The 55,346-nt window shown below is 47.0% G+C and overlaps 2 protein-coding genes across 2 annotated transcripts; both read right to left on the reverse strand.

Moving 5' to 3' along the window:
• Window positions 1-613: 613 nt before the first annotated feature.
• On the reverse strand, window positions 614-28,034 carry LOC119376757 (rho guanine nucleotide exchange factor 7; the record flags this gene model as incomplete). The annotated part of the gene is made up of 14 exons (XM_037646490.1): window positions 27,846-28,034; window positions 27,156-27,287; window positions 25,881-26,007; window positions 25,161-25,237; window positions 23,027-23,121; window positions 21,697-21,792; window positions 18,376-18,498; window positions 15,176-15,314; window positions 14,408-14,467; window positions 14,255-14,335; window positions 11,218-11,358; window positions 2,441-2,516; window positions 1,935-2,137; window positions 614-773 (listed from the first exon to the last, which is right to left on the reverse strand). Coding segments are annotated over exons 2-14 (1,447 nt in total), but the record flags the coding sequence as incomplete, so codon positions are not given.
• Window positions 28,035-41,598: 13,564 nt separating this feature from the next.
• Window positions 41,599-44,061, reverse strand: LOC125756589 (uncharacterized). Its single transcript, XM_049411480.1, has 2 exons — window positions 42,866-44,061; window positions 41,599-41,696 (listed from the first exon to the last, which is right to left on the reverse strand). Exons 1-2 carry the CDS (start codon window positions 44,059-44,061, stop codon window positions 41,609-41,611), a joined length of 1,284 nt encoding a protein of 427 aa, XP_049267437.1. The 3' UTR covers window positions 41,599-41,608.
• Window positions 44,062-55,346: the final 11,285 nt, after the last annotated feature.

Raw genomic sequence — 55,346 nt, forward strand, 5'->3', positions numbered from 1 at the left:
GGTGAGTAGCCCAATGGCCAAAGTCACTTGCCTTTCGAGCATGGGGCCGGGTTGAACCCAGCCCCACCAAGAAAGTTATTTTGTTTTATTCATTTTCGTCTTACGTGGAAGAGGGGCAGACGGATGGATGGGCAGTTCTTGTTGAGTCAGCATAGTAACGCTTACACGTTTAAAAGTTTACTGAACAAGCACTAAATGAAAAAAACTCACAGGATCCCTTGTGCATTTGCCTAAGATGACTCTAAGGCGGAAGCCATCTTATTTTTTCTTCTCGATCTATTGTATTGATTCCCCCGCCCCAAAGGCTTTCTGCACTTAGCGTGGTTTTGCATTGCCTCCGAGACTGGAAGCAGAAATTCTGCACGTCACGTACCTCTGAGACCAGCCCACCTGTGACCAAGCATCGATGTCATGCGATGACATCATCAGGTGACGTCACATTATGTGGCGCACAGTGACGTCGCTACGACTTCATGATGATGTGTCACAAATTCTGGTGATCAGTGACGTCATGACGACATCACGTGATGACTTTTTGCATCGCTCACGTTGACGTTGACGGTCACTTTTCGTGTTTGATGAGGCATCTAAGGCTTTCGCCTCAAAATCTCACCAGGTTTCCGTTTGTTGCTGTGATGCCGGTTTTGGGCACGGCCAACCGTCGGTCGGGGACGCAGTGGTGGATGTGGTCGAAGGCACCAGCCACCGCTCTGCGTTGTTGATGAGCTCTCTCGTAAGGGTGTCCTCTCGGTGGATGGCCCGATCATAACAGGCTGCAACATTGCAACAACAATTTCTGCAACAGTGGCACAACTGAGAAAAGCAAGTGCAGAGAACACTTCTGGGACAGCACAAGGTGCACACACGTTTTCGTCTCTCCACTGGTCTTTTGGTATTGCTTGAGCTTCAGCTCGTCTATAATGCCTTCTACCTATCCAAAGCTCATACCTGTGCTACTCCTTCCATATGCTAAGTTTAAAATCAGCCCCTAGTGCTCGCGTACAGTCATGCTATACCAGGCCTCACTCATTGGAGACTCAAGCAGATGGAGATTTCTCTACGCTTCCACGACCACGCCTGTGTTACCTGCAAGGGCATGTAGCATGGCCAATGTTTTGTTAGGGCCGTGTCTTGGAAAGCCATACTCCCGCAGAGACGCACTAGTGGTGCTGGTGTGCTTTCGTCCTTGCACGGGAGCCTTTGTGTACTGTGCCACCAGGGACCAGGCATTAGTAGCGTTGGGCAATGCCAGAGGAAACTACTTCTGTCCTTTGTTAATGTTAACTTTGGCAAAACTGCTTCTTGTGGCACAATGCTTGGTGCCCCTTGGTGAAGGAGTGCGCATGCTCTAGATTAGTAGAGGCCATGTATGATGCAGCCGTACGGCTCGCATATGCCCAGGTGTACTGGCCTCTGCAAGCACAGCTAAAGCTGAGCTCGCAGAGGCCAGTACCACTACATTCACTCCTGAATGTTATTCTGAGAAATTTTTCCAGAGTTGTGCATTGCAGGCAACTCTGGAAAGCATTGAGGTGATCAATAAAAACCAACTGATGTTAACGCTTTGTCCTGTCCGTTTCTTCTTGACTTGTGTACCCGTGCAGTGATCTCCCAGCTTTAACTGGAAGATGCACCAACTACTTATACCAATTGTCTTCATCGCTTAAACAAGGTCTCGTGTTGCTGTACGTCAGCACTCTTTTCACATTACAAAGAATTGTGCGAACTTGGTTTTTGGAGCATCATGGAGCAGCAAGAAAGGGTATGTGCTAGTGCTTTACAGTGAGTGTGACCCTGTAGTTACAAAAGCACACTGCAGGCATTAAAGTTGTGTTAACTGGGTCCCGTAGGTCAAGCTGGATTAAATATACCTAGTGCCACCAGCTTTCATATTTTGGGCATTCCTTTAAGCACTGCACCACTGACAAACTCACCAAGGGTCGCTGTGGAACAGGAGTTTCCATTGGCCGAACCACTGTGACAGTGGGTGCTGGTGTAGGGGCACTAATTTGTGCCACCACTCGTCGAAGAGGGCTGGGTGCGGGTGGCGGAGGGGGTGAGAAGCTCAGTTTGGCCTTCCACTGGGACGCCTCCTCAGCACTCCGGCAGAGAACTGTCATACGGGGCACTGAAGGGCCTGCAAGCAGCAGTTGCCGAAGTAAAAACAGCAATAATGGCACCTGCCATGGTCTCTACACTGGAAGCAATCGAGGCAACCTAAGCATGCACAGTTGTTTCAGCTTTCTTAAAGTTTCAATATTGAGGGTCACACCCTGCTGAATACCAGTCATCAGGATTAAGAAGGAAACAAAAAAAGATAAACGGTATGTTGGAACAAGTGCAGTGCCATTTCGTGTTTGCACCAAATTTACAATCACACATAAATGGTTAGTTTTTCATTTGCTAACAAAAGAAAAGAAAATGTAAAAGCCGACATTACCTTGAATGTCGAAGGCACAGCCGTCAGCTGGATCCTGGGAGCTCAGAACTGTTAAACCCGGTACAGGGAGGCGGCCCTGCAATGGACACAAGTCGGGAGCTGTTTACAAAGTTACACATACAGATACCTGGCTCAGGAACAATGTGCTAGTTTGTATATAAGCTCCAAAGGTGCCTCACTAAAAGCCATACTTTAACAAAAATAAAACAGAAGCAAAATATGTCTGCCATAAAGCAAAGAATTGTGCCAGTTCACAGCAATTCAATGCAATTTCTCTAACCTAAGAAATTGAAGCTACGTGCAATGAAAATCCTCGAAGCTCCTTGATGCTTAAGTCCCACAAGGCATAGGAATTTGCTGCCTGAGTTATGATCACCCAGAGGCACACACACGAGCCCACTTAAGAATATAAACTATACTCACTAAAATTAGACAATGCATGTAACATTATGTGACATCATAATTCATGTGTGGCACGTAGGCGTGCAACACCCATTTTACAATGGGTTGTACAGTAGAACCTGCATAATTTGAAATCTCTTAAATAAAAGTGATGAATAACTCAAGCTGCAAAGCTGGGGCTCAGCCAAGCTTTGTGCAACTGAATAGGAAAAAAACAATTTTGAAATCTTAACCCCTTCAGGGTTTTCGCCGTACATGTACGGCAGAAGCTTCCTGGTACCAAAGGGTTTTCGTCGTACATGTACGGCATAGCGCTTATTTTTAAAACGCGCGCCTTTTTCGATCATTTCTCTTGTTTGGCCTGTGCTTCAACACTTCGGGAATATGTGGAATTTTTTTCATGCGCCGATGTCTCTCCGTTGTATTTTTTTTTTCGCTTCCCAGAACGGCGCGCCGCCTATCGCTTGCCCATCCGAGCGCGTTCGCGGTGCAGCTGGTTTAAAGTGCGCGCCTTTTTCGATGATTTCTCTTGCTTGGCATGTGCTGCCACGCTTCGGGAATACGTGGAATTTTTTTCATGCGCCGATGTCTCTCCGTTGTTGCTTTTTTTATGCTTCGCAAAATGGCGCGCCGCGTGCCGGCTATCGCTTGCGCAACCGAGAGCGCCCGCGGCGCGGTTTGGTTTCAAACGCGCGCCTTCTCCCTTTTCTCTTGCTTGGAATGTGCTGCCACGCTTTGGGAATTCGTGTAATTTTTTTAATGCGCCAATGTCTCTCCGTCTTTTTTTGTTTTCTTTCCAAAGAGGCGCGGCGGCTTGTAGTCTCGCATCAGAACGCGCGCACGCGGTCCGGCTCGTTTCGGTTTCGTTCTTCGGGTGGTTTTCGCTTCTTGCGCCCGCAGAGCGGATGGCTGTTTGGTTTCTAATCTCTCAAAGGGTGACCGCTTGTTACCCTCTCATTTATTGCACCCCGGCGCGCGATTACATCTGTTTCCCGCGCGGCGCTAAATTACACAAACGACGCCGCCGTGATTGCGTTTCCTGTTTTGGGTTCTCGGAAAAACTAACTACGTCTTGTTGGCGATAAGACGAAGTATTACTGTAGCTTTTTCACTCGTTTTGCTTTCCGGACGGGCGCAGAACCATAGAGTTTTCTTCCGTGCGCTCACTAACGCAGTTCGCTCACGCTATGGAAGCGCGCGTCGGTTGCGCTGCTGCCGGAGAGTCGAGCAGCAATTCTTCCGATGCGGACTATTCCCCAATTGCCGATCACAATCTGATCATTGGATTTCAGTTCGTCAGACGAGGAGTTTTGACGAGTTCAGACTCCGATGACGATCAAGGAGCGACATCTGAACGCGTGCGCGGGGAGCCATGCTTCAAAGACTATCACACGCTGAAAAGTTTTTAGTGTTTGAGCACGAGCGTTTTTAACCGGAAACGTAGTCTGGTACGCTTATTTTTGTATGTTTGTGAGCTATGTTTAATACAATGCATAATTTTTATCATAAAAAACTGTGAAGCTTCTTTTTTTTAGGATTCTGCTTGATTTTACTACGAATAACCCATATGTATGTAGCAACAAAACTGATTTTTTTGTCACTTTACGGTCACGAAAAAAAAATTTAGACAATTTTTTTCTTAAATAGAATCGTCTGAAGAATTTATTTCAGCAATAAAAAAAATTACACATTTTTGGACTGGATTTCGCGAAAAAATTCGACCCTCAAAGGGTTAAGAATTGTCTAACAATTATTTCGGACAAAATTTCTCGTGCCTGCAAACGGCCTTATGGAAAAGTTGTGTTGCATTGCTTCTCGGTCCAGCAAGACTTCAAAACTTTAAGATAGTAATGTGACCACTTACACAAGGCACGTGGAAGGACAGCACATGAGAGGAGCTAGCAGCTATCTTAACTCAAGCAATCTCTATGCCCACCAAAAGATTACCCGCAAGAAAAGGAGTGCCAGCCACTTATGTGCTCAGCTGCTACGACCATTGCCACACAAAGCTAACAAGGCTGGCCTGACTCATGCTGTCCTGCAACTGCCCCTTACCGCCCAACTGCTCCACTGAACAAGTACGTGCCTTCCCCTACCTCTTTGTACCCTATGCAACTATGCACTAATGCATAGCCAGGTACTGTCTAGAGTAGATGATCAGGTGTTGAGCCATAAAATTTTTTTATGGTGGGCGATGGAAAGGTTGAACCCCTCGCCCTCACCCTCACACCCCCCGTCCCCTGGCTATGCCAATGAAGAAAATACAACACCTCCTCCACCTTCTCTCCCCTCCACCTTTGCCATTCCTTAATTAGCCCTCCAACCTGCTCGTAAGCGCAAAGATGGTGCAGACAATGCCTGCCCAGGAATGTATGCGTGACATACTGCTCAAGTCATCATCATCATCATCATCATCAACCTGTCTACGCCCACTGCAGGGCAAAGGCCTCTCCCATGTTCCGCCAATCAACCCGGTCCTGTGCTTTCTGCTGCCACGTTATACCTACAAACTTCTTAATCTCATCTACCCACCTAATTTTCTGTCTCCCCCTCACGCGTTTGCCATCTCTTGGAATCCAGTCAGTTACCCTTAATGACCACCGGTTATCCTGCCGACGTGCTACGTGCCCGGCCCATATCCATTTCTTCTTCTTGATTTCAACTATGATGTCCTTAACCCCCGTTTGTTCTCTGACCCACTCTGCTCTCTTCCTGTCTCTTAAGGTTACACCTATCATTTTCCTTTCCATCGCTCGCTGCGTCGTCCTCAATTTAAGTTGAACCCTCTTTGTAAGTCTCCAGGTTTCTGCTCCGTAGGTAAGTACCGGTAAGATGCAGCTGTTATATACCTTCCTCTTGAGGGATAGTGGTAAATTACCATTCATGATTTGATAATGCTTGCCGAATGAGCCCCATCCCATCCTTATTCTTCTAGTTATTTCACTTTCATGGTTTGGCTCCGCGGTTACCACCTGTCCTAACTAGACGTACTCCTTTACAACTTCCAGTGTCTCGCCACCTATCGCAAAGCGCTGTTCTCTGCCAAGATTGTTCCACATTACTTTAGTTTTATGCATATTAATTTTCAGGCCTACTCTTCTACTTTCCGTATCCAGTTCAGTAATCATGAGCTGTAATTCGTCTCCCGCGTTACTCATCAATGCAATGTCATCAGCGAACCGCAGGTTACTGAGATACTCTCCATTAACTCTTATCCCTAATTCTTCCCAATCTAGGGCCCTGAAAACCTTCTGTAAACACGCGGTGAATAACATTGGAGAGATCGTGTCTCCCTGCCGTAGGCCCTTCTTTATTGGGATTCTCTCGCTTTTTTTATGGAGGACTATAGTGGCTGTGGATCCGCTGTAGATTTCTTCCATTATGTTTATATAGGCTTCGTCGATGCCCTTGTGGCATACTTTTCTTCTTCTTCTGGCACGACGCACTTGGGACATAAACTAGTAGTGGGTAGTCGGCTGAGGAAAAAGAAGAGGTAGTTGGAACAATGGCGGAGATACATTAATAAACCGCGCTGTGTTTTCGGAACCGCGTTTCAGAGTGCTATATTTATTGGTGACCCAGACTATGAACGCGACCTTCCATGGAGCAGCGTGAGCATCTAGACGGCCTCAGCCCTGGTACCGCTGCCACTGCACCTGGCCATGTACCCTCTTCCGGTGTTGTTGGAGGTACTACTACTATAACGCTACCACAGCTGTGGCTTGCCGATCCCTCCTTATGGTTCATTCAAGTCGAGAACAAGTTCCGCATTCATCGCATCACGTCAGAAGTTCGCAAGCATGAGATGCTCGTTGAAGCGTTGCCGCCACAGGCAATGGCCGAAATACGCGACATCCTCGTGGGCCCGCCTGGTGACACTCCATATACGACAGTCAAACAGGCTCTTCTTCACCGACTCGTTCCGCCTAAGCATCGGCGCATTCAGCAACTTCTGTGCAACGAAGAGCTCGGGGACCGCCGTCCTACACAGTTTCTACGTCACCTGCAGCATCTACTTGGGGACCAGCCGGACGGCTTGGAAACATCCATACTACGTGAGTTGTTTCTACAGCGTCTTCCACCTACCGTGCGAATGGCTCTTGTCCCAGCTCAGGATAAGACGCTGTCGGAGCTGGCAGAAATGGCCGATGACATGATGGACGTGGCTCCGGCAGTCATAAACGCTGCCCACACCTCTCCGATTTCCGAAGCAGATTCCCTTCGAGAAACGGTAAAAGATCTCGTTGCTGAAGTCGCCAACTTGCGTCTGCAATTGCTGAGCATTCGCAACTTAAATGACCAGCCTCGTCCACACCGACCATCTCTCACGTCGCCTGCTCCGCAACGGCCCCACCACCAGCCCGAGCACCGCTTTTCACCGCGGAACACATGCTACTATCACCGGCGTTTTCGTGCCGCGGCTCGCAGATGTGTGCCACCCTGCTCATGGCGCATGGGAAACGCTCCGGCCGATCGTCAATAACAGCGGCGGGCGATCAAGGCCAAGCATCAAGCCGCCTCTTCCACATCACCGACAGAACCACAGGTCTTCGCTTGCTGGTGGACACTGGAGCAGAAGTCAGCATAATTCCAGCGTCCAAAACTGACCGGCGTCTCCGCGAGAAGTCAACTCCTTTACAAGCGATCAATTCTTCGGTCATCGCAACTTACGGACAGAAGTCTCTGACCCTTGATCTCGGTCTCAAGAGGAAACTGCAGTGGTTATTTTGGATAGCAGACGTACGCTACGCAATCTTAGGCGCCGATTTCTTAAGGCATTTTCATCTGCTCGTGGATATGAACCGCTGTCGCCTGGTGGATAGCTATACCGGCTTATCGGTCAATGGTTTTCTGTCACGCGCTACGGCCCTAAACCCCACTTTCGTGAAACCGCCTACGTCACCATATACAGCTCTGCTCAACGAGTTTCCGGAGATTACAACGCAGTCTCCAATGGATAAGACCCCCAAGCACACTGTGACCCACTGCATCGTAACCACAGGCCCACCGGTTCACTGCCGCCCTCGCCGACTTGGCCCTGATAAACTTCGCATTGCTCGCAACGAGTTTGAGCATATGTTACAGCTGCAGATCATTCGTCCGTCATCAAGCTCGTGGTCGTCGGCGCTACACATGGTTCCCAAGAAGAACAATGACTGGCGGCCCTGTGGTGATTATCGGGCTCTCAATGCAGTCACCGTTCCAGATCGATACCCGTTACCCAATATTCAGGACTGTACTGCCTTTTTAACCGGCACAACAGTATACTCGAAGATTGATCTCGTGAAAGCTTATCACCAGATCCCCGTTGAGCCTTCTGACATTCCCAAAACTGCAATAATTACCCCATTTGGACTCTATGAGTATTTACGAATGCCCTTCGGTTTGAGAAACGCAGCTCAGACATTTCAGCGTTTTATAGACGAAGTCACAAGAGGCTTGCCGTTTTGTTTCGCCTATATCGACGATCTTCTCGTTGCCAGCAAGGACGCTGAAACGCACAAGGCACATCTACGTGAGCTTTTCACTCGACTGCGTGATTACGACCTTGTCATCAATGTAGAAAAGTGTCAGTTTGGAGTCTCGGAGATAGCATTCCTCGGACATCAGATCACTAAAGATGGCATCACTCCTCTACCTGACAAGGTTCAAGCTATCCTCGAGTACCCGCCTCCCACGTCCATACGTAGTCTGCGACGTTTTCTCGGACTCGTCAATTTTTATCGCCGCTTCATCCCTACATGCTCTACACTGCTGCAGCCTCTGGAAGCACTACTCTCGACTTCGCAAGCCGAGTCAGCCGCACTTCCCTGGGACACGGTCGCGGATCAAGCTTTTTCCGCCGTTAAGACCAAACTCGCCCAGGCCACCCTCCTGCATCACCCTTCACCAACTGCTCCCACTAGCCTCATGGTGGACGCTTCTTCAGAAGCAGTTGGAGCCGCTCTTCATCAATGGATCAATGGTGCATGGGCTCCAATTTCCTTCTTCTCCCGCAAGTTACGCGACACTGAGCGCCGATACAGTACTTTCGGACGGGAGCTCCTCGCGGCCTACCTTGCGGTGAAGCATTTCAGGTACTTCCTTGAAGGGCGACAATTTGCCATTCTCACCGACCACAAGCCACTTGTTTCGGCTTTACGTTCCTGCAGTGCCACGCACACTCCTAGAGAACTTCGGCACCTTGCTTTCATTGCCGAATTCACCACAGACATACGTTATGTAAAAGGCAGCTTTAACAGTGCAGCGGACGCTCTCAGTCGTATTACCATCAATGCCACGACAGGCACCACCGACCTTTCATTGTCTTCGCTCGCGGAGGCACAGGCATTAGACGATGAGCTTCCACGACTCCGATACTCTACTTCCCTCCGACTGGAACAAGTCAACTTTCCCGACGACGACGTTACGCTCTGGTGCGATGTTTCACACAACTGCACTCGTATCTATGTTCCTTCACAGCTGCGTCGTGCTGTTTTTGACACCCTCCACTCCATCTGCCATCCAGGCGTAAGAGCTACGCAACACCTGGTCACTGAACGCTATGTCTGGCCGCGCATACGCGCTAACATTCGTGACTGGGTTCGCACTTGCACAGCGTGTCAGCGTATCAAGGTACAACGGCACACCAAGCCTCCATGGGGAAAATTCCCTCTCCCTGATGCACGTTTCGACACCATTCATTTGGACATTGTCGGGCCTTTACCTCCATGTCGGGGAAATACGTATTTGCTTACGTGTATTGACAGGTACACTAGGTGGCCTGAAGCAGCTCCAATGACTGACATCACGGCAGAAACAGTTGCTCGTACCTTTCTTGCTACCTGGATTAGCCGTTTCGGTGTACCATCAACGGTGACTACCGATCGAGGCAGACAGTTTGAGTCAGCGCTTTTCACCTCTGTCACATCTCTACTGGGTTGTGCGCTTATTCGCACAACTGCGTATCATCCAGCATCAAATGGCTTAGTGGAGAGACTCCACCGTCATCTAAAAGCAGCACTCGCCTCGCAGCCTCACGCCGAAGATTGGGTATCACACCTCCCCATCGTGCTTCTCGGCCTGCGTTCAACACTTCGGCCAGAGCTTGCCTGCTCTGTAGCCGAGATGGTTTATGGCTGCACACTCCGTTTGCCTGGTGACCTCGTCAGCCCCGTTACTACGCAGAGTGTTTCGGATCCATCTTCTTTCGTCCAGCGTCTGCGGGTCTTCATGCAAAACTTGCGCCCATCACCAACTTCAGCTCACACTAAGAACGACGTTTTTCTGCCGGCAAACCTACAGACATCTTCACACGTTTTTGTTCGTGTCGATGCGTCTCGCCGTGCTCTTCAGCCTCGCTATGACGGTCCTTTCCCAGTCATCAAGCGTTCTGAACATCATTTTACAATCCTGCGTAATGGGCATGAAGACACAGTCAGCATTGAAAGGATCAAGCCGGCACCCATTCTGACAAGTTCCGTCTGATCATTTTTTTTCTTCAAGTGCCCACGGCCACTTGTCTGCAGGGGGGGCCTATCTGTGGCATACTTTTCTTCTTCTTCTGGCACGACGCACTTGGGACATAAACTAGTAGTGGGTAGTCGGCTGAGGAAAAAGAAGAGGTAGTTGGAACAATGGCGGAGATACATTAATAAACCGCGCTGTGTTTTCGGAACCGCGTTTCAGAGTGCTATACCCTGATTCCGCAGTGCCTGCATGACTGCTGATGTCTCCACCGAATCAAATGCCTTCTCGTAATCTATGAACACTATGTATAGGGGTTGGTTGTATTCCGCGCATTTCTCTATCACCTGATTGATAGTATGAATATGGTCTATTGTTGAGAAGCCTGTACAAAATCCTGCCTGGTCCCTTGGATGATTGAACTCTAATGTCGTATTAATTCTGTTAGCAATTACTTTTGTAAATAGCTTGTAGACAACGGACAGTAAGCTTATGGGCCTGTAATTTTTCAGGTCCTTGACGTCCCCTTTCTTATGGATCAAGATGATGTTGGCATTCTTCCAAGATTGTTGGCATTCTTCCAAAAAAAAATAAAAAAATCCGCGTGATGATGGAATTGTAAAAAAAGGCCTGGGGTGCAGCCTCACTGGCGACCACATCCAGCAATGCACTCCCTCACCAGAGCAGGATTGGCCACCCTGGTGTAGTACTTGGCCACTACCTCCCACATGAATACACCAATTAACTGCTCAAGTGATAGGGCACTATATTCAAAGGGGCTCTCTTTAGTTCAAACTCTGTTTTATTCTAAGTTTCTGACTCTGAATTTGAGTCAACGAGGCCCCACTGTACAAGGCTTATTTAAGCAAATGGTGCAGTAAATAGCTAGCACACATCTGAAAGATAATAGTGCTGTTGGACAGGCTCACCTGGTAAGAGAAGCGCCCGTTGGAGAGGGAAAGCTGCACGAGGCAGCTGGAGAACAGCGCCAGGTAAAGGTCCCGCCGCTCCTCTCCTGTCAACAGCACTACAGGCCCCACGTGCAGTAGCTCACCTAAGCACTGCAGCTCCTGTGGCATCAGGGTTTTGGGAAAGGTGCTAAATTAGATCACTTACAAGTTAGGCTATTCTGTTTTGTATTGTATATGTTGTCGTCAGTACACTTGAACTTCAATTTAACGAAGTCAATGTAGTCCCAGAAATATTCCATCAGGTGAAAAATTTCGCTAAATAAAAAGCACTTAGAAGACCTCTCACCAGTCCCCAGTCCAATTCTTTGTTACACACTAAAGGATGTAAGACACCTTTGCTTCAGCTCGGCGCTCCAAGCGGCATAGCTGCCTTGCATTCTTTCAAGTGCTGGAGGTGGAGAAGCACATCATGTTGATGTGACAAGCCCCACCTCCTTTTTTTTTTTCTTTTATTTCTATTTTGCTTCTCCTTGCACTTGCAGCATTGAGACCGCATGCTTTGCATACATGCTACAGTGACGTTCCATGGCTGCTCCGGACACACGTGCACACATGCAACTCCAAGCCGGCTGTAGAAGTTTCAAGGAGTACTAGTGGAATAGGCGTGCGGGTGCTTGACCTTTCACTCTCTGTTGAAGTGCAGATCCCTCAAAATAAAGGGTATGTAGCCTTCTGTTTCAAATTTCTAACATTTTTGCTTTATACATATGATCGTCACCAAGCAATCTACATGCTGAGCTTGTTCATTTGTGACTCCCCAATCTCGTGACTCATGTAAATAATTTAATTTATTCGAGAGTGAAAACCAATGTCTGCGTGGGCTCAGTAAGAAGTAGGAAAATAACTCTTTTATAAACAGATTGTCATGCTCATTACGTACATAACAACTTTTCATAAAAAGAAATGCTTGCCACAGAAAGGCATGGTAATTAGGCTTGTGCGAGTAGCATACCTGCCAACCTCACAGCATGAAAATTCGGGAGACCGCAGCGAAGGGGGGGGGGGAGATGCTTTTTTTTTTGCATAGCGGAAATTACTGAGACTGGAGATTGACATCAGAAAAGGGTAAGGATGTTTGTTTTGAGCTGCTTGAATCAAACTTCTTTACTTGTGAAGACATCTGGCAGTTCACAGGCGCACGTGGTACAGAATCCGTACTTGTCACGTCACCTTTCCGCGAAGTCACAAAGCACGAAAACTCAGCTGTGTATGAGTCTAGAAACACTTGCAAGCACTTCTTTGATTTTGACGCCGTCATCGACCTTCTAACTTAACTCTGGAAACACGCAACCCCCACGGCAGACGGCGTAGCGTACAAAATGCAGGGGCCAAGATGGAGACACAAAAGTTCTGGCTAGGCTCAACGGAAATGATTGCCGCAAGTGAACTGAACGATGGCCAGAGCGGCAAGATTGCGACACGCGGCGCTGTTTCTCCCAAGCACGCCGATATCGAAAGTGCAAAGCACAATGGGGGTCGCTTACTTACGGCCGGTCTGCCCTCCTTTGGAAAATGGAATGTGCTCGACAGTCTCGCCGCCTCGTTATCCGAGCGCTCGTGCAGCGCTGCGGCTCCGGCCGCCATTCACATTTGGCAATCTTTTTCTGTTGAGACTGTACATTTTCCCTAGCCTTCTTTCGGTACGGTGGCGAGCGCTTCTCGTGGCCAGCCTTCGCCCAGATGCGTAGTGCCTAGAATGTACTCAGCGGTACTCTACGATATGATTACAATGAAATAGAAGTGTGGTGGCGAGTGCCCTTCCGCAGCACTGCCATAGCAGGAAAGGCTGATGTACGTGCATGATTTTAAAAAAAGAGAGAAAAAAAAAAACCCGCCTCTGCTGTGTGGCCACTTTTCGGGAGATTCGAGATGACATTCGTACAATCGGGAGATTAGGTCCAAATTCGGGAGTCTCCCGGACAATTCGGGAGAGTTGGCAGGTATAGAATAGTAAATTTTAGGTTTGAAACGAATTCGAAGAGAATAGTGATTTTGGTCGAATAATTTTGAATTGAATTTGAATAGTATATATCACATATTATAAAGAAAAATGAGCATATTTGTCATGACCCAACTAACCTGCACGTTTTTTTTAAATTATAACAAGGCATGTGCAAATGTCATTCTTTTTGGTTCAAAGGAAGTAAAAGCAACTTTCAATAGAAGCAGGATATGGCTTTCGGTAGAATGCAAATAATAACCTATAAAATATGTTACATTTTAAAATTTACTATACTTGGAGCATATAAGCCGGTATAACAAGTTTTTAAACTTAAAAAATGATGAATCCATGTGAGGGTAATATGTATGTTCATTTAACCTTGAAGTGGGGCTTCGCGGCAGTACGGACTTTTCCTGAAAAGATGTATTCACGGTACAGCACGCTTCTACTGCAGTGAAACCACCTTTACAGAAAGCTACAAACGGACAATGCGAATTTTTCCTGGAAAGGTGTATTCACGGTATAGCACCCCTCCACCGCAGTCAAACCACCTTTGAAGGGGGGTTAAAGCGGACTAATATACACTATTCGTTCATTTCGAATACTTCGAAATTTTCAATAATTTAAATTCGAATTGAAGCGAATTCGAATACTGTATTGTTCGTTCGAATATTCGAAGTGCTCGAATATTCGCACAAGCCTAATGGTAATGCATCTACTGTAGCAAAACGTGAAGAAATTTTGTGACACTTTGAATGCAAGAGGTTCGCACGACTTACCTGTTTCTCATTTTTCCATAAAACTTTGCTAAGCAAAACGTCCGCTAGTTTATTGCTCCAAGGTTCTCAACACATTAGGTAGGTTCGATGAATAGATGTCAGGGAACCGAAAGTACATCATTAAATCAATGTTTGACTGTAGTAACCCGCTAAAACACCTCTTCCAATGTCCAATGTTTTGTAGAATGATGGCTGTTACAGGACACTCTGTGGTCACACAACAGTGCTTGCAAAGAACATCTCGAGAGAAGTGTGAGAGAGAGAGAGAGCTCACCTCTCCTTCACAACCATCCACAGTGCCTGCGAGTACCTCCAGCTCGAGCTCCTTCTGTCGCCGCATGGCGGAACAGCTGGCCTGCACAGACAGGCATTCAGATCTCGGCACAGAGAACAGTTGCGTCGTGCAAACAGGAAGCTGCATACGTACCGCCATCTCCTTGTAGACGAAGACACTTCTTTGAGTGTCCCCACGGTCTATGTGGCTCTCCTAACGAAGTAATAAGAAAACAAAGGCGGAAAAGATGACAGGTCAACAGTGTTTTCAAGAGCAGTATTTAAACTGACAAAGGATGTGCTCGGACATCTTTGACTCGGTACTTACACCGCTGAGTGTTCAGAGCTGTGCCCAAAACACCAGTACACATTTATTAGTAAACTCTCACTATAGAAAGTTCAAGCAATTAACAACGGTATATCACAGTGAGGCTCACAAGTTTCGGATAAATTACAGAAGAAGATACATACATTATTCCACTTATAACACAACCTGACACAGCATGTAGCAAGCACAGCCAAGTGACCAGAAAAGAATATTTTAACTCTGGCAAAAAGACTTGAGACAGGCAGGTGTACGTGTGTGTGTGAATCTTCTTTTTAGTTTCTCACATTACACCGTAAGCAGAGTCTCTTTTATGCACCCACTACAGCATGTCATGCTGTTTTGCAATGCAGTGTGTTGCAGGAAGTTAAAAATTTAAGAGAAGGCCCAGCTCCTCTTGCTTGATAATCAGCAATACATGAATCCCCATAAAGGAACAGCTCCCCCCCTCCCCTTTCACAGTTGCACACACATAAAAACAGCTCATCTGGGCTTTGGGGCCCACTCTTGAGTGAAGAAAAAGGTGAAGCACTGCCAGGAACAGCGAAGAAATGCCATCCGGCTTGTTAATGTCACTCTTTGGCATGTGGCGTCTACCTCGGTATGCCGCTGGAGCTCAGTGAGCAACGCTGGGTACTTGTCAAGGCGGCGAAATGGCCGGCTCAGCCCCGTTGTCAGGGTCAGAAGGGTCGCACCAGGCGGTGAAAGCTGCTCCAGCCACGGTCCCAAAGTATCTCTGTATGGGTAGTATCAGAAAGATGCCCTCCGTAAGGTTGCTGGACACTGTAGACAGCTGGCATGGATATATAATTGCATGAGCAAAGGACTTTACCAGCGTGTCAAATCACCTGCTGTGATAGTTTAGCAGCTATGGCATTGCACTGACAAACATCAGGGCACGGGTTCGATTCGTGGACATGGTGGCCAAATTTTATTGGGGAAAATTGCAAAAGTGGCCGTGTACTTAGACCTTGGAGCACGTTAAGCAACCCTAAGTGGTTAAAATCAATCTGCAGTACCCCACCATGGTGTACCTCATAATCATGCTGTAGTATCAGCTAATGAAACCTCAGAATTTACTTAGTTCCTTTTTAAGTTTGTCTAATCCCACACTAACTGGGTTACCAATCTGCCAAAACAGAAATATCATCACACGGCATTCCAGGAAAGCCTCTGGGCAATCCTAGCAAATCGCTTTTTCTCTGTGTGTGATATCCTGAGAAGTGATACCATGCATGGCATTTGGCAACGTAATATATTTGTATCTGTTACTGTGCACGTGAGTTTTCGTCTGCTTGCACAGGGAATTCCTCGTAAGCATTTAAAGTGTCACCTTATGCTAACAAATTCCATCTGACACACTGGTATCGCTGGCTCCTTGCGAAAGCAGCCACACATTACTGCACGTTCTCAATGCTGCAGTGAAAATACAAAACTTGGAATTACTCGCAGCATCCTCGCATACTGTCACACAAAGTTGTTAGCCTTATGAAGTTTCGTCGCTTTGTGCTCAGATAAATTTCCAACAAGGAAGCTCAACCAGCGCAAGGCACAGTTTTAAAGCATGAGGCACTATGCTGCCAAATTTAAGAAAGGACACTGAACTAATCACATGCCCGCACATGTCACAACTTTTCAGACATCTAACCCATAGACAGAAAAAACCAAGTTCAAAGCGTAAAAGCTATGAAAAATATACATAGTACGGCGAGTACTACTCCTGAAATTCCTAATGTACAGAAGAGCTTGTGTAGGGGCTAGTTGGAACATACCGGATGAATAAAGGCAGCGCTGCTAAGTTCAAAAGACAGAAAGCAGGGACGACACAGACGAAGCGCATCTAACAAATGATTTTGTGAAACGAAAAGACTAAAATAGAAGTGGGGAAGTACAAAAGTGTGTTGTCCCCGTTTTCTGTCTTTTGAACTTAGCAGCGTTGCCTTTATCATCGTAATGTACATCTAGCAGTACCTTAGTAGGTTTAGTGGGTTGTGTCGAGAATGGTGCAACTTAGAGAGAGACTATATAGAACATTAAAAAAAGATGAAAAAAAAAAAGTAGTTTAAATGGGCCCTGCAACACCTTTCTTAGTTATATTGGAATAGTCTCATTATTGACGTATGACTCTTCACGAGTCATATGCCGCAAAAATTTTTCGAATCCGTCAAGTCTAAGTGGTGTTACCAAATTATAGAGATCACGTTCCGCAGCTTTCTCCCTCAACTCAACGCCGCGAGCACGCGGAAAGCTGCGCGGGTCGTGAAGGGAGGGAGGGCGGAGGTGCGAGGAGGCGCCGAAGAGTTACGTCAGCGCCGGCGGCATTTTTTTTCTTCATTTTTTTCTCTCTGGCGTCTCGGCGCAACCACGTGGTCTGTGGCGCCACTTCCGGTCGGCTTGCGTGGTCGTCGTCGAGCGGAGCCCATCGCACCGTGTATCGCGCGTGCTTGAAAACTGCGAGTAGGTTTGGTAATGTTGGGTGTGCATCTCGAACTGCCGTAGTGTTTTCATCGCTCTGCCAACCATGGACGCAAACCTGCGTGCGCAGCGCCCTTCTCCCAGTGGCGGTACTTCGATGCTGTTTGCTCTTCGAATGCGGGCGCACAGCGAGTGCGGGCTGACAACAAAGAACTAAAGACTAGAAGAAAGGATCGTGGGGCATCGGGCCGACGCGGACCCATCCCCCGGCTGTCTGCAGCTACCGTGAAAATGCGAGTCTGCTTGGTTGCTGTGTCGCGGTTTCTCGGGAACGTGAGGCTACGGGGAGGATACGCCGAGGTACGGCTCGATGACATACTGAACAGACAGCGAACGGGACTCTCGCCATACAGCGAATACAGGTATCCTAAACTAGCCGGCGCCAGCATTGTTATCGAAGAAATGCTGCACCGCTGCATCGGTCGGTCGTGAGAACGTGCCGACGAGGCAGTTTCCAGATGACGAGGCAACACTCGAACGGCTGCCACTCTCAACGGCAACCGGCGATGGTCAAAAGCACAGAAATATTCACGATTTCGGCACTGCACATGGTGAAGAAAACGCAACCAGGCAACTACGAGCAGACGAGCTGTCGGTGAGACCGGAAGTGCTAATATTAATGTTTGTTCGGTGTTTTAACGGCATAACACAATATAAACATACATATTATCTACTTAATGAACTCAAAATTAACAATGAAGGTAATAATGAGGGTGTTATCGTGATTATAACATCAGCCAATGGTGGAACTGCCGACAATCGCGTCATATATTGCGGACTAATACATCATTTGTCGAGAGAAGAGGGAGCGATTTTCAGCTGACTTTGAGAATTTATTGTAACTTCCAGGCCGCTCGCTTCGCTATAATATTCGGCTCGCGTGTTCTCGGGAGCCTCGACTACCGATTGGCAGCGCTTTTTGACCCTGCTCAAAAAGTGTTGCAGGGCCCCTTTAATAATAATGAAGAAAATTAAAAGTAGTCATACTAAAATGCAATTTTTTCCTCAAATGTGCGACTAAGAGCCGTGCCAAACACACAATACACTTGAACATCAGGATAACGAACACAGATATAACGAATTACTGATTATAATGAAGTAACCCTCTTCAGTTGCTTGAACAAAAACCGTTTTGTCGTACACTGACTTGGTCGCTAAACTTTTGTTCCTATGTGTGTTATACCACAGCTAAGAGCAACATCCACTGCATAGTGCAGCGTATTCATATTGATGCAGCACATCATTCAACATGTACGTTCAAGCTAGCAAGCACAGTGCACTGAAGTGGCAATGGCATCCAATATGGCGGAGCAGTTACCCACTTGAGCTTGTCCATGAGCTGAATGGCCAGTGGATGATTGGCACAGTAGACCAGCTGCGTGGCCTTCATCCGTGCTGCGATTTGCAGGAAGGCACCGCCCACCCGCTGCTCTCGGCTTGGCTGCCTGCACGCCACATGCATGAGCAAACATTATTGTAAGTGCTGAGTCACTTCCATGACGAAGCTGGGTGCTGTGGTAACTGGGGGTACAACACGAATGCAATCTGAACTTTAGGTCACTTTCGACAAGGAAATTCCTTCATTATAGCGAATGTTCATTATACACATTTTAAGTGCAGACTAATGTTGGAAGAATACACTCAAACCTCATTATAACAAAGTCGCATCTGCCACGAAAATAACTTCGTTATATCCGAAAATTCGTTTTAAACGTTTATTTGTAACACCGTAGCTATGACAAGACTATTCTTCATTTACTTCGTTATAACCGATAATTTGTTATATCGGTGTTCGTTATAACGAGGTTTAATTTTACTACATTATACCCACATTTGTCCTATTGAATTTAATTCATACTTGAAATGTTTATGTGAATCAGACACTGTTTGTTCAATTCATAGTTCATTTGAAAATTTGATCATTGACATTTTCTGATGTTCATTTGTAGTTCAACATACATGATAACAAGCTTGATGAAGGCCTACATGCAAGTTAATAAGAGTTACATGAGTGCTTTTAAGGAGTACTCACACGATTTTGAGACATCGCAAGAGGGACATTTTTTTTCCTTGGTATGCTGTGTTAACGCTCTCCACACACCGGAGTCAGACAACACGTATAAAATATTTTACACTGATTTTAAAGTTCTCATCGCTGAGCATCTGCAAGCCAGCCCCACCGCAATGGACATTAACCCGACGAGTCAACACAGTTCTACTGAGATTGCGAACTCTGCATCCTGCATGCAGCCTAAATTGCAGAAATCACTCTTGCAGTCACTGGATGATAATTCACTCGTCATTTACGTGCACCATGAGTAAATGACAGATCTGCTGCTAGTACATCGCGAGTAGCTGTTTCCCCGTGACGTCACACTGCAATGACACGTCACTGAGAAGACACCCCCTTGATATCGAAACCGAAAGTGTTTTTTTAAGGTAGCGGTTTTAAATATATATTCGATGCATTCCCAGACACCACAATACTCTTTTTAGGGTTCCCGACACCAGTGTTTTTATTGAGAGCAACAATCCGAAAATATTTGAAATTCATGTCAGTACTCCTTTAAATAACCATTTTTGTCAGTCCAGCCGAACTGGAATCACTCCAAAGAACTATAAGCTTCAAAAGGCTAATAATAATAATAATTATTAGGTTTTAATGTGCCAAAACCACAATATGATTATGAGGGACGCTGTAGTGGAGGACTCCCAAAATTTCGACCACCTGGGTTTTTTTAACGTGCACCTAAATCTAAGTACACGGGCCTCAAGCATTTTCGCCTCTATCGAAAATGTGGCCATTCAGAAAACACTTGTGCTGCACAGGGATGCTGGTTTCTTAGCTAGCATGTGGATTAATAAATTGTTTTTTTACAGTACTGACTCCTCATTGCATTATCAACATTTGTTCACTGTACTGCCTGCAAATTTGCCATCTCAATTTTTGTTAAAGAGGAGTGAGCAAACATGTAATCACTAATGTGATGTGTGCTTTTTAGCTTTTGGTACATAGGGAAACAATTGCAAATTCAATTTGGTTTACAAGGCCAGTTTAGATTAACATCTGTGTTCGATTCTCCCATTAAATCTCACTAGCCAATTGCTCATAGTGAAAACGCAAAGTAGTCAACCAGACTCAATACAGTATAACCTCATTACAACAGACCTTCATAGTAAATAGGATTTTGGTCCGTTGTAAAGGAAGTATGTAAAATCCAATTACTGTTACAACAGACTTGTATGTAAACGCTGAATGGGTCTCTTATAACCGGAGAGAATTACGAGTCGCACACGTGGTCTTATTTTTAACGGGGGGACCAAAAACAAATGCGACTTTTGGAAAATCACATTTTCAGTTTCTGTAGCCCATTTTCTATCCGATTCCAAAATATCTTCACTGAAAGCTACGTAGAAGTGTTATAAAATTTTTTTTGCGTCTGCCGACTTAGCGAAAATTGCGGAAATAGCAAAAAAAAAAAAGCGTTCTTCGAAATTATAGCTCGGCAACGGCGCAACCGGGCGCCACCATTTTGGGCTTGTCGTAAAGAGCATTTCTCCGTGTTCAAGTTGTCCATTTCAGCTAGCTCCTCCATTCAGTAACAAGCGTGCAAAAAGCCCATGTTTGAAGTTCAATTCAAGGCCTCCGATTGCTGCTTCTGCCGTGATGCTCACTTCGGGAGCGTCATCTGCTGCTTGTGCGTCGCGAGGTCATGGCTGTCGAAAATTGCGCTAAGTGGCGCGTTCGCACTTGTTTTGTGTTCACGGGTCGACAATAATTTAGAACGCTTTAGTTTGGCAGCTGCAAGAGGAAGCTCAATCATCAGATTATGATAGTGCGCCGCACTCGTCGCGAACATCGCAGACGTGCGACTTCGTTGGACCCGCTGTTAGAGGTTCTGCTTATCAGCACTTCGGAGCTTATGGCGAAGACCACCGCGGGACCATTCTTTGTACTCGCGATCGAGCATGATGTACTTTGAAACATCAGGCACCGCGGCCACGCACATCACAACCGAGCTTTCTACTCGATGTCGTGGCTAGGCCTGACTTCGCTCACGGTGCTGATGTACGAGACAAATCCGAACTTTGCGGGCAAGAACATCGCGCTAGCGGACATGCGAACGCGAAGAAGCCGCAATGTCCTCCATCGCAAGCAATGAATCGCATCGCTCGCTGGCTCCTTTTTACGCTTCGCATACAGTACTTTCTAGCAGACTCTCTCTACTTCAACTTGAGAAACACAGTTCAGACAGAGGCAAGAACAACAAAAGAACAGCAACGAAAAAAAAGCAACAAGCCGGCATCTGTGGACTTGCTTCTTTCTTTTCTGTCACTGTCTCCATTTGCACTGAGTTTCTCATGATGTTACATCAATTCAATAACTGTCAGTTACATAAACTGATTATCTTGTCCAAACTTGCATATGTTTGACACCTCAGTTCAAATGACCTTCCAATGATACGAAGCACCAGTACCAGCTTAATGGGTTTTTAAACAATCAGCAAAATCGTTTCACTTTCCCTTTAGAGAACATCAGGCCATCAAAATCAATTCACAGCCATTTGACGCAGCGTCCCTCGTTTACCACAACATTAGCTTTGACATGCCAAACCCTATAAGTTAGCAGTATTGCCACTCACTCTCTAACACCTTCCAGTGACTCGAGCAACTCTGTGTGCACCTCCAGCACAGTGGGAAGGTTGCCCATCAGTTGCCGCAGGTCCTGTTCACTTAACCTGCCCAAAAGAGAACGCAAACCAGCATTGGCCCCAGCTGTTGCAACATCACAAAAGACCGTGTGAGAAAGCAAGTTGATCAGTGGCAAAGGCTTGCGTCAACATTGCTACAAAGTTGTATTTCAGATAAACTATTCCACGAATGGTACAATAGTCATCACATTTGGAACGGGCGTTTTCCCAAAGTGACCCGCACACGTGCAAACTTCACTAGCAATCCCTGGCTAATGGGAACTGGTTGAATTTAACCTCCCTACAGGTACGAATTTTCTATTTAAAAAACTTATAACTGTTGCAAGCTTTTCAGTTAAATACATGGAACAGTTCCAAGTTTTTGTCGTGGAAAGGTCATACAATTACAGCACGAAAACTGTGCTTATTACACAAATGACTGCAGTGAAAGTCCTGTTGTTGTCGCCAATAAAAGATTCCAGCTAAGACACATTAAATACCAAGACAGCTGGCAATATCTAAAGGCACCTCTTGCAATTTACCACCCCTGATACAGCTACGTCTTTGATATCGTTTGCACCACTCTGCTAAAACATGTGTCATTTTCGTCAGCGGTACATTTAAAATAAAAGCAGAAAAAAAAGCATTCATTTAGCTGACATTACCTTTTTTTTAAATCATGCTCATATCAGATGACATGAAACATGCTTATTCCCAGAGTCTGTGTGAATGCACCTCTGGTGAACTATAATCATGATTTCCTGCATCCTCCCACAGAAGAAAACAAGAAAAAAAATATCAAAGAGCTGCGATTATACTACTGGATTAGTATACTATCGAATCAAGAACAGGTACAGGACCAAGAACAGATTAGCTACCAAATCGGAGAATTTCCTTTTTTTTATGTCAATGCTTTTCCTTTTTCCAATTGAACAACTTCAGAGCCACACAACTAAGTTCTATTGCATGCAAATTTCATGCAGCTGAATAAAATTCGTAACAGATTTGGTTTGCACTTCTGCATTTTGGTAAGGCTTCACCACAGCAGCTGCTGCTACAGTGTAGTGTTTAACCAATGCATGTACGCAAGCTATTCGTTCTGATTATGCAAAGCCAACTGTGCATAACCGCTTCACTGGGTTGCCCTCCACGTCTGCATAATGCTGAAATGACTTCAGTGGGTAAACAGTACAAATTGAGCGTGGACATACAAGTACGACTTAACGACTAATATGAATTATTTTGGCTCGATGCAACGGGCACTGTGCTACCGAGCACTCACAGGCCAGATTTCTCAAGGGGCTGTAGGTAGCTGCTCATCAAGGTCCTAAGCTCGTGCACATGGCTTGCTTCTGTGTCCAGGATGTCCTTGAACACCTGTGCACAAACAAATAAACAGAGATTTCTACCACTGCCAACCACTATGTCACACACGCACACCTTTAGCGACCACTAAAGCCAATGGCTGTTAAAATCTGAAAGCTCCACTGGCACAACAGAGCTGAGGTCGCACAGTGGTGTATGCGAAGACTCTGGATTTTAAAAAGACATTGCTTTCGACTGTCAGTGAAAATACGACTGCAGTGCAATACTCTTCCACTAAACAGTTAACGTTGACCAACGCTTGAAACAGCGGGTGTCAAACTTGTTTCAGGCAATCAGGTCGTGTACACAAAAGCGAAGGCACTGGCACAGAAGCTGCTAGGTAATGTACTCCATACAAAAAATTCGGCAGATCCCACGTACCGTGGGAGTCGATGTTATGCGAAGCATGCGGCGGGTAGGTGACTGTGGCGTAACTTTTTTACGGAGCGACACCTTACAGAATGACGCTAAAGATTTGTATAAATTTTATACGCACACATATATATGTTGAAGAGCTGCATATGTGTCATATAACCAGTTGTTTACGGTTGGGTAACGCTGCCAATGGCAACGTGGGTATTACCAACACCAGAAGCGGTAAACTGATATGCAGTGCTTATATGTGTCCCGAGAACGCACACACGTTTCACGAACCCGTGTGCATGTGTGCAAGTTCTTGACAGTACTTGAACAAGGGCATCATCACCGTGATCAGTGAGCACCAGCAGCTGGTCATGACTTGTTATAGGATCCGGTCGTGAGGTGAAGTATGTGGTATAGTAGAGCTGTTGGAATTCGGGGATGCCTCGGTCATTTCGTCGACAAACTGTCTGTCGACAGAGCCGGCGACATATCGGAACCTGAAGCCATCCTTCGCGTTGGTGATGTATAGGCCGTCGAGGCTGGTAGGCCTGGATAGTGCTACGTAGACCAACGTCAGTGGATGGTGTTTGTCGTATTCGTAGACAACATGGCCGTATGTGGCCTACGTAGCCTAGTCTCCAAAGCGGCTGTCAATCAATCTGGCATCATCCTCGGTCAGCATGAGGCCATCGCCCAGCCTCGTAAGAAATGAAGAGGACACTGCGTCGTTCTGGTGGACGAAGTGCACGTTACGGTGCGGTGATGTGGATATCATATGTAACTTTTGATAATGTATTCCTCCGGGGTCGAGCAATGCTTCAATATAGCTTGCTGAATCATAGGAATACAAACGTAATGTTTGTTAGACTGCTATAAAAGCAGAGCCAACACTGGCACTACAGACGTTAATCTGATATAACGCCTGTATCGTAGGAGTACACATTGTAGGAGTATCATGTAGTGTTTATTGCTTTCTTGTAAAATTAGATAGCCAGCACCACAACTGATGTTGCACCGATATTACGCCTGCATAGGCTGTTTTTCCAAACCAGTTTATAGACCTGGCGTGGCTCAGTGGTAGAATACCTGATTGCCACGCAGAATGCTTGGGTTCGATTCCTGCTGGGATCCTAATTTTCGTTCTTTCAATTCGTTGAGTCAACGCTGCCGATGTTGGTTTTTCCTTAACGCTCTAGCATTTAAGTTACCAATGTCTGTTCTCGCCGTTCCTGGGAAGATATAAACTGTCAATCACCTGTGGCGCATACCCGTACACCGCGGCCCGTGGTAAACGGGTATGTGCCACACGTGTCTAGTGGAAAGGGTTTGACGACGTACACGACAGGATTTTAACGTTATTCATGTCATGACCCGGCAATCATATTCGCCAAATCCTCTTACCCTCCCATGCAAATTTTGGTCTACACCAAGTTAAGGAGGCGATCATGAGAGCACCCAGACGTAGGCGGCTAGATAGATAGATAGATAGATAGATAGATAGATAGATAGATAGATACGTAGATAGAAACGCTCAAAGTGCCAGAGGTTCGCTAAGAAATGCTTCGCATTTAAAAAATAGCAAGGTCTGCTCAGAGCTGATGCTTCTTACAAGCACAGAGAATAGCGATAAACTCTCTAACACACTGCTAGACAGCAACAAAGACAAAAAACCAGCGAGGACTTCTTACCATGTTTCGATGCCTCGAGCTGAGTGAGTGGTCAAGAGCCCGGACCTGGACTCCAGTAGCCCGAGACGCATCGCCAACTTTTGAGAGAAAAACATATTTCATGTTAAAGCACCTTTTCTCAATTCAGAGGTGAATGCCTCATTTTTGTTTACACATATCTGCTCTTCCTGCTTATCATTATTAACTATGGTCACTAATTCTTTTTTCTCCCTCTCCTCGTTCCCCTGTGCAGAATATCAGGCTCAAGCAGACAACTCTCCTGCATACCTTATTCTTGGCCATAACAGCTGCATTGACCAGAAGTGGCCATGACATATGTCTAGCTGTTGCAATCGCTTCATGTTTTTGCTGTGCATAAAAACATGGCCTTAGAGATTGACGCCTTCTACCAAGAGTCGTTTTGGGGTGCACGAGTTCATTTCGTTGTCCCTTGTGATTGCCACAGCGCTGCACGGTTCAACTGGCAGATTAAAAAATTCAAATACAAGTTTTCTACCGAACAATCACACTGAAATTTAGTCAACACGTTGTGGCACCTGTATGGATTAATATGGAATGCATCATCCAAGTTCATATAACCCTTGCTCTTATATACCTGGTGTCATGTACGCTTCAAGCAACTTTTGTCAACGTGAGTAGGCACGGAACACGAGTCCATAAATGACGCCATCCCTGGCCAGCAGCCGCAGGAAGTCAGTCTCACGCCATTCAAACACCTACCTTGGGGCTTGTGTTCTTTAACATAGTTGCTAGGAAACCAGCCAGTGTTGCCTTGGAGGGTGCCTTCCCACCAGCCCCCATCCAAGGCTTGCGTCACTGTCAGGATGTCACCTTTCTTGAAGCACAGCTGGAAACAAAACAGAATTGGGACACTCCTTTTGAATCAGTCCATTTCATGTTGCGAGATGGACGTTCAATTGCTCGCTCCTTTACCGCCAGTGCTTTTTTGTAATCTGGCGTCTTATTAAAATCATCAAACTCCAACGCTATGTCCATGGTAAAGCAACAGCTACGCGCTGCTAGTGTGATTAAAATACCTATTGTGCGCTACCCCTATAGGCTTGTAGTGATTCAAACATGTTAACATACAAAAAAGGATCCAGACCTTAATTAATTAAAGTGTGAGTGCACAACCCTCTTATATCTCTAGCACAATGCACACTGTGAACAACAAAGCATTCCCTACCCATGTGGGAGAGTGCAGTGTCTCCTTTTCACAATTTCAAAGGTGTTAAAACTGAGCTATTTAGTTTGCATTCATATTTTCGTTAGTGTGGCGCTCACAATGACAAGAACAAAGATAAAGAAGTTGCTCTTTTTTTCACTCTTCCATTGGAAAAAGGTCTTAGCTAAATCTTACAAAAAATAATTTTCTTTCCTTTTGCATAACATTGGAGACTGTCAGGTAAGAAATAATATGGGACAAAATGTACTTAGCCGTAGACTAAATTTATGAGCCACCAGAACATTGCATATTCGGTATTTGATGAATACAGCAACAGCAGCGTATTATTACCACCCTATTCAGAAGGCTAATGTAGCAATGCCAGTACAGCTACAATTATCTGTTATAAAATAACGAGAGTTTGGTGCATACGGTACAAAGCTAAGCAGGCTTTAATTTTTTTACAGCCAGAAATCCATGACAGTTACTGGCAATGGTACGTGGCAGTGAACGGAAAACACGGTTGAAGGAATTGTGTCATAGGCATCTATATACTGTAGAAGAAACACTTATGCTTGTAGCGTAATACTCTTCTGCTCGTTCCAGTTTTAATCACACACACACAGATAAGAAACACCGACTTCTTGAGCTCGTACGTAGACTAGATGTAAGTACATAGAGCGTGACCATAAAGCACTCCAGAGCCCTTAGCTTGCAATCCGTGAAAGCATCTTGCAAATGTGTGTATCAGACAACGTGCGCACCTCCTCCGAAAGAATAAGGTGCCTTAACAGAGCCAGTTCAAGAAAGTCGAAGTTCGAGTTCCTCACCTCGTCATTGTTTTTCCCCTTGAAATTGTGGATTGCACGGACAAGTCTCGGCGCGACGTCTGAAGTCATGTCAGCCGGCGCAGTTCATGACGCTCACGACGAATTCTCTCCCTTCTTGGCCCGCAACGAACGCTGCGCACAGAAACATTCGCCAGGGCACATTCAAACGGAGATATATACACGATTGTAATCACGGCCCTGCGAGTATAGCTTTGCCGGAATATGACGAAAGAAACGAAATAGCGTTCACTAGATCACCAGAAGCAAAGTCGGGCCTTGCGAATTTTCTGCAGACGTAAATTTCGGCGATATCGCGGCACAAGCTCCCACAGAATTCGCTTGCAACGAATGAGGAATGTGGTGACATATAAAGTGGTGATCAATTAAGCGGGCAAGCTGCGCTGAACACAATGCTTTAAAACGCCCGATTCCGCGCCCTTCGAAGGGAACCAGAAACAAGACGGCGCTTGTGTGCGTCACCAGTGGTTGGACATACGACAGCTAAACAGACTCACAGCTCAGTGCTGACGCCATTATATTGTGTTCTGCGAAGCTAACCGCACGCCGACAGCGGCAATGTATTCTTAACGTTTCGCTAGCGCCGGGATGACCGCCACAATCATTTCCCGACGCGTTCAGCAGAATCAGACGTCCGATGCGCTCCAGTAAACAACGAGGAGTGGCCCTCACATTTCAAGAGACCCGTGCTGTTTGGTTCACCCGTCGAGTGGGCAATGCGTTCTGGCACGTTGTCGCAGCGTCAGACGTTGGTCAGGAATCTGACATTTCGTCATTCGCAGAAGAAACGCTGCACATATCACGAAACTTGCAGCGCGCAGCCATTACGGCCATTACCGACAGTCGATGATAGCCATCTCTATGCGCTGTTGCCAAAAAGTAGAGCTCTCGTTTCGGCAGTTTCGGCGTCAGTGGGTATCATCATCACCATTCAGTCGGTCGCTTTATCCATAGAGTTTCTTACAGGAATGCTTATTCCATGCTTATTCCATGCTTCATCTAAAATCGTGCATGTCTAAAATCCCTGTATGGCCACATACAGGGGGCCTTTGCTTATTGAACAAACGAAACATCGAAACAAAATTAAGTAGAGTTACTCTATTGTTTGGAGGCCAAGGAGGTTTGAAAATTACCACTCCGCCATCTTAAATGGACACTAAAGAGCAAGACGATTTTTCTCATATTAGCAAAATACTCTTTCACGATACCAAAAACACCACGCTTGCTGCGGGAAGACGCTTAGTAAGCGAGAAAACACGCAAAAACAAAATGTGGGTGGCGACGCCACCTTGAAGTTTCCGCACCATTCGCCGTGACGTCACATGTTTTGACGGCGCCTACTAGGAAATACGTAGTTCCTAATCGGTAAAAATGAAGTACATTGTCCTCTGAGGAGGCCACAGACTTGACATACCAAGTTTGGGGCAATTTTGTTGAGCCAGTGGCGCCAAAATACGATAAATACTCTTTAAAATGCATGACGTCACGCAGGAAGATTTCGGCGCGAAATTTAAAAATGAAACTTTGAGCTTGATTTTCTCCTCTATTAATAAACCTATGATGACGAAATTAACGACAGTAATGTTCTCAGAGCACAATTTATCGATCTAAAACAATTCATTGTTTTTCTTTAGTGTCCCTTTAAAAGGGGCACGATAAAACGATAGTACGCACTGAAGAAACAGTAGCGTTTTAAGGTTTTAATACGGTAATTTTTTTGTGGACACATACTCCTCCAAGTGTGTCACTGTGTTATTGGCTTTCTTAAGAAGGCTCACAGTCTTGGCAAAATTTGTTGGAGATCAAGTCATCAACATAGGTATGCGCAGGGTTCCCCTTCAGTTGGGGGGGGGGGGGGTGTTATCGCGGCGCCCCCGCTCCCTATTTAAGTCAATGTATGGGGCAGACTTTGCGCCCCCTCTTCTTAAGTGACTGGGGTGGGGGGGGGGGGCAGGGGGGCGCACGCCTATGGTCATCAATACACATCTCGATATGTTACTTTCGTCGGGAAAAACGAGCCAAATCGCCTGGCGCTTGGATTAAATTGAGCGGGAAAACCTGTAGAAGCTCTACCAGTGCAAAACCACCTGGGGTGCTATTCTGGACCAGTAGGTCGTGTTCTGGACACTGTCGAATTCCGCCATATTGTCAAAATTTGTAATGACTGCATTTTAAGCCAATCAGAGAGGCCGTACCAGCCCTCTGGGCCAATCAAAGTTGGCCAATGGCGGAATTCGACAGTGTCCAGAACACGTGGTCCAGATTAGCACCAGTGCTGGGCAGCATCTTAGATACTCGTCGGGTATCTTGTATCTGTATCGCGATACGTCTCGCGATACAGATTGTCACATTTTATGTTAAGATGCATTTCTCATATACAATTGCATTACGTTATGTGAAAACATGCGTATTTTTATGTAACAATTCATTAATTTGTTTCTTTTTTGTTTGTTTTTCTTTGTATCTGTGGGGGTAAAAGGAAGACAGTATATTTATTGCTTTTCTGTGTACATGTTGATTTTCTGTCGGTGCCAAGTTCAAGGGACCGTGGGCCTCGTCAAGCCGTTTTGTGGCTTTTAGCTCACGGCCCTCAACATCTGTATTTGTCAAAATCTGATGTTGAAATAAAAAATGAAATGAATGAATGAATGAATGAAAGACGTGTATCAGTATCTGTATTTCCAATACATTCAATAATGTATCATGTATTTTAAGATACAAGATACTGCATCGCAACACCTCTGTAAAGCAAGCTAGCGATCCGCGAAGGAACTAGACCGACAGCCATTCATCGTTGCAACTTTTTTTTCTCCGCAGTGCTCGCCTGCACGCGTTTATTCATTTTCTTTTTCAACAACCCCCGTGGGAAACGACAAACGTTGGATGAACGCAGCCTCTCAAGCTGACACTGTTTCCACTATAAGCCACCTAAGTAAAACTAAACGCAGCGACATTCTCTGTCTTCGTAAGAAGCGCAAAACTACACACAGGGACAGCAAGAAAGAAAGACACTACACAATCGCTTGACTGCAACTAAGCGTTTATTCGGAAGCGCGACATATAAAAAGCATGGCTATCCACTGCAAGGATTGTGGCTGTGTGCCATACTTTGATAACACACGCATTTTGTATCGCAACAGAGATATGTTAACGAGATTAATAGTTGAAGCTGCAGAAATGAGACGAGATGATATTGATTGTGTCAGCGCACCGTCTATCGCGCTTACGCAGAAGGAACTTCGTTTTTTGGATGGTGTGTTGGGCAATAATGGATGAGTAATAACCGATATGACACGTGGGCTTTTATGTTTTGTTTGTCTTCTTTCTTTCCTTTTTATATGTCGCGCTTCCGAATAAACGCTTAGTTGGAGTCAAGCGCTTGTGTAGTGTCTTTCTTTCTTGCTGTCCCTGTGTGTAGTTTTGCGCTTCTTACGAAGATGGATCTATACCAACTAGCCCGTTACACTTGTTTATTAAGTGACATTCTCTGATCTTTCCGCCAGAGTCCTATAGCCAGGCCATGCGACGAGGTCTCCGCGTCCCTATTAGTCGAGTCTAGTCACATGGTGGGGCTTGCGTCGTCTCGACAAAATCAAGCGCGTGAACGCCTACGCTGTGCTGACCTTTTGTTTTCCTGATTTTTTTTTTCATTTTTAGTTGTGTCAGTGCCGTGACACTAACTGCGTCGTGTACCCCAATGCGGACGGCGTCATTCGCACAAATTTTGATGCCGCTGTAGCCGTGGTGTAAATCCAGAAAAATCACAAGACGGGACACACATCAGACCATGGCGGCCATTTTGTTTTATAAATAAGGGTTGTATTTTTATTTACATAAGAGGTAAACCATGCTTTGAAATAAAAATTTAAAAAAAAAAACGAGCATGGGGTCCCAGCTCGAGCAACTGCATTGTTCTATTCAGTCTTCTTTGAACCGGTCGAGCGGCTTTTGCGATTCAATTTCTTATAGCCTGACACAGCGGAAGGGTATTCAACACAGGTGCGCACTAAAAAATAATCAGCCTTTAAAAAAAAAGTTGAATGCGCTATACTTAAAATTCAAATATATCATGTTCTAAAGCTAAATCTCAAGGGGGGACACCTGCAAGGGGTGTCCCCCCGCCTGAACACAAGGGGGGTCAGAACACCCCTGACCCCCCCATGATTTACGCCAATGCGCTGTAGAGTCGTTATCGAAGCTTCTCTTGCGTGGTGCTTCGTTACGATGTCTGAAGAATCCGAGAATGGGGTTTCACTGCGTCTCGTGGCTTTCACACATCAGCGATCTGAATGATCTCGTGAATGTAATTTTGACTTACGTATTAGATCCGATGGACTTATATGCAATTGCGATTCTACGAACTATCGCACCACCGGTACCGTTGCTACCTGTAATAGAAGAAACATTTAGCTAACAGAAGATATCTTGGCGTACCGTATCAATTTCTTCCCGATATCTTTATTCAAATAGCTTTTAAAACCATTAGTGCTTTCTTAGCTGTCCTTATTTTGAACGACACACATTACTTAGGTATCTCTATTTTTTACCGCCTGTTTGCAGCAATATGTCTTTTGTAACGTCCTGCCGAAATAAGCTCTCGGCTTGATGCTTACTTTTAACCGTCTGTGCCAGTTCTGCTGCTGTTTGATTATTTAATTAAATAATAATTATTATGTCTAGTGTTTAACATCCCAAAACCACGATATGATTATGAGGGACGCCGCAGTGGAGGGCTCCGGAAATTTCGACCACCTGGGTTTTTTTAACGTGCACCTAAAGCTAAGTACACGGGCCTCAAACATCTCCGCCTCCATCGAAAATGCAGCCGCCGCGGCCGGGATTCGATCCCGCGACCTTCGGGTCGATTATTTATATTCCACTAGAGTTTATTGCTATGTCAAGGCGATGTTGAGGACAGATATACAATAATACGGGGGTGCCTGGAGTATACAGTAACGAAAGTTCTGCTACTTCGTAAAATAACGAAATTGAGTTTCAATTATACTAACTGAAATCATTACGAACTATCTTGAAGATTTTAGGAAGAAGATTCGAGAAGCATTTTTATGTCAAATGCACCGCTTTTCTCATATGAGCGTCCGAACGAGTTGTTTTATGATAGTTTTCCATAGTCAATGAGTTTTCTATTGTCTAGCCTTGGCAGGTAAGTTGACGATAATTCATTCCTAATTGTCATAGCTATTATAGGTGCGCCGCCTGTATCGCCTTTCTGTTCTTACTCAGTGTGATTGCTTGGCAACCGCGTTTATTTCACTTAGATATATATCTGTTTTCCTTTGTTAGGTCTGCTCAATTTTGTTGCTGTTAATAATCACCATGTGATGGGAGCTGTAAGTGGAAATAGTGTGAATAGCGGCGGTGTCCTGCGATGCTTTGTTCAACTATACAATACATTTGAGACGTTTCTCGGCTGCACTTCTTATGTCGTAAAAGAATAAATGTTAAAAGATTGCACTTAGTGAGTATGTCGCTAACGAGCGTTTACGCCAGCAGATAATTAGAATAAGAAAAGTAAGTGCAGCATTATGTGCTCTACGTATACGTGATGCGTCACAAAAAAGGTCGTTACCAGCTTTGTTCCTGCTGTACACCTGCCGGGTGATCCAGTGTAGCGGATACGGTAAAGTGCGAGACAGACGGTACGATTTTCCATGCGGCGATACGACGGCCGACGCGGCGGTGCGGCAGCCAGAACAAACCCGATAAATTGTTTCGGAATGAAACTAATATACTTTCAGCAAGAAATACAAAGCTTTTGAGATACTAACATGCATCTCGTTCAAATGAAACAAAGTTGGTCGCAGTTAAGAAATTTTCAATGAAAACATTCTTGCGCATAGACATTTGATGCTGCAATATAGAGGGTGATCAGAATTAAGCTTTACGATTCTCTTCAAATTCACCGCGGGGAGGTACGTGAAGACACCTTTCCAGATAAGTTACATATCTAGGGGGACACAAGGTGGGATGGCCATTATCGCTGACACCCGCCCAATTAAGTAGGATTGTACAATTGAACTTTTTACTGACTGCATTAATTAGTGGGCATGTTTGTATTGAAAAGTTCGAGTCAGACGTGTTTCTGCACAGTTGCACCTGGGAGAATGCACGTCCGTGCCCCTCGATATCTGGCCGCGAAGTTTAATTTTGGTTCGCATGATTACGCACTCAAGTACAGTGTACTACAGGCTGGCGCAAAGCAACGCCCCGAATTGCCGCGGAAGTTTCGTGCGGCGTTTAGGTATATATAATGGTATACCCTTTTATTACCAGCTGGCGATAGCAAGGAATGCGCGTAGATCATGCACAAACTTTGCGCCGATCCCCGCTGTTTTGCGAGCGTAATCATTCGAACCGCAATTAAACTTTGCAGCTGGATATCTCGGAGCACGGACGTGCTAGAAGATTTTTTTTTTCAAGTTGGCCTGTGCAGAAAAGAGACCTACTACAAACATACACTTTTCCATACAAACATGTCCGCTTAGTGAAGCCAATAAAATGTCCATCGTTGCATCTTAACTGGGAGGCTGACAGCGATAATTACCATCTCACTTTGTGTCCCCCTGACCATACAACTTATTTGCAAAGCAGGCATTGTAAGAAAAGCATCAAGGTTCATTTTGATCACCCTGTATAGATAAGCGCGTCGCCGAACCTCTCGAGTTGCTTGCGGCAGTCGCTTGGCGCGGGACGGGCTTATGGGCCGAAGACGCGCATCGCGAGCTTTCGCTGTGCTGTAAAAGGCCGGTTTATTATAGCTATTTTTGTGGCTTTAAAAACTTCGTGTTTCTCATTGCTGGTAGTGGCTGTCTGCGTCACGTGCGAGCGCAGTGTTATTCAAGACCTCTCAGCTGCACGGCGCACTACGCCGCGAAGCTCTTTCTCAGAAGTCTACGTACTTCAAGGCTTCAAGAACAGCGGAGCAGAGAAATCGGCGGATGGATGGATGGATGCTATGAGCGTCCCCTTTATAACGGGGCGGTGACATGTCTGCCACCAGGCTCGAAGAAAAAAAAAAACCTTCCTTGTTTCATCTTGGCCTAATACCGTATCTCCATTGATTAAATCTATGTTATTATACCAAAAAAATATAAATTCACGGTCCATCTCTCTGCCTCTTAAGGCAGAGTGACCTTATTTTTCCCCATTATTTATTTTTGTACTTTCTACTTTTCTGCCACCAATACTCTATCCGTCTCTTACTTATTTCTATCGCGGACGTGTTCAGCTTTCCATTGTTGTCCCTAAAACCCAAGGCTTTGTAGACTCGTGCCCACACGTATACCTGGGTGAATATCGCCACATTCAATCAGTACATGTTCCATCGTTTCCTTAGTCCCCCCGCAGCATGTACATTGTTCTTCTTCGTTACTGAATCTCGCTTTATAACTACGCGTTCTAAGGCAGCCCGACCTTGCTTCAAACAGTAAAGTGCTTCCCCTTGAATTATCATAAAACCTTTCCCTCCTTATTTCGTTTTTTTTTCCTTTCAGGTAGTTACTCAGAGCCGGCTTCTTTTCCATCGCTGTCATCCAATAAGTCCTCTCCGCCTCTCTGACCTTCCGCTTAATGCTCCTTGTTGCCATATCGCCCGCACTGCTAGTCGTATATTTACTGGCGAGCCTCCTAGTTCTTTTTCTCCACTGCGTGTCAACGCTTTTTCTATACAAATACCTGAAAACCTACTCTGCCCATCTACTCTTCTTCATTTTCCTCAGCCTGTCTTCGAATCTCATTTTGCTCTGAGCTTCCCTCACTTCACATCCTGTCCATCCCATATCACCCTTTACAGCCTCATTTGTCGTCTTCCCGTGAGCGCCCAACGCGAGGCGGCCCACCGTCCTTTGATTTACATCCATTCCTGATTGTACCTCTGACTTCATGCACACCACTGAGTTCCCAAATGTAAGCCCCGGGACCATCACACCCTTCCACAGCCCTCGAAGCACCTCGTACCTATTGTATCCCCATAAAGCTCTGTGCTTCATAATTGCAGCGTTCCTCTTTCCCTTGGCTACCGATGCTTTCTCTTGTACCTCCATATATCTATCCCCCTCATTTACCCATACTGAGGTACTTGCACTCGCTTACCCTCGGTATTTTTTGGCCCTGTATTAAGACCGCATGGTCTTCGTGAGCATGATGGTCCACAGTGCCCCTGCTGCCACCTTGCGTAAACTGGCGGCAACTCGAGAGCTTTCGCGCAATGAGCGGCGCATTGGCAATGGCGTCGCAATCCTACATCGCAATCTTGTTATTGCCATTTCCGTCGTCCTTGTTTTACACAATTTTCTGCTCCAAGGAAACTGAAGGTGTTGAAAATCCGGTGATGAAGCGAGACTTGGAGAAAGCAATGATAAAGCGTGCTTTCTAAATCTGGCCGCGGCGACGAACGCCGTAACTGGAAGTAGATCAAGGACTAGGCCTGCAAGGGAAGCCTTTGCCAAAGTGTCCGCCACTTCATTCAATACTATTCCTTTATGTCTCGGAACCCAAATTAACCGCAGGTTTCGCAAATGTTGTGGACCAAGTACGCGCAATAATCTCAGAGTATGCGATTCAGCTGGGGTTGTTAAAGCAGAACACAATGATAATGAATCTGTTACTATTGGCCTCGTGTGCGACCGACGGCGGCGCTGCGAACGGCGCCTGTATGACGTCAGAGCGGGGATTCGCGCGCTTTCGTCTGCTACGTAGGCCCAGCGCCGTGTTTAAACCACCGTTGTGGTAAATCTCAACAAAAAAGCAGTTCAATTTGTTATTTCGCATATGGTGGCTACTGACGCTGTTCGAACAACCGTGGGTCTGCTTTTAACGTTCATTTATAACCACAGCTCTTTGGTTCTTAGAACTGCGGCCACTTGTCTCCGCGGCGAGTGCTGTGCGATGGTGATGTACTGCTCTGTGCTTCAGTGTATCGTCCGCTCGTGAAAAGCTTTCACAACTACCCCAAGGACCCAAAGCTGAAGAAGAAATGGATAATCAAGCTCAGAATGGGAAAGCGCCCCACGCCTTCATCGCTTGTGTGCAGCAAGCACTTCGCGGACAGTGACTTCTGCTACCCACCGTACGCGCCACTCTTAGGTAAGCTTGTATAGACAAGGAGCCGACGACGCGGCCTCCGAATCGCCTCGGAGGAAAGCGCGCCTCGTGGGCTCAGCTGAGCGGCGCAGGATATCTGAGACTACTGCTGCATTTGGATGGTGTACATACGTAATTTACTTATGAAGGCAAGCGCGCGCCTAGCCGACTGCTTATCATAAATTAATGAGCGAAACCTGTTGCCGCTGTTTAGTGTACATTCTCTAAATTTTTTCACCTGAGGCAGTGCAGACACTTTTTTTAAAAGCGAAGCTCTTGTAAACATGTACCAAATATAGCCCAAGAGCAAGTTTTACTAAAGCTCTTTAAGCTTTTCGTTAGGCTGCGTGGCGTGAAAATTGACCCAGCTTGCCTTTGCCACGTAAATTCTGTGGCCCTGTGCGTGGTATAATCAGTGATTAACTATTTGTTATATTCTAATACCCATGCGACGGCCCTGTGCGGTGTTAATATGAACTACGAAGTAATATCGTTGTCACTGAACCAACATTACGAGACAAACTGCGATCATGGGCATCGGCAGGGAGGTGTGCAACAAGGCGGCACTTGCGCACTTGTTTGCAGGACGAGAGTTGCGACGGCGATGCGATCTCCGTTGACGGCCTCGACCGCGCATTCAACAACGTGGCCTGTGTCGTACACCGCCTCGTCCTCGATGAGGCACCGCGACCTTTCACAAGTTTATCTACGTACTTGTAGATGCTGGAGAGTGGCTCGCGTACTGAAATATCGAAAGAAACACCCAAACTAATAAGTATATATCGTACGGCGGAAACAAGATAACGAGCGAGAACACTCACACATAGCTTCACTTTCTTACCAGCAATGCGGTCGGTGGTATCGGCGCACTCGTCGGCCATCTGGGGATTTCTTGGCCTTGTCGATTGGGCCGCAACTAAAACAAGTTCAAGATTAACGCTCGAAAACATTCGTTGCAGGCGTTAGTTGACCGTCGCGAGGCTGTTCGTTCGACAAAGTTCCCGCCTGAAGCAGACGATGCGCATACAGGAGCAGCGGCTGCTGCAGCGAGGTTGAGAGCGGAGTCCCCGCTCTGACGTTACACGCGAGAGGGCGCCACCCCAGGATCTCGAAGCCTGGACAAGGGAAGTTTATGCAGGGCTAAAATGACAGCTAAGAATTCAGCCAAGAATATTGGTGTATAATCAGGGATGGATCATATAACTTTATTGAGGTCCTTCGGTGCGCGCGATTAGCGAGCCTTACATAAAAGGACCAGTCTAGTTTTGTGGACTAGTGCAAGCTGCGCTAATTTTTTTCTTCTTTCCCTTGTTTTTCTTTTCATTCTTCTCTCAGTCAATAGTATTGAGATTTAAGATTGAGATTTGAGATTTGGCCTATTTCACCATAGTCGATACAGCTTATAACAAGATGAAGAACAAGAAGGAAAAAAAACATGGCTGATCCCTTCGTCATAGGAATCGGTATAACAAGAAAGTGAAACGTGTCTTCACAGAAGTAGTGCTTATTGTGTATACACAATAAGCACTACTTCTTTCATATAATGATATATGAGAGCTTGTACAATGTCTATTCGTGTTTGGCAGCTATAGCACCGTTTGACGTGGATGCACCCATGTTGACAGCATGTCTCTATCGCGACGACTAACGAGATCATGATTAAACCGCTCTGGTAGCTGACGGTGTGAACATATATTTGGACACAGCGAATCGTGAATCCCGCGTAAGGATGATATCAACAAGCTCATAATCAACACTGGTACCCGGTATGCGCTTCTTCAAAGCGTCGTCAATTAAGGAGAGAAACGGCACGGTGTACGCTTTTTAGTAATTGGGTAGCCGACGCCTGTGATCATGCATACATAACACACACTGCGCTTCAGCAACACGGCAGGTAGAGGTTCGTAGCCTGAGCCGCAAACGCGTGCGTCCCGCTGGCCTCTGTCTCGCAGGCGCTGCTCTCGCTCCACCAAGGCACGACATTCGCCCGTCGAAATCGCATCCTTTCTGCAACGCATATTGCAGCAGTTTTGTTAGTCGGTGCTCTCGCAATTGAAGCAGTCGGCCGCGGAGAAATCCCGTTGGTGCACGTGGAAGCTGCACTACTCCGATGAGCCAACGCACGCTAACGCGAAGCCAAAGGCAAAGAACCTAACTGGGTCAAGGGTGCCTCGGCGACGCCAGCGCGGTTTCTTATAATTTGTGTAACTGACAGGTGTGAGAATTGTGTGCGAGGACATGGATAGTGTACGTGAGCGACGATGCCGAAGACTTGCTGTGTACCGGGTTGAGGTACGAGCGGAAAGGTGTCGTTGTTTAGTTTGCCGATGGACGGCGATGACAGGGATGAATAGAGACGTGCAATACCGCGACAGGAAGCGGCCGGATTTACCTTCGATGTTGAACAGGTTAGAATGTGCGATAAACATTTTGACGCCATCGACGTTATTCGAACGGACGACCTCATATTGAATTGAGAAAATGTGTCTTTGTGACGCGAGAAGGCAAAGTCGCGGGCCGGCGCTGTTTCTTTCGCAGCTTGCAAGTTTTTTAGAATAACAGAGAGCCGAGCTAGTTGGTAAGTATTCATTCTAAAAAGACACGGCGTGCAAACACGGACACGAGGAAGAAGTAACGATACCAGGCGTTTGTGGTGTCGTGACTTTTGCGTCCGTGTTTGCACGCCCTGTCTTTTTAGAATAGTTGTTTAGGTTCTTTCCAGCTTATTAAATGCTTTGCATTGTTTCCTTGTTTGCCGTTGTTAAAAAAAGCGTTTTTTTCCCATTTTTATTGACTGAATGTCAACTAAGCTATTTTTTTTATTTTTATATTGTACTTCAGAGTTTTCCTTGTTTTTTGCATTAGCTTGCTCCCTCCATGTACTGGCCGTGCAGAGGGTTTCCCTACGCTAGAAAAATGTCGCTCATGGCTTTCTGTTTTCTCAGGTATTTTTGCAATAAAAATTTTTCTATCTTTCTCTTACAACCGTAGCATTTTTGCTTTGTTTACTGTATATTAGTGGCTCGACAGTGGGATGTTCTCAAACATGTGCATTAAAATAAGCATTTATAGTGAAGTATAGATGGAAAGGGCGTTAGTGTTTCCTCAGCTTGACACGTTTTTGGGTATTTTGCCCCGTGTTACGTTTTCCACGTTTTGAATAATTCGAAAGCGCAACAGAGCTCTGTTTTCTCTAGATTAGCGAAACGCGGTTTCGTTTCACGTCTTCCTTGTGCAGTCTTCATTAAGAAAGTCGTTGCATCACGCGGTGCAGACATAGTCCATCTAAGCAGTCAAACTAACGCACGTTTTGATTTGTGAAGGTACCACGAGCGCGAAGATTGGAGATACCCGCGAGTGCCTTTTCGACGATGCGCAATGTAAAGGGCGACACACTTTCGCTCGTGCAATGTCCACGTAGCATGAAATTGTCAAAGTTACTCGTAGAAAATGAACAAAACGTGGTTACAAACTCGGAGTTAAGGCTAGGTTAGGTCCTAGAGATCAGCTCATGTTCACCTGGCACACGGACGCTATACCTTGCGAAAGCTTCGTCACTCCCGACTTCAAGTGTTGCCGAAGCTCTGTGAGGTAGGGTGCAGCGGAGAGAAGTTAGCTTTTATAAACTGTAAACACAGGAATGTAGAACATTTCTTTTTTGTAATGCGGCTGTGTTAAACTCCCGCGGCGTAGACGACGTGATTGTAAATAGCGCGATCGGCGCTGGCTCAACTCCCGCTACGAAACTTCAGTTTGCGAGTTGGTGGGTTTGTAAGGCTTGTGTAGTGTGACAAGTCTAGGTAAATATCCCGTGCTCCACTGCCTGAGGTAAGGAACCTCGCTGGAACAACATATACAGCTAATATTGCCGCGTCGGCACGACTGTATATGCATCGCAGCCTTCATATTAAAAAAAAAAAGGCGCGAGAGTAAGTTTTTTACACGCGTATGCGACTAACACATCGTATGTCAGGTGAAGTATGAATGGTAGTTGAAATATTGCGGTTTGATGCACCGTTAAACCATTGCCTCCAACCGGCACAGCATTCAGCCGAGCGCAGCGCGCGCGCACGAATGCCCCCGCGTAGGGTGCCTTGATGCCGCGCGCGCGCGCATCGAGGCACTCTACCCCCGCGTTGACCGCGGCGACCCTAGCGGCCGCCTCTGTCCCTGTATGAAACTGCGGGCGGAGTTTCGTGATCAGAGAAGCATTGAAGGACTCTGGCGTCGATCGTGAAGCATTACTTCTTTTCACATCTCACAGATGGCGGCACCGCCCCGCTCCGCCTAAAGTCCCTGGATATTTTTGGGAAAGTACAGTCTTTCTTTTAACCGAGCCGCCACGCCGAGCACCCTCCTCTCCCGCCTTCCACCTCCCCGCTTCACGGGCCGTCGCCTGGGAAACGCGGGCGTTGTCTGCGTGACATAGCATTCTTGATAGGAAAGTGGCGCGAGCCGGGTTGTAGGGCCGGCGCCCGCACCCCCGCACGGTGGTCGTTTGGGAGAGGATATAGATACGGTTTGGACACTTGGGAGAGGAGGGTTGGACACTTGGGAGAGGATATGGAGGAGAGTGTCGCTACTTTCTATATATCAAGGGACTTTAGCTCCACGAAGGAGAATGTGTGAAAGATATAAGGCGCGTTCGCGCCGTGTCTGGCATCTCCCGAGTTAGCTTACTCGGTCGGGCGCTTGCCGTCGCGGCCGCAACGTCGTGGGTTCGATTCCCAGCGGGGTATCTTTTTCTTGTTTCACCCGTTGGCGTCCATTTTATCAACGTCATATCCGTGACTGATGTACTTGGTGGACCCCGGCATAAAACACTTTCGTGTTAAAAATGTACCATTTATGGTGGGGATAGCAGGGCAGAAGCTGCAATATCTGCAGCTTGACTAGCCCCGCCACCCAGTCACAATGGCAGCAACATGCTGTACAGAAAGAATTTTAGTTAAGGCAAACATTTGAAACTCACAATGCAAAAATCAAAAACACTGAACTGTCGTATGTACACCAGAAAACGACACATTCAAAGACACCATATTTAAAATTGAATTTTTAGGCATTACACGTAAAGTGTCATCTGTTAGTTTGAATGGGCCTTTTTCAGAAGGGTAGTCTGCGCATGCGCGGCGGTGGTGACGACACGCGCGCCATGTTTTTTGAGGGTCAAAGTATAGTCAAAGCGTGGCGATGATGATGATGATGATGTCTGTGGTCTCCCCTTTATACCGGGGGGGCACCTTTTAGTGTCCTGACCGGAACGAAAAACAAATAAAATAAAAAAAGAGAGAAACAAAGAAAAATCACGCCAGGTCCATGAACATCACAATTGTTCACTGTCTCCCTGACCACCACTGCAGAAGCCTTGCTTTTGTTATTGCTGTCGCTGCCAGGGGGTGCACGTTGGTATCGCGGCTGCCGCTTTCACCCGATGCGCCCATAGAGTTAATATACTGACTCTAGAGGAAAAGCTGGGCCGCGAGACCTATAACCACAAGAACGCTGACATCTTGGAACGTTGTCATTCTTGCCATCACATATCAATCCTAAAGAAGCATCTGCACAATTAAAAACTTGTGGATATTGTTTTGTGTTTATTTTGAATACTTCTGCGAAAGAATACGACGGCTATTTATGCAATTTACTGCGCGCGGAAAGGAGCGTTTGCATGCTGGTTAACTAGATGGCACCACCATCTCAACACTCGCGATTACGCGAGTGTGTGCTTGCGGCCGATTGCGCCGGTTTGCGCGTTGTGTTAAAGCCCCTGAAACTGCTGAAACTTCGTTCGCGTCGTGTATTTCGTAGTTGTCATAGTGTCCCGTTGTGTGCGTTTTCTGTCGCCGCATACCACTCGACTTCATGTGACAGCCCTTTTTTCTTTCAAGCTGGAAACTTCAGTGCAAACCAGGACGGACGGCAAAGAAGAGATGACTCAGATGAGACAAGCCCTGAAAGTTATGTACGAACTAGTCGCAACCGATTTTTTTTAGACTTTTTAACGGCGATAATGCTTCGTGGGCCGTGTAACTTTAGTTTCGATTGAAGCTTTCGGGAGATGTCTCACTCACATTCGCCACTGCATGCTGCAATCGACATTTTTCTGCTTTACGGCTCTCTGCGCTGAAGTACGGCAGCAATGAGCTGAAAAAGAACGTGGATACAGGTGTCTCCTCATTGCAAGTCGAAACAGCGCGCGACCACGGCCTACGGACTTTGCTTCGGGCTGCGAATCTGTCGAGTGACCTTTGTGCCAGCGAACGGAGAAACTTTGGTAGGGAGTGCCTAGTAAAAACCATGTACAAACAGGTGGAAATTTTAACTGTTATCAACCGGACCAGCTGCACAGACAACCGTACACTAACACACGGCTTCACGCATCAAAACACAGCTGATGTTCTCTGAACAGCGCGTAGCTGGCTTAGGTTGGTAGATTAAAACTGATTACTACCGTCAAATATAGCGAGCGTCTCAGGGTCTGGCAACGCTGGCAACGATCGTTTTGTTCCATCATGGCGGAACCCATGCGGTTATAGGTTTCAATGCATGGGCCCTATGGGGAGCTTTTCCTCTAGAGTCAGTATATTAACTCTATGGATGCGCCACAGTCTTTCACAAAGCCGAGTGCCTCCGGTAGTGTGGCGCCATCTGTCTGACGAGGCCAGAGGCGTTCGCAGTGAAGCACCAGGTGTTCAATGCTCTCCTCGTCTTTCCCGCATGTCCTGCACTGCACAGTGCCGTCAGCCAACGACGGGTCGAAGTGACGCCGATACACCCGAGTGCGGAGCGCTCCAGCACGGGCCTCAAACAGAAGTGCACTGCCGGCACTATTGTCGTATAAGCGTTCGGCGGAGATGGTGGTCTTGTGGGCTCTGTATAGGGCTAGGCTAGGTTTCTGCTCCATAGCCGCCTGCCACACCGACGTCTCAGCTTCCTGCACTCTATTCCGTACTCTTACTGCCCATTTTCTCTCACTGTCCTCCTGGACGGGGTCAGTAAAAAGGGAGTACTTGCGGCACAGAGTGTGGAGACGCCTGCGCCATGGTGTGTTCATGCCCTTGATAGCTGTGTATCTAAATACACGACGGGCCCACCGCTGGTCGTTCATGAGGCGAAGACGGCCTTCGTAGGCCGCCTTGCTCCTTGCCTCTCGTGCCTCGTAACTTGACCATCCGAGGTCACCTTGCACAGCTTCGACCGCTACACGTCCATGACACGCCAGCGCCAGTCGCCCAACCTCACGCTGGCCTCTTTCCAACCACTGGCGTGTTGCTGCGGACAGGCAGATGACGGCGTTGGCGAATGTCAGCACTGGCACATGTACTGCCTTCCACAGTTCGCGCACCAGTACAAACCGGTTGCACCCCCACAGGCTCCGCCGTCGCAACACGTTGGCGGCCCTCACAGAAGCCTGTCGAACGTGCTCCTCTTGCTTGTCATAGAGATCTGCGGAGGTGCAAAGGTTGACACCGAGATACCGGTACTTGTCTGATACCGGAATGCTTCCTCCGTCGGGAAGCTGCACATCAATGGTCTCCACGCCTGAAAACTGCAATATGGCCGATTTTTTGGCATTGAAGTGAAGGCCCAGACTCTTCAGGTGGTCGGCTGCCGGTGTTACCAACCTCTGAAGGTCACTGCTGCGCTCAGCCAGTAGTACTAGATCATCAGCGAACACCAAGCCGGGCAGCGTCCATGTCTGCGCCACTCCACCAATCCTGAGTCGGAACGCGAAGCCAACTCCCGATTCCACGAGTGCCTGCTCGAGTCCCGCCACATATAGCATGTATAGCAGCGGAGACAAAGGGCAGCCCTGCCTGAGTCCTCTTGTCACCCTCACAGGCTGTGTCACCCTCACAGACTGTGCGATGGATGGATGGATGCTATGAGCGTCCCCTTTATAACGGGGCGGTGACATGTCTGCCACCATGCTCGAAGAAAAAAGAAAAACTTCCTTGTTTCATGCTGGCCTAATAGCTTGTCTACATTGATTAAATCTATCTTATTGTACCAAAAATATTTATAAATTCACGGTCTATCTCTCTGCCTCTTAAGGCAGAATGACCTTATTCCCCCCCCCCCCCCGCCATTATTTATTTTTGTACTTTATCCCTACTCTTCTGCCACCAATACTCTAACCGTCTCCTACTTATTTCTATCGCGGACGTGTTCAGCTTTCCATTGTTGTCCCTAAAACCCAAGGCTTCCTGTAGACTCGTGCCCACAAGTATACCTGGGTGAATATCGCCACATTCAATCAGTACATGTTCCATCGTTTCCTTAGTTCCCCCGCAGCATGTACAGTGTTCGTCTTCGTTACTGAATCTCGCTTTATAACTTCGCGTTCTAAGGCAGCCCGACCTTGCTTCAAACAGTAAAGCGCTTCCCCTTGAATTATCATAAAACCTTTCCCTCCTTATTTCGTTTTTTCCCTTTCGGTAGTTACTCAGAGCCGGCTTCTTTTCCATCGCTGTCATCCAATAAGTCCTCTCCGCCTCTCTGACCTTCCGCTTAATGCTCCTTGTTGCCATATCGCCCGCACTGCTAGCCGTATATTTACTGGTGAGCCTCCTAGTTCTCTTTCTCCACTGCGTGTCAACGCTTTTTCTATACAAATACCTGAAAACCTTCTCTGCCCATCTACTTGTTCTTCATTTTCCTCAGCCTCTCTTCGAATCTCATTTTGCTCTGAGCTTCCCTCACTTCAAAGCCTGTCCATCCCATATCACCCTTTACAGCCTCAATTTGTCGTCTTCCCGTGAGCGCCCAACGCGAGGCGGCCCACCGTCCTTTGATTTACATCCATTCCTGATTGTACCTCTGACTTCATGCACACTACTGAGTTCCCAAATGTAAGCCCCGGGACCATCACACCCTTCCACAGCCCTCGAAGCACCTCGTACCTATTGTATCCCCATAAAGCTCTGTGCTTCATAATTGCAGCATTCCTCTTTCCCTTTGCTACCGATGCTTTCTCTTGTACCTCCATATATCTATCCCCCTCATTTACCCATACTCCGAGGTACTTGTACTCGCTTACTCTCGGTATTTTTGGCCCTGTATGAAGACCGCATGGTCCTCGTGATCATTGAATACTATCAATCCACATTTTGTTGCACTAAATCCTAGTCCTAGAGCCTCACATTCCCTTCCGCATATATCTGCCAGTCGCTGTATATCATCTTGACTGTCCGCAAATAAGACAATATCATCAGCATAAAGTACACCTGGAAGCTTCTGCTCAACCATCGTACCGACCTGTTTGTGTGACAAATTAAATCCAATGTTGCTACCTTCTAGCGCTTTTTCCATCCTCACCATGTACAGCATGAATAACAGCGGGGACAAAGGACATCCCTGTCTCAGCCCCTTGCTAATTTCAACGCTGTCCTTACTACTTATTCCTTTCCCATTCTATACAAGCTGTATTTTCTCGGTATATTTCCCTCAAAAGCTGTATACAGTCGTCACCTATGCCCACTTCTTTCAGTATATCCCACAAAATTTCCTGATTAACGTTGTCATACGCTCCGGTGAATATCTAGATAAGCTACGTATAAGGGCCTGTTTTCTATTTTCGATATTTCTATACACTGGGTAAGAACAAACAGATTATCGTCTAACCGCCTGGCAATTCGAAATCCATTCTGAAGTTCTCCCAAAATATCATTTTGTTCTACCCAGGCTTCTATTTTTAATTTTACTGCCTGCATCGCCAACCTGTATAGCACCGATGTAATGGTTAGCGGTCTATACGAAGCGAATGTTATCCTTTTCTCCCCTGCCTTTATAGATTAAGTTCATTCTACTTTTTCGCCAACTGTCTGGTATTTCCCTCTCCTGTAAGCACTTTTCTACGGCTTTCAGCAGTGCTTCTTTAGTGTTATGTCCGAGTTCGTTAATGAGGCTGACGGGAACCCCATCTAAGCCCGGAGTAGTGCGCTTAGGAATTTTTCCTTCGGCCTTCTTCCAATTGAAATTCTCTAGTACTACATCTTCGTCGGTTGCACTCCTTTGCGTACTATTACCTCACTGGGGGAATCCCCTGGGTGACCTTTTTAAACGAATCAGCTGTTATCTTTCGGATGTAACCTAGCGCTTCATACCCTTCCAATTGATTTCCTCCTTCATCTACCATATGTTGTTGCATTGTGACAGACTTCCTACCCAGCGCTTTTAGGTGGCTCCAAAATATCCTAGGCGCGGCCTTCTTCTTTTCGCGACTCTCTGTCATCCAGCGTTCACTTTCACCTTTAATTTTTGCCTCGACTAAGCGGCACTTCCACCGCCATCTAGTGGCGATTCACATAAGCGCACTAATGCACACATGATGATGATGATGATGATGTCTGTGGTCTTCCCCTTTATACCGGGGGGGCACCTTTTAGTGTCCTGACCGGAACGAAAAACAAATAAATTTAAAAAAAAGAGAGAAACAAAGAAAAATCACACCAGGTCCATGAACATCACAATTGTTCACTGTCAGGGGGTGCACGTTGGTATCGCGGCTACCGGTTTCACCTGATGCGCCACAGTCTTTCACAAAGCCGAGTGCCTCCGGTAGTGTGGCGCCATCTGTCTGACGAGGCCAGAGGCGTTCGCAGTGAAGCACCAGGTGTTCAATGCTCTCCTCGTCTTTCCCGCATGTCCTGCACTGCACAGTGCCGTCAGCCAACGACGGGTCGAAGTGACGCCGATACACCCGAGTGCGGAGCGCTCCAGCACGGGCCTCAAACAGAAGTGCACTGCCGGCACTATTGTCGTATAAGCGTTCGGCGGAGATGGTGGTCTTGTGGTCTCTGTATAGGGCTAGGCTAGGTTTCTGCTCCATAGCCGCCTGCCACACCGACGTCTCAGCTTCCTGCACTCTATTCCGTACTCTTACTGCCCATTTTCTCTCACTGTCCTCCTGGACGGGGTCAGTAAAAAGGGAGTACTTGCGGCACAGATTGTGGAGACGCCTGCGCCATGGTGTGTTCATGCCCTTGATAGCTGTGTATCTAAATACACGACGGGCCCACCGCTGGTCGTTCATGAGGCGAAGACGGCCTTCGTAGGCCGCCTTGCTCCTTGCCTCTCGTGCCTCGTAACTTGACCATCCGAGGTCACCTTGCACAGCTTCGACCGCTACATGTCCATGACACGCCAGCGCCAGTCGCCCAACCTCACGCTGGCCTCTTTCCAACCACTGGCGTGTTGCTGCGGACAGGCAGATGACGGCGTTGGCGAATGTCAGCACTGGCACATGTACTGCCTTCCACAGTTCGCGCACCAGTACAAACCGGTTGCACCCCCACAGGCTCCGCCGTCGCAACACGTTGGCGGCCCTCACAGAAGCCTGTCGAACGTGCTCCTCTTGCTTGTCATAGAGATCTGCGGAGGTGCAAAGGTTGACACCGAGATACCGGTACTTGTCTGATACCGGAATGCTTCCTCGGAATGCTTCTATTGGACCAACGCCATCTAGGAAATGAGACGAGAAATGGTGATGACGACACAGATTGTATACAGCGCCATCTAAAATGTCATCACTCAACTGCAGTCTGTATTTACTTCTATGAGACAGCGCCATCTATTATACTGTTCGGGAGATACTGCCGGTTACCGCTGAGGCGTGACAAGGTTAGACTAAGAATAGCTTCGCCCCTAATAAACACTGGTACTCGATATGCATTTCTTCATGGCAGCGCCAATTAAGGAAAGAAACGGCATGGCGTGCGCTCCCGAGTGATAAGGCAACCTCCGCCTGTGGTCATGCATACACTACTACCGTTCTTCATCAATACGTGTAGCTTGAGCCGCGAACGCGCGCAGGTGTTCCACGTCCCACTGGCCTCTGTCTCGTTCCACCAAGGCACAACATTCGAGCGCCGCCATCGTTGCCTTTCTGCAGCGCTTACTGCAGCTGTTTTATTAGTTGGTGTTATCGCACTCGAAGCAGTCGGCGGCGGACAAACACCGTTGGTGCATGTGGAAGCTGCAATACTCCGTCAACGAGCCGTCACAGGCTAACACGAAGCGAAAGGCAAAGAACGTAACTGCGCGTAGACGCAGTTACGATCTCAGCCGACTGTTGCCGGCTAAATACTTGTAATGAAAGATTTGAGTGTGTGTTGGCTCGGCTACATAATTTATTAATCTTTTACTTTTGGTATGTAGTTGAAACGATGTGAAGCAATTATACGTTCGTTCCTGTTTATAGAAATGCGTGCAGCGAGTTTGAAACTTTGTTGGTCTTTGCTTCCAATACTATCACTGAAAAACATGTAATGTACTCAAGGTGTTCAGTCAAGTGAACTTTTATTCGTCAAGGGAATGCTGCTGCTTTCACGAAGACAAAACAAGTTGTCAAAACATCATCTCCAGCGACGTTCTCTGTTCAACGATTTCACATCGCTTCAAGCCCCCCTCATCCCCTGAACTTCTGTCTTGTTTCGATTTCATTTTCTGTAATACAAAACATGTGCGCCATCACAACAGACGTGATTGAGTCAAGTACGGAGTGGCCAGCTCGTAATTGTTAATAATTGTGGCATATTATGCTCATTATATATGTACGTATTTCAATTGCGAATTAAAAGTGCTAATGCACTTTGTCACTTTCACACTACGTTTATGTCTGTGTACTTTAGTACGAAACGTGGGAATAAAAGCAAAATAAGAAAAACGCTCAAAATTTACTTGTGTTGATCGAGTTTTGTCTTACTGAGAAATCGGTAAGCGTTAGTTTGTCCACTTGACAACTCACGAACAAAATTGAAGACAGACAGACAGACAGACAGACAGACAGACAGACAGACAGACAGACAGACAGACAGACAGACAGACAGACAGACAGACAGACAGACAGACAGACAGACAGACAGACAGACAGACAGAAACTTTATTCAGGTCCTGAGCAACGGCGCTGTGACGCCTCCTTTAAGGGGGAATCTGGTTAACGACATAACCAGATATAACATATATATAACGATATAACAACTGCATCTTACCGGTATTTACCTACGGAGCAGAAACCTGGAGACTTACAAAGAGGGTTCAACTTAAATTGAGGACGACGCAGCGAGCGATAGAAAGGAAAATGATAGGTGTAACCTTAAGAGACAGGAAGAGAGCAGAGTGGGTCAGGGAACAAACGGGTGTTAAGGATATCATAGTTGCAATAAAGAAGAAGAAATGGATATGGGCCGGGCACGTAGCACGTCGGCAGGATAACCGGTGGTCATTAAGGGTAACTGACTGAATTCCAAGAGATGGCAAACGCGTCAGGGGGAGACAGATATTTAGGTGGGTAGATGAGATTAAGAAGTTTGTAGGTATAACGTGGCAGCAGAAAGCACAGGACCGGGATGATTGGCGGAACCATAGAGTTTCCTAAAATTAACTAGAGGGGACTCTGGCGCTGCGATCGTTCAGCTACCATGGGAATGATGGGTAGTACACAAATTTGCCTAGTCTTCGTGCTTGCGGCTTCAAACGTACTTGTGGCTTTGTTTATTGCTGTGTTTTGGCGTTCGTTTCGGATAAAAGAATAGACCGTTGTGAACTTAATGACCAGGTTTGATTTGGTGAGCCTAAAAAAAGTTAAAGTGGTGAAGTGGAACTGCTCAGTTTTGCTGAACTTCGTTTTTCGACAAAGCGGATGCAGCCGACGCGGAGCCAAACGGAGCCGAAAGAACGAAGTTTAGACAAATTTGTGTACTACCCATCATTCCCATGCTGGCTGAAGCGTCATGCGTTGCAGCTCCCATAGACACTAGCGCCAGAGTTCCCTCTAGTAAGTATTGTAGGAAACTCTATGGGCGGAACATGGGAGAGGCCTTTGCCCTGCAGTGGGCGTAGACAGGCTGATGATGATGATGATAATGGTTAACAAAATCTGGTTAACGAGTGGCCAGCGGACCTGCAAGTACGCCTGCATGAGAGCACGAACACGTCCCAGTTGGATGCGAAGTGGGAAAGGAGGGTTTCCACGCCAACGCTACTCCTCTCGGCTTCGCGTCCTTTCCCCTATTTGATGACTTCACCAGTGACGCCATGAAAGGAATGTTTTGTTTGTGAATTAGTTCTAGTTGCATACCCGACAGCCGCCAGTCTTGGAAGCGGGGCTATGGTAGCAGAACAATATGCGGCTGTGCGTCCCGTGGGAGGTATAGTTAGTTTCCACCGCCTGGACTAGTGTCCGCTATACTGCCTCCTTTTTTTCACAGCATTTTTTTTTTCAGTTTCATACGCAATGTCTGCTAACATTTCATAGCACACAGGGGTGGACAGAGAATTTTTCCGAAGAGGGATCAGCTTCAGCTGAGAGATCCTGATATGTGTTCTCCTTGGGGTGTAAATAAAAATGAAAATAGGGCGCGGGGAGGGGGGGGGGGGTCGGTCAGACCACCCGGGCCGCCCCTCTGAATTTGGCAGTAATAGCACATAAAAGGCTTAAAAAACTTAAAAAATGCGCATAGGAAAGCAGTACGCGCGCAAAGAACCCCACCAAATGCTACCTTGTTAAGCTTTAAAATCGAAAACGAACTGCGAACAACACGCTCCAGCACAATCGCCGAGAATCGATGGCGCCCACGAGCTACCTGACATGTAACAGTTTTCGAAATGTGATAAACCAGCGCTGGATAAACAAAGTAATGGTGTCAGCAACTTTGCAGGCAACCGCGAGTAGCCACGATGCAGCTTTGGAGCTCGCACACGAAGCCGGTTTTTCTGTAACTGCAAGTAAACGGCACGAAAACGATTTCGTTCTGGCATGACACGAAAGAGTGTTCTCTGATGAGTGCAGATGCTGTCACATACCGCATCTGTTAAGAACGGCGAACGTACACAAGCGTTAGTCGCAAGCAGTAGCCGGAGCAACGGAAAGATCTGCCGCTTCTTGTCGGCCGCAAGGAAATCTAATAACATATGGAGGCTAGTTTCCTGAAAACCTTTTTTCAGCATCCCAATTTCCTGAATCTCAGCAACACGGCACACGAAAATGTGTCGGCATTGCCGTTCCTATCAGCCGCCACACGTCGATACGTACGCTCCGTGTGTGCACATGCGGAGCGCGCATTGCCTTGAACATGGCGGAAATGCGCACGGTAGCCGCTAGATGGCAGCAGATTTTGCGCAAGGTTTATAGATGCCGTAAAACTGAGCAACCCGCTGTTCTTCACAAGACGGCTCATAACGCACTCAATAGAAAGTTCTGACGTCGTCCGTGCGTACAGCCACTGTTTGGGGCAATTTACGACGGCTTTATCACGACGGCGCAGCAAATCCCATTTCGCGCAATTTCGTGCAGGACTGCAATCGCTGCGCCGTGAGGACGCCCGCCTCCGTGATCCTGCGGGGTATACAAGAACGCGGGAAGAATTGCGTATCCAAAATTACTTTCTCCGTGACCCGACCGCATGAATTTGTCCACTTAAAATTTGTATTAGCGACGTGATGCTTTTTCATTATTGAATGCGCAGCTATACAAGCACTGCACACGCACACATGTTGGTGCGTGTGCACACGCGAGCACTCTTGCGTTAGCGTGGAGCGAAAGAAGACAGGCAGAGAGAGATAGCGATATGCCGCTCGGCAATTTTGTATTCTGGTGCATATGCGCACGTGCACCACAAGTTTATGGCGGCTTCCACCCATCTGCGCATTCGCGGCCTCCGGAGCGCGTACAGCGCGCGCTCGGGCAGCGGACGTGTTGTTCTGCCTTTAGCTTCCCCCGACGCTTCCTCCAGCCGCGACGCCCACGGCTCCCGTCAGAAATGCCGCGGCCACAGCGGCCTCCGTAGTTGCCGCGTGCAAGAGTCCTTGCAGAGTGACGAGAGATGTTGGCACTTGAATGCCTAGTAGGCCAAGAATCTTTAACACGACGTGCTGATGCGAATTATGTGTCGCGGAGTAGAAGCCGGGATCGACGATCGTGGGATCTTGTAACAGGTCCATCACGGTCTGATGAACGATGTCCTGACGTTCTACAGCCACTGTGACCTGCAGTTCGAGAACAATCGAAATACCATTTAAGGACAAATTATAGGAGGCAAAAATGATTCGATTTGCTGCATTTAGGTTAGAGTGCAGAGTGGTATTCATGCCCTGGTCTTGGCGTCAAGTTTGCCACATAATATACGGAATGCTCGGCCACAGTCTTGTAACGCTAGTTTTGTACGTGTTTTGCTGTTATGAAGAGTGAACGCACCAAGCAATGCACGGAAGCACATGGTATACAGTGCGACAACATTGCATCTCAGAGGAGAGCTAAAAGATAAAAATGGCGCCTAAAACAAAAATATTGTTACGGTTGAGGGAAGGTTGACTGTGTTTATTTACAGGATGAGAATGAGACACGGCAATCAGGCGTAAAGATGGAGTCCTCAGGCCACACCAGACCACTTCGTCTTCCTTCTCCACATGCCCGGCTCATACCACAGCCCGGCTCACCGTAGCAATCCCCGGTTCACAGACGAAGCCCGCTGGGCGAGTCCAAGTCACTGGAGGGATGAAACCTCTTGAGGCGAGCCACATGCACCAACTGCGTTCGATTTGACCGACGACGAGGTGTCGTCAAGCGTGCCACGACGTACGTCAAGTCGCTCAAGCGATTTACAATGACGAACGTGCCAGTATAGTGCGGTAAAAACTTCTGGCATAAAGCGCGTTGGCGTTGGGGGGTCCACAACCACATAAATTCACCTTTTTCGAATGAAATGGCATCGTGGCGTCGATCGTACCGCTGCTTGGAGCGATCTTGTGATGCCGGAGTGCGTAGGCGAGCAATTTGTCGGGCTTCTTCAGCCCGGCACAATGTTTCGGCCACTGAGTCATCGGCATGGAGCGTAAATGGAAGAATTGTATCGAGCGAGCTGCGCGGTGATCGAGCGTAGAGCAAGTAAAAAGGTGTGAAGTCCGTGGTCTCGTGCTTCGCTGTATTGTACGCATAGGTGATAAACGGTAAGATTTCATCCCAGTTCTTGTGATTGGACGAGACGTACATTGCGAGCATGTTAGTAAGAGTGCGGTTTGTACGCTCTACAAGGCCGTTCGTCTGGGGATGGTATGGTGTCGAATGTCGGAACTGTGACGTGCAGAGGCGAAGCAATTCTTCCACAGCGTCCGCGATGAATTGGCGACCACGGTCACTGATGATTACGCGAGGTGGACCATGACGAAGAACTACAGAGCGGAGCAAAAAGGCAGCGACGCCGTCAGCCGTGGAAGATCGTATCGCAGCGGTTTCGGCGTATCTGGTAAGGTGATCGACGCACACTATTATCCAGCGGTTGTTGTTCGAAGATCGCGGAAACGGGCCAACAGGTCGATGCCAACCTGCTCAAAAGGCGTAGTAGGCGGCGCAACGGGGTGAAGAAGGCCTGCGGGCCGCTTGTCGGTCGTTGTGACGCTGGCACTTCTCGCAGCTGGAGACGTATTGCTTCGTAGAATGTCGCATTCGAGGCCAGTAAAAACGCTCCTGTGCTCGATGTAAGGTGCGAATGAACCCAAGGTGTCCGGACGTTGGATCATCATGCATAGCACGGAGAAACGTCGCATCGAAGACTTTCAGGTACAACCAGTAAATAACGTGCGCCACTTGCTGAGTAGTTTGTCTTGCACAAACAGCCATCACGAAGGCGAAAGCGGCCACTACCTTTGAGATTGCGGGCATCAGCGAACAAAGGGTCTAAAGATAAGTCGTTGAGTTGTTCTCTTTTGAAGATGTTGGCGTCAGGAAACGTGGTGGAGAACGCAGCAAACACATTCGAAGGTATCTGCACTGTCTTCCGTCGTGGTCATAGGTAGCCGAGAAAGCAATCAGCGTCCGAATGATGTCTCCACTTCTATACGAAATGCTGAAGTCAAATTCTTGAAGTCGTAAAGCCCATCGTGCAAGGCGGCCAGAAGGGTCTCGGAGGGTAACAAGCCAACACAAGAATGATGGTCTGTCACAATCGTGAACGGACGGCCGTAGAGGTAACAACGAAACTTCTGGATGGCGAATACAGCCGCTAAAATTCTTGTTCTGTCACCGTATAATTCCTTTCAGCCTTGCTTAGAGATCGACTTGTATAAGCAACGACATGCTCTGCATTATTATGGCGCTGAACAAGCACACCTCCGATGCCAATTCCACTTGCGTCAGTGTGAACTTCAGTAGGAGCACACGGATCGAAGTGACGAAGGATAGGTTCTGATGTCAGTAGAAGCTTCAGTTCAGAAAAAGCAGCGTCACATTCAGGTGTCCACTCGAATGGGTGTCTTTTCGTAACAGGCTGTCATGGGTGAACAACGTCGCGAATTTGGGCACAAAACGACGAAAGTAGGAACATAATCCCAAGCTGCGGAGGAGTTCTTTTAGTGTCTGGGGTGGTTTGAATGTGCTGACTGCTTCAATTTTGCGGGGATCTGGCCTGGCACCATCTTTGTCAACCAGGTGACCGAGAACTAATGCTTGTCGTTCACCAAATCGGCATTTAGAGTTCAAAATCAAGCCAGCCTTACCGACACAGTCTAAAACAAGGCTCAAACGGGCGTTATGCTCTTCGAAGGTACGCCCAAAATGACGACGTCGTCCAGGTAGCATAAACACACCTCCCATTTTAAGACCACGAAGGATAGAGTTCCATAAATCTTTCAAAGGTAGCGGGGGCGTTGCAAAGCCCAACGGCATCACATTAAATTGGTTAGTCCATCAGGCTCACGAATGCGGTCTTCTCCTTGTCGAAGGGTGCATAGGTATCTGCCAATATCCTGATCGTAGGTCTACTGAAGAAAAGACGAAGAAGCCGAGTGCAAGCAGTCAATCACATCGTCAATCCGAGGCAGCGGATATACGTCCTTTTTGGTGAGGGCGTTGAGTCGTCTGTAATCAACGCAAAAACCGCCAGGAACCGTCTTTCTTTTAACCAAGATGACCGGTGCTGCCCACGGGCTACACGACTTTCGATGACACCCTTTTGCAGCATTTCCTGAACCTGGTCGGCGATAACTTTGTGCTTGCTGATGACACTCGGTAAGGTTTTCTGCCGTATCGGATGAGCAGTGCTGGTATCAATCTGTGCTGAGCGCGAGAACAGGGTA

Source organism: Rhipicephalus sanguineus, unplaced genomic scaffold (genome assembly GCF_013339695.2).
Source record: "Rhipicephalus sanguineus isolate Rsan-2018 unplaced genomic scaffold, BIME_Rsan_1.4 Seq2182, whole genome shotgun sequence".
Classification (NCBI taxonomy): Eukaryota; Metazoa; Arthropoda; class Arachnida; order Ixodida; family Ixodidae; genus Rhipicephalus; species Rhipicephalus sanguineus.

Excerpts from the sequence above, each read along its gene's own strand:
- LOC125756589 (XM_049411480.1), bottom strand. The coding sequence starts at position 44,061 with ATGCTATATGTGGCGGGACTCGAGCAGGCACTCGTGGAATCGGGAGTT. Across the intron at positions 41,697-42,865 it reads GACTGTGGCGCATCCATAGA|CGGCAGCCGCGATACCAACG; the intron begins GTTAATATACTG and ends ATCGGGTGAAAG.